The following is a 72089-nucleotide window of genomic DNA, read 5'->3' as shown; positions in this document are numbered from 1 at the left end:
TCTAACCGTACTGCCAAAGACATTGCATTCTCCAAAGTATCTGGGTACTCATGAAAAGCAAGGGCATCTTTCAATCTCTCAGATAGCCCCTGACAAAACTGACTACGTAACACGGGGTCATTCCACCCTGACTCGGTAACCCATCTCCTAAACTCAACGCAGTAAGTCTCTGCAGTATGTTCACCCTGTGATAAATTACGCAATTTAGATTCCGCCATCGAGACCCGATCTGGGTCATCATAAATTAATCCCAAGGCTTTAAAAAATTCCTCTACCGACCGGAGGGCCAGAGAACCGGACGGCAGAGAAAAGGCCCAGGATTGCGCGTCCTCTTTAAGCAGAGAAATGATTACACCAACCCTCTGACTTTCATCACCTGACGAAGATGGACGCAGCCGAAAATATAACTTGCATGACTCTTTAAAGCGGATAAAGTCATCCACACCCCCTGAAAACCGATCAGAAAGAGCAACCTTTGGTTCAATGTTGTACTGACTCCTACCAGCGGAGCCATGAAGCAGAAAATTCTGACAAAGTGCAACAGCATTGCGGAGGTCAGCTACCTCCCAAGTTAATTCCTGCATACGATCAACCAACTAATTAATTGACTCCATCGCAAGGCTGCTGCGAAATGGCAGTCTAGGTTTTGGCGGGTTATAATGTCACGGCGGACAGGATATCAGATACACAGAAAGATAAACAAACAAGTATCTAGGCAAGCAGCTGGGGATCAGGGTCACCTCCTGACACATCCCTACCAGCTCTCCCTATACTGCTATGCCCACGTTCAGACCCTTAAGGTGGGAATAACGTGTCCTCGTGCCTGGGCTGAAAATACCCTAAAATCCCTAAGATGGTGAAGGGGAATAGAGCCAGCCTGCTCCCTCAGAACCTGGAGGGGACAGGCGTCTCTCTAACAGCCTAGACAGCAAACAACAAGAAAACAACAACCAACTTATCTTTTCTGAGCAGGAAAAACCAATCCTTCCTTCCTTCCTTTCACAGAGCCAGACAGAAGCTATAACCTGCACGGAACACTGGGAGTGGGTGTAATTTAAACCAACGACCCCACCCAGTGCACCTGAAGGAAGGCGGATCTAGCTCGACTCCAAAACAAAACAAAAGACTAGACACGTGCTTTTAATCTGGCAGACCTCCGCACGTAGCCAGAGCAGGGCATGACAAGGATAGTACTGTTCTATCAGGGGCCAGCTGTTCCCTACCGCAAAATACGGAATGCACATGGACGTCATCTGTATTTTTTGGTGGATCACAAAATACATACGGCCGTGTGCATGAGGCCTTATATTGTTGTTTTTTTGCCATAGGCATGTGCTCATTGAGCAATACATGGTAGTTATTTAATGTGAGACGAGTTATTTAATTGCAATACACATGGTAGTATATAACATTATCTGAGAGGCTCAAAAATGTCTGAGCTACGGAAGGGTTCCAAACGAAAGACCCAGAGTCAGAATGTGGGTAGGAGGAGCACCATCTATCCAGCCAGAAGTAGAGGTAGTAGTAGGTCACAGTTGTTCCTGGTGGATTTGGAAAGGTGCAACATTATAGTTTAGGAGAAAGAGGATGAGATTGTGGATTGGATGGCTTACTTCTCTCAGTCGCAGCAGGATGACATAAACGTGTCTTCAGAGTCAGCAGTCACAGCATTCCTCCTGCTCCTCCTACTTGCAGCCCCAAGGAAGGCTTTCAGTGGCGTCCTCCCAGTCTTCACTGCCCCTTCCTAGGGGGCGCCTTCCTTCTTCATAAGAAATGGCAAGAAAACCCCGCTATGCCCTATGGCAAATAGGCAATAGAGTCTCCCTGTTGAAAACGTGCGTGAGAGCAGTCAGCATTTGTACTGCTCTGAGGAGTAGGTGGAGGAGGAGGCTACAGACCCCAGGCATAGCCATGTTGGGGGTGGTAGTAGTAGTGTCCCCCATAGCCACGCTATTGGCATTGGGGGCAGCGACAGTGGCAGTCGGAGAGCAGGGGAGGGGGCCTAAGAACCCACCATGATATTCCACAGTCTGATAGAAGTGAACGGGACAGTAAGGATGCCTATGATGTTTGTGTGCTGGACAAGACCTGGGAGCCGGATCAGGGTGCTGAAGAGGAGGCAATATCAGAGAAGGAGGGTGATGGCAGCAGCAATAAAGAGCGGAGGCCACGTACCTCCCAAAGATCAGCCAGGGCCGCGTCTGTTTCTGCTGATGCCACTGATGCTGTAGTTGTGTTATGCCCAAAATATGGCAGATCTAAGCTCAGCTCAGCTGCCACTACCCATATGTTTTCTCCATGCCACTGGAAGACAAAAGAATTGCCTTGTGCAAGCTGTGCAAGAGCAAAATAAAACATGGGCAGAAAAACACAAATGTAGGCACCACAGTTCTATTAAACCACATGAAGCCGCATCACCCCATCCCATGGGCAAACAGAGGTGTCAGCCAGCCACCACGGCAGGTGTTCTCTTCTCCTGGTCCAGCTTGGGGCAGCCAGGCCACATCCATGGCCAGTATGGTGTCTTTCACATCGTCATCATCCCTTTCCTCTACTCCCACTCAGACTCCTCCTCCTTCTCCCCCCCCCCCCCCCCCATCATCAGTCATCATAGTAACATAGTACATAAGGCCAAAAAAAGACATTTGTCCATCCAGTTCGGCCTGTCATCCTGCAAGTTGATCCAGAGGAAGGCAAAAAAAAAACTGTGAGGTAGAAGCCAATTTTCCTCACTTTAGGGGAATAAAAAATTCCATCCCGACTCCAATCAGGCAATCAGAATAACCCTGGGTCAACGACCCCTCTCTAGTAGCTATAGCCTGTAATATTATTACGCTCCAGAAATACATCCAGGCCCCTCTTGAATTCCTTTATTGTACTCACCATCACCACCTCCTCAGGCAGAGAGTTCCATAGTCTCACTGCTCTTACCGTAAAGAATCATTTTCTATGTTTGTGTACAAACCTTCTTTCCTCCAGACGCAGAGGATGTCCCCTAGTCACAGTCACAGTCCTGGGAATGAATAGCTGATGGGAGAGATCTCTGTACTGTCCCCTGATATATTTATAAATATTAATTAAATCTCCTCTCAGTCGTCTTTTTTCTAAAGTGAATAACCCTAATTCTGATAATCTTTCAGGGTACTGTAGTTGCCCCATTCCAGTTATTACTTTAGTTGCCCTCCTCTGGACCCTCTCCAGCTCTGCTATGTCTGCTTTGTTCACTGGAGCCCAGAACTGTACACAGTACTCCATGTGTGGTCTGACTAGCGATTTGTAAAGTGGTAGGACTATGTTCTCATCATGGGCATCTATGCCCCTTTTGATGCAACCCATTATCTTATTGGCCTTGGCAGCAGCTGCCTGACACTGGTTTTTGCAGCTTAGTTTGCTGTTTATTAAAATTCCTAGATCCTTTTCCATGTCAGTGTTACCGAGTGTTTTACCATTTAGTATGTACGGGTGACTTGCATTATTTCTTCCCATGTGCATAACTTTACATTTGTCAGTGTTAAACCTCATCTGCCACTTCTCTGCCCAAGCCTCCAATCTATCCAGATCCCTCTGTAGTAGTATACTGTCCTCTTCAGTGTTAATTACTTTACACAGTTTAGTGTCATCTGCAAAAATTGATATTTTACTATGCAAGCCTTCTACAAGATCATTAATAAATATATTGAAGATAACAGGGCCCAATACTGACCCCTGAGGTACCCCACTAGTGACAGTGACCCAATCTGAATGTGTACAGTTAATAACCACCCTCTGCTTTCTATCATTGAGCCAATTACTTACCCACTTACAGACGTTTTCTCCCAGTCAGAGCGTTCTCATTTTATATACTAACCTTTTATGTGGTACAGTGTCAAATGCTTTGGAGAAGTCCAGATACACGGCATCCATTGATTTGCCGCTGTCAAGTCTAGAACTTACCTCCTCATAGAAACTGATTAAATTAGTTTCATCGATAATGAAATTCATGGCCAGGAAATAACTCTATGTGCCCAGCAATCTGATGGTGCGCAACTTAATTCCCACCTGGCCAAGTTGCTGGTGGTGCAGTTGCTACTGTACCTTTTAGTCGAGTCTGCTGCCTTTAGGGAGCTAATGGGATGCGTTCAGTCTCCCTGGAAGATTCCTAGCCAGCATTATTTCTCCTCAAAAAAATCCCTGCCTTGTACTCTCACATGGCAGACAACATGGGCCACTCCGTGCAAATCTTGCTTTGCGGCAAGGTTCATGTCATGGTGAACACCATAAGAAGCTCTTACGGACAGGGACATTACATGTCTTTGACGGCCCACTGGGTTAATGTATTTTCCTGCAGTGGTGAGGCAGCACTCCAGCAACAAGACCAGGTGCTTTTGACCCCCCCCCCCCCCCACAAGTTTGTTGACCCGGCTCCCACACCAGGCACTTATCTGCCTCTAAATGGGCAAGGTGAGCAGCAATAATGCGTGCAATATCGTGGCCGCCCTGGACCTGGGCTAAAAAAACACATCATCAACCCAGTGGTGCAGTGCTTTCTAAATGAGTACACTGGCTTGCGCAGGGTCCTGGCAAAGTCCAGGAGACTGGCCAAGCACTTCAGCCACTCTTACATGGTAAGGAACGTTCTCTTGGAACTGCAGCAACACTACCACTATACAGCTTAATCTGCGACATGCCAACTTACTGGAATTTAACATTGCACATGCTCAAGCATCTGTATGAGCAGCGTAAATTCGTGAACAATTTTGTCATCCACTAGAGAGCCTCAGCAGCAGGGAGCATATGTTGCTTCGAGGTCAGGCACTGGCAGCTCATCCAAGATGCCTATCGGGTGCTGAGGCCCTTCGAAGAGGCCACAAAGTTTGTCAGCAGGAACAACTGTAAACTTAAACAACATCCTCCCTCTCATATTTATCTTAGAACAGACGCTGATGCTCTTGCTCAGGGGACCACGGCAGAAGAGCAGCTGATGAATCTTGCTTTCCACCCTATAGTTGTTGGAAACACACAAAGGGAATCTGCCATGGAGGAGTAGGATAACGAAGATGAGGATCAGGAAGATGAGGAGCATGGACAATGATGAGGATTAGAAATGAGTAGAGTTGAGCGAACACCTGGATGTTCGGGTTCGAGAATTCAGCCGAACTTCCCGGAAATGTTCGGGTTCGGGATCCGAACCCGACCCGAACTTCGTCCCGAACCCGAACCCCATTGAAGTCAATGGAGACCCGAACTTTTCGGCACTAAAAAGGCTGTAAAACAGCCCAGGAAAGAGCTAGAAGGCTGCAAAAGGCAGCAACATGTAGGTAAATCCCCTGCAAACTGGAAATGAATAAAAAAAAAAAAAAAAAATTAACCAATATCAATTGGAGAGAGGTCCCATAGCAGAGAATCTGGCTTCATGTCACCCACCACTGTAACAGTCCATTGTCATATATTTAGGCCCCGGCACCCGGGCAGAGGAGAGAGGTCCCATAACAGAGAATCTGGCTTCATGTCAGCAGAGAATCAGTCTTCATGTCATAGCAGAGAATCATGCTTCACGTCACCCACCAATGTAACAGTCCATTGTCATATATTTAGGCCCAGCACCCAGGCAGAGGAGAGAGGTCCCGTAACAGAGAATCTGGCTTCATGTCAGCAGAGAATCAGTCTGCATATCATAGCAGAGAATCAGGCTTCACATCAGCCACCACTGTAACAGTCCATTGTCATATATTTAGGCCCAGGCACCCAGGCAGAGGAGAGAGGTGCCGTAAAAGAGAATCTGGCTTCATGTCAGCAGAGAATCAGTCTGCATGTCATAGCAGAGAATCAGGCTTCACGTCAGCCACCACTGTAACAGTTGTGGGGATTCACTTTGGTAGGCAGGGTAAGAGGACGCAGTACAGAGGCAAAAAACAAGGTTTAAATAAAAGTTCAGTGTTTATTCACACATAGCAAGAAAACAAGCCAAAAGAAAGTGTTCAGTTTTGGTGCCTGTTCACACCACACAAAGTTCACAGTGCAAAAAAGACGTCACCTGGTCAGCAGATGATTTTCACCCAGAGTCCGCAGCAGTCTTTAGTGGCCTGTTTCCCCAGCCTATGGCTCACACAAACAGATGCCTCACTGTCTCAAACCACAGACTCCTCAGCTCCTCTGTCATGGAGGATAATCCACCACCTGAACATGCTGGCTGGGTTTTTTATATTCCAGCCAAAACCCGGCCTGGAACCGTGGGGAACAGCCACCCACCCTGCTCTTTGGCTGCTCCCAATAAGAACCGGCCCGGATTGGCTTTACAGCCATTCTAACAGTTGAAGTGTCAGATTGTACTACAGACCTGACACTTCAGGAAAAAACCCGGTTCTTACCTCACCGAGGCCAGGAACCTCGGTGACACGTATCTTCCGTCAAAGACGGCTCCTTGTTCCTTCTTACATACCTCCCCCCTTTGTTCAACCCTGAGGGGGTGAACACTTGCCAGACAGTGTACGCGGGATAGGGCACCCGCATTTCCCTGTAACCTGCCTGCCCTGTGTTCCACGGAAAACTTAAAATTTTGCAAAGATAAGAACCACCTGGTGACCCGAGCATTCCTCTCTTTGGCCTGGCTCATTTCAAAGGGGAGTGGTCGGTCACCAGACGGAACCTTCTCCCCAAAAGGTAGTAGCGGAGAGACTCGAGTGCCCACTTGATGGCCAGGCACTCTCTCTCCACTATACTGTACCTAGTCTCGGCTGGGGTGAGCTTCCGGCTGAGGAAGACAACGGGATGCTCCTCCCCGTCAATATCTTGAGATAGTACAGCACCGAGACCTACCTCGGAGGCATCGGTCTGCACTATAAACTCCCTTTTGAAGTCGGGCGTCACCAAAACCGGGGACCCACACAGGGCCGACTTCAAAGCGGAGAAAGCCTTTTCCGCCTGCTCATTCCAGTGGACCGTCACTGACTTGCGTCCCTTCAAAAGGCCTGTCAATGGTACGGCGACTGTAGCAAAATTGGGGACAAACCTCATATAGTACCCCACCATACCCAGGAACGACTTTACTTGCCGAGTAGAGACAGGTCGGGGCCAATTCCTAATTGCCTCAATTTTGTTCACCTGAGGTTTGATCACTCCGCGCCCAATGACATACCCCAGGTACTTGGTCTCTTCTAACCCTATCGAGCACTTTTTTGGGTTAGCGGTTAAGCCAGCCTTCCTAAGGGAGTCCACTACAGCCTGGACTTTAGGTAAGTGACTTTCCCAGTCGGTGCTATGAACAACGATATCGTCCAGGTACGCTGAAGTGTATCGACGATGTGGACGGAGTACAATATCCATTAACCTTTGAAACGTGGCGGGAGCGCCATGTAGACCAAAGGGTAATACCTTGTACTGATACAGCCCCTCTGGCGTGACGAAAGCCGTTTTTTCTTTGGCAGCCTCCGTCAAGGGTACCTGCCAGTACCCTTTGGTGAGGTCCAACACAGAAAAATACCGGGCTTGGCCCAACTTTTCAATAAGCTCATCCACTCGGGGCATGGGATACGCATCAAACTTGGACACCTCATTAAGTTTGCGGAAGTCATTACAAAACCGCAATGTCCCGTCTGGCTTGGGTATTAATACTATTGGACTGGCCCACTCACTTTTTGACTCCTCGATGACACCCAGCTGGAGCATTAGCTGCACTTCCTCCGTGATGGCTTGTCGCCTAGCCTCGGGTACCCGGTACGGTTTTAACCGGACTTTCGCCTGAGGCTCAGTGACAATGTCATGCCGGATTACGGACGTGCGTCCAGGGAGGTCTGAGAACACATCCGTATTCCGACTAATGAACTCCCTGGCTTCCTGAGCCTGTTTAGAGGAGAGGCTGTCAGCAATTTTCACTGTGACAGCCGCTTCCCCTGCTTCAGACTGAGGGGCCAAAACCGCTTCCCCTAGGAACCCTGGTCGTGGGCTGTCTTCCGTACAGGTTTCCCTTTCCTTCCACGGCTTGAGCAGATTCACATGGTACACCTGCTCCGGCTTTCGCCTCCCTGGCTGGTGTACTTTGTAATCTACTGGTCCAATTTTTTCTAGTACCTCGTAGGGCCCCTGCCACCTAGCTAGGAACTTACTATCTACCGTTGGTACCAGAACCAACACCTGATCACCCGGGTTAAAGTTTCGGACCCGAGCCTGCCGATTATAGACCCTACTCTGGGCTCGCTGCGCTGCCTCCATATGCTCCCTAACCAGAGGTAACACTGTTTCCATCCGTCCCTGCATCTGGGTGACATACTCAACTACACTTTTGTGCGGTGTGGTTTGTTGTTCCCACGCCTCTTTGGCGACGTCTAATAAACCACGAGAGTGTCTGCCGTATAGTAGTTCGAAGGGCGAGAACCCAGTAGAGGCCTGGGGCACTTCTCGCACTGCGAACATGAGATAGGGCAGAAGAAGGTCCCAGTCCCTCCCATCCTTAGAAACCACTCTTTTCAGCATATTTTTTAACGTCTGGTTAAACCTCTCTACCAGGCCATCCGTTTGCGGATGATACACAGATGTCCGTAACTGTTTTATTTGGAGCAACTTACAGAGTTCCCTCATGACCTTGGACATAAATGGGGTCCCTTGGTCAGTTAGAACCTCCTTAGGCAGACCCACTCTAGAAAACTTTTCCATTAACTCCTTAGCTATGAGTTTGGCTGACGTATGACGCAGTGGCACCGCCTCCGGGTACCTCGTGGCGTAGTCGAGGATGACCAGGATGTGCTGGTGCCCTCTAGCTGACTTCGGTACTGGGCCTACAAGATCCATAGCGATCCGCTCAAAGGGAACCTCAATAATCGGGAGAGGGACCAGAGGACTACAGAAATGTGGCTGGGGGCTGGTTATCTGGCAGGTTGGGCAAGACTTGCAAAATTCTTCTACCTCTCTGAACACACTGGGCCAGTAAAACCGCTGTAAAATCCGGTCCTGCGTTTTCTGCTGGCCCAGGTGTCCCCCAAGAACATGTTGGTGGGCTAATTTCAACACGAGCTTGCGATATGCCTGGGGCACCACCAGCTGTTCAATATGTTCACCCCGTAGTTTATTTACCCGGTACAGCATCTCCTGTTGAACCACAAAACGGGGGAACATAGATTCGGCCCCCGGTTGTTGCGGCTCACCCTCAACTACTACCACATTTTCCCAGGCTCGAGATAGAGTCGGATCCTGGTGTTGTGCTGTACTGAAATTATCCCTAGAGACATTGAGGTCTGCCAGCTCAGGACCCGGCGGCAAATCCTCTACGTCTCCCACCATCACACTTAACGGGGTTGTGGCGGTCACCCCTACTGCTGGTCCTTCTGACTCAGGTTCCCAAGGTTCTGGCCTCCCCCCTGAGTCAGGCCACTCTGCTAGGGGTACATCTGTCTCCCGGGTAACTTTCGTATCCGGCCAGAGTGCCAGGAACCCGGGGAAGTCTCTCCCAATGATCAATTCATATGGTAGCTTTGTGGCGACGGCCACCTCATGCATCCACCTGCCGGCCACCATTGACAGAGAGACCAGGGCGGTGGGATACTCCTTTAAGTCCCCATGTATGCAAACAACACCGACTCTTCGGCCAGTATACTCAGCTGGCCGCACCAGGGCAGCTCTTACCAGGGACACCAGGCTCCCTGAATCCAGCAGAGCCACCGCCAGAGTGCCCCCCACTTCCACCTGGCACAGGTGGCTATTGTCCATAGTCTCTGAAGTTCCTGTGGCACACAACATCCTGGCATATAATGAGTGGCGGAAGCCATAGTTGGTGTCCATGGGTTCCCCCCGATGGGGACAGTCAGCCCTTATGTGTCCAGGCTCCTGACAACGCCAGCAGACCACCGGGTTTGCGTCGGCAGGGGGTACATCCCGGGCGGGTCTAGCTGGCACCGGCCGCCGGGTCTGGGGTGGAGTTTTCTGGGGTTTGACTGGCCCCTTCCCAAAAGAACCCCCCTGTAGATTTCTGGTGGCCTCATAGCGCTCCACCAGGTCGACCATCTCCAGGGCATTATTCGGAGACACCTGGCCGATCCAGTGCTGGAGAGGGTACGGCAAAGCCCTCCAAAACACATCCGCCAACAGCCGATCCAACATAGCAGTGGGAGTCAACATGTCCGGCTGCAGCCATTTTTGCAAACGGTGCAGCAGATCATAATATTGTGGTCTAGCGGGTTCAGCCGGGTTAAATTCCCACTGATGCACCCTCTGGGCCCGGACCAATACATTCACCCCGAGTCTCGCCAGGATCTCACCTTTTACTGTCGGGTAGTCGGCCGCCTGATCATCGGGGAGATCAAACAATACTTGCTGGGGACCGGACGCCAGGAACGGAGCAACGACCTCAGCCCACTGGTCTCGGGGTAACTTTTCCCTCATGGCCACTTTTTCGAAGACCGCCAGATAGGTCTCGACGTCATCCGAGGGGGTCATCTTCGGAATCGCCGCGCGGACAGCTTTCCGGGCATCGTGGACATTCTGGGACGCTCCTGACGCCTGCAACGCCATCACATGTTGCAATAGCAGCTGGTTCGTTTCTTGTTGCTGCTTGTTAGCCTCCCGCTGCTGCAAGTTAGCCTCCACGAGGGCCTTCACGACCGCCTCCATTTTGTATGGGGATACGGGTCGTAACCTTGCCGGCTTAATGTAGGACATGCACTTGTGCCCGGATAAACAAAAACTTTTCGGCCTTCAGGCCTGCCTCACTGCGTTTGCCCGCATCCGACACCAAATGTGGGGATTCGCTTTGGTAGGCAGGGTAAGCGGACGCAGTACAGAGGCAAAAAACAAGGTTTAAATAAAAGTTCAGTGTTTATTCACACATAGCAAGAAAACAAGCCAAAAGAAAGTGTTCAGTTTTGGTGCCTGTTCACACCACACAAAGTTCACAGTGCAAAAAAGACGTCACCTGGTTAGCAGATGATTTTCACCCAGAGTCCGCGGCAGTCTTTAGTGGCCTGTTTCCCCAGCCTATGGCTCACACAAACAGATGCCTCACTGTCTCAAACCACAGACTCCTCAGCTCCTCCGTCATGGAGGATAATCCACCACCTGAACATGCTGGCTGGGTTTTTTATATTCCAGCCAAAACCCGGCCTGGAACCGTTGGGAACAGCCACCCACCCTGCTCTTTGGCTGCTCCCAATAAGAACCGGCCCGGATTGGCTTTACAGCTATACTAACAGTTGAAGTGTCAGATTGCACTACAGACCTGACACTTCAGGAAAAAACCCGGTTCTTACCTCAACGAGGCCAGGAACCTCGGTGACACGTATCTTCCGTCAAAGACGGCTCCTTGTTCCTTCTTACACAGTCCATTGTCATATATTTAGGCCCAGGCACCCAGGCAGAGGAGAGAGGTCCCGTAACAGAGAATCTGGCTTCATGTCAGCAGAGAATCAGTCTGCATGTCATAGCAGAGAATCAGGCTTCACGTCAGCCACCACTGTAACAGTCGATTGTCATATATTTAGGCCCAGGCACCCAGGCAGAGGAGAGAGGTCCCGTAACAGAGAATCTGGCTTCATGTCAGCAGAGAATCAGTCTGCATGTCATAGCAGAGAATCAGGCTTCACGTCAGCCACCACTGTAACAGTCCATTGTCATATATTTAGGCCCACGCACCCAGGCAGAGGAGAGAGGTCCCGTAACAGAGAATCTGGCTTCATGTCAGCAGAGAATTAGTCTGCATGTCATAGCAGAGAATCAGGCTTCACGTCAGCCACCAGTGCAACAGTCCATTGTCATATATTTAGGCCCAGCACCCAGGCAGAGGAGAGAGGTCCCGTAACAGAGAATCTGTCTTCATGTCAGCAGAGAATCAGTCTGCATGTCATAGCAGAGAATCAGGCTTCACGTCACCCAACATTGGAACAGTCCATTGGCATATATTTAGGCCCCGGCACCCAGACAGAGGAGAGGTTCATTCAACTTTGGGTAGCCTCGCAATATAATGGTAAAATGAAAATAAAAATAGGATTGAATGAGGAAGTGCCCTGGAGTACAATAATATATGGTTAAGGGGAGGTAGTTAATGTCTAATCTGCACAAGGGATGGACAGGTCCTGTGGGATCCATGCCTGGTTAATTTTTATGAACGTCAGCTTGTCCACATTGGCTGTAGACAGGCGGCTGCGTTTGTCTGTAATGACGACCCCTGCCGTGCTGAATACACGTTCAGACAAAACGCTGGCCGCCGGGCAGGCCAGCACCTCCAAGGCATAAAAGGCTAGCTCTGGCCACGTGGACAATTTAGAGACCCAGAAGTTGAATGGGGCCGAACCATCAGTCAGTACGTGGAGGGGTGTGCACACGTACTGTTCCACCATGTTAGTGAAATGTTGCCTCCTGCTAACACGTTGCGTATCAGGTGGTGGTGCAATTAGCTGTGGCGTGTTGACAAAACTTTTCCACATCCCTGCCATGCTAACCCTTCCCTCAAAGGAGCTGGCTGTGACACAGCTGCCTTGGCGACCTCTTGCTCCTCCTCTGCCTTGGCCTTGGGCTTCCACTTGTTCCCCTGTGACATTTGGGAATGCTCTCAGTAGCGCGTCTACCAACGTGCGCTTGTACTCGCACATCTTCCTATCACGCTCCAGTGCAGGAAGTAAGGTGGGCACATTGTCTTTGTACCGTGGATCCAGCAGGGTGGCAACCCAGTCGTCCGCACACGTTAAAATGTGGGCAACTCTGCTGTCGTTGTGCAGGCACTGCAGCATGTAGTCGCTCATGTGTGCCAGGCTGCCCAGGGGTAAGGACAAGCTGTCCTCTGTGGGAGGCGTATCGTCATCGTCCTGCGTTTCCCCCCAGCCACGCACCAGTGATGGGCCCAAGCTGCGTTGGGTGCCACCCCGCTGTGACCATGCTTCATCCTCCTCCACCTCCTCCTCATTCTCGTCCTCCTCGTCCTCAAGTAGTGGGCCCTGGCTGGCCACATTTGTACCTGGCCTCTGCTGTTGCAAAAAACCTCCCTCTGAGTCACTTCGAAGAGACTGGCCTGAAAGTGCTAAAAATGACCCCTCTTCCTCCTCCTCCTCCTCCTGGGCCACCTCCTCTTCCATCATCGCCCTAAGTGTTTTCTCAAGGAGACATAGAAGTGGTATTGTAACGCTGATAACGGCGTCATCGCCACTGGCCATGTTGGTGGAGTACTCGAAACAGCGCAACAGGGCACACAGGTCTCGCATGGAGGCCCAGTCATTGGTGGTGAAGTGGTGCTGTTCCGCAGTGCGACTGACCCGTGCGTGCTGCAGCTGAAACTCCACTATGGCCTGCTGCATGTGCAAGGTGGAGTTCCACCTGGTGGGCACGTCGCATATGATGCGGTGAGCGGGAAGGCCGAAGTTACGCTGTAGCGCAGACAGGCGAGCAGCGGCAGGATGTGAACACCGGAAGCGCGAACAGACGGCCCGCACTTTATGCAGCAGCTCTGACATGTCGGGGTAGTTGTGAATGAACTTCTGCACCACCAAATTCAGCACATGCGCCAAGCAAGGGATGTGCGTCAAACCGGCTAGTCCCAGAGCTGCAACGAGATTTCGCCCATTATCGCACACCACCAGGCCGGGCTTGAGGCTCACCGGCAGCAACCACTCGTCGATCTGTTGTTCTATACCCCGCCACAACTCCTGTGCGGTGTGGGGCCTGTCCCCCAAACATATGAGTTTCAGAATGGCCTGCTGACGTTTACCCCGGGCTGTGCTGAAGTTGGTGGTGAAGGTGTGTGGCTGACTGGATGAGCAGGTGGAAGAAGAGGAGGAGGAAGCTGAGTAGGAGGAGGTGGCAACAGGAGGCAAAGAATGTTGCCCTGCGATCCTTGGTGGCGGAAGGACGTGCGCCAAACAGCTCTCCGCCTGGGGCCCAGCTGCCACTACATTTACCCAGTGTGCAGTTAGGGAGATATAGCGTCCCTGGCCGTGCTTACTGGTCCACGTATCTGTGGTAAGGTGGACCTTGCCACAGATGGCGTTGCGCAGTGCACACTTGATTTTATCGGATACTTGGTTGTGCAGGGAAGGCACAGCTCTCTTGGAGAAGTAGTGCCGGCTAGGAACAACATACTGTGGGACAGCAAGCGACATGAGCTGTTTGAAGCTGTCTGTGTCCACCAGCCTAAATTACAGAATTTCATAGGCCAGTAGTTTAGAAATGCTGGCATTCAGGGCCAGGGATCGAAATGTTTGTGAGATGGAGAGCTGAACACTGCCGTGTGACATGGTTGAGATGCTTGGTGACGGAGGTGGTGGTGTTGGTGGTACATCCCCTGTTTGCTGGGCGGCTGGTGCCAACGTTCCTCCAGAGGTGGAGGAAGAGGCCGAGGCGGCAGCAGCAGAAGAGGCCGAGGTGGCAGCAGCTGAAGAGGCCGAGGCGGCAGCAGCAGAAGAGGTAGCAGGGAGAGCCTGAGTGACTTCCTTGTTTTTAAGATGTTTACTCCACTGCAGTTCATGCTTTGCATGCAGGTGCCTGGTCATGCAGGTTGTGCTAAGGTTCAGAACGTTAATGCCTCGCTTCAGGCTCTGATGGCACAGCGTGCAAACCACTCGGGTCTTGTCGTCAGCACATTGTTTGAAGAAGTGCCATGCCAGGGAACTCCTTGAAGCTGCCTTTGGGGTGCTCGGTCCCAGATGGCGGCGGTCAGTAGCAGGCGGAGTCTCTTGGCGGCGGGTGTTCTGCTTTTGCCCACTGCTCCCTCTTTTGCTACGCTGTTGGCTCGGTCTCACCACTGCCTCTTCCTCCGAACTGTGAAAGTCAGTGGCACGACCTTCATTCCATGTGGGGTCTAGGACCTCATCGTCCCCTGCATCATCTTCCACCCAGTCTTGATCCCTGACCTCCTGTTCAGTCTGCACACTGCAGAAAGACGCAGCAGTTGGCACCTGTGTTTCATCATCATCAGAGACTTGCTGAGGTGGTATTCCCATGTCCTCATCATCAGGAAACATAAGTGGTTGTGCGTCAGTGCATTCTATGTCTTCCACCGCTGGGGAAGGGCTGGGTGGATGCCCTTGGGAAACCCTGCCAGCGGAGTCTTCAAACAGCATAAGAGACTGCTGCATAACTTGAGGCTCAGACAGTTTCCCTGGTATGCATGGGGGTGATGTGACAGACTGATGGGGTTGGTTTTCAGGCGCCATCTGTGCGCTTTCTGCAGAAGACTGGGTGGGAGATAATGTGAACGTGCTGGATCCACTGTCGGCCACCCAATTGACTAATGCCTGTACCTGCTCAGGCCTTACCATCCTTAGAACGGCATTGGGCCCCACCAAATATCGCAGTAAATTCTGGCGGCTACTGGGACCTGAGGTAGTTGGTACACTAGGACGTGTGGCTGTGGCAGAACGGCCACGTCCTCTCCCAGCACCAGAGGGTCCACTAACACCACCACGACCATGTCCGCGTCCGCGTCCCTTACTAGATGTTTTCCTCATTGTTACCGTTCACCACAATAAGAAAAATATTATTTGGCCCAATGTATTGAATTCAAATTCAGGCCTTTTTTTGCAGACACCTAACACTATCTGGCTATCTATTTAGGTACCGTATTACACTAATACAGGCACAGCAGTAACGACAGATTTAGCTGAATATAAATTTGAGGCCTAGTATTTAGGCGCTGGGTGACAGGTATAGGTTTACTGACAGAATTAGACTTGGAAATGCACAGTAGCGTGTGTGTGAAGTTATTCAGAATGACCCTATGTGCACCTTGAATCTTATATACCCTTTTAGGGATAGATTTAAAGTAGCTCTGATACAGCAGAAACCACTAAATTAGGAAATTGCTAAATTGGGAATTGTATTTCAACCCAGAACAAAAACTGTGCTTCAACGGACACTAAATAACTTGCCCAGCCACAGCAATACCCACAGATTTAGCTGGCTATAAATTTGAGGCCTATTATTTAGGCGCTGGGTGACAGGTATACGTTTACTGACAGAATTAGACTGGGATATGGCCAAAAAATAACCACACTATTGCTGGTTAAATGCACTTGGTGTGACAGCTTGACCCTGATGTAGGATTTAGCCAAAAAACAACCACACCATTGAGGGTTAAATGCACTTGGTGACAGGCTCATCTTGCCCCTGATGTAGTATATGGCCAAAAAATAACCAGACTATTGATGGTTAAATGCACTTTGTGTGACAGCTTGACCCTGATGTAGGATTTAGCCAAAAAACAACCACACTACTGAGGGTTAAATGCACTTGTTGGCAGCAAAATGGCCGCCGATCACCCCAGAAAAAAGTGACTGAAAAACGCTCTGGGCAGCCTAAAAACAGTGAGCAATTCAATAGCAGCAGTTCAATCGTCCACAGCTGCAGATCGATCTCTGAATGAAGTCTTTGGAGGAGTTAATCACTGCCTAATCTAGCCCTAACGTCGCAGCTGCAACCTCTCCCTATACTGATCAGAGCAGAGTGACGGGCGTCACTATGTGACTCCAGCTTAAATAGAGGCTGGGTCACATTCTGCACCAGCCTCTTGGGGCAAGTAGTATGACGCTTGTTGATTGGCTGCTTTGCAGCCTTTTAAAAAGCGCCAAGAAAGCGACGAACACCGAACCCGGACTTTTACGAAAATGTCCGGGTTCGGGTCCGTGTCACGGACACCCCAAAATTCGGTACGAACCCGAACTATACAGTTCTGGTTCGCTCATCCCTAGAAATGAGCGAAGTTTTGAAAAATTAGATTCGGACTATTCGTTGAAGTTCTTTAAGAAATTTGATTTGTTCCAAATCAGTTAATCACTAATTGCAATAAATGTGGCATACTTAGGCCACTCTGTGTAATCCAGGGGCGTTGTTAGGTTCAAACATTCGGGGCCTGGGCCCCTGATTTTTTTTCCCAGGTCCAGAATTTCCTGCCTGCCTGCTAGATACAACTGTATTGCCATCCTCAGGACAGCAATACATTTGAATCTAATACACTGGAAGATCTGAAGGACCTGTTGTGACCAACATAAAAGGCAGTGGTTCAGAAGTACCTGTGATGATGTCACCATCATGTGACTAGTGCAGGAGAGGACAGCAGTGGACAGGAGAAGACCTGGGCGAAGAAGCTGTGGTGAAGTCTGTTACATGAGGAGAGGTAAGTGAAGGGAGAGGCAGAGCAATGCTGGGAGTTGTGGTTATTTAACTGGGACTGTATTTTAGGGCTGAAGGGAGGGATGTTATTTACATGGGACTGTGTGTTGGAGGTGGCCTGGGAGGGGGTCATGTTATTTACATGGGACTGTATGTTGATGGCAGCTGTGGGAGGGAGTGATTGATATTTACATGGAACTGAATGTTGAGGGGGCAATATTATTTTCATGGGACTGTATGTTGAAAGTGGCTGGTGGGGGGGATGATGTTATTTACATGGGACTGAATGTTGAGGAGGTGATGTTTAGATGAGATTGCATGTTGGAGGCAGCTGAGGAGGAGGTGATGTTATTTACATGGTACTGTATTTTGGAGGAGCTGGAGAGATGGTGTGATGTTATTTACATGGGACTCTATGGCGGAGAGAGGGAAATAGTGTTATTTACATGGGAATGTATGTTGGAGGGGCTGAAGGGAGTGATGTTATTTACATAGGACTGTATTTTGGAGGGGCAGGAGAGATGGTGTGATGTTATTTACATGGGCCTTAGGCGTTGCGAGTGGGGTGCGGCAGGCAGCAGTGGCGGCGGCGGGGCACAGTTAGATGAGCGCTTCCATTGTGGAAGCACTCATCTCCATAGTCATCTGTATCGCCGTCCTCAGGACAACGATACAGGTGACTGTGTTGCGGCGGGGCAGGGGAGGTAGAGGCATCTCCCCTCCCTGTTCCTCTGATAGGCTGCCGGCACAAGGCCCGCAGCCTATCAGAGGCCGGTTCAGGCGGCGCGATGATGTCATTGCACCACCTGAGCCGTACAGTGCGGGACACAGGCCGGAAGAGGCCTGCATCGCATCGCTGCCATAAGGAGGTAAGCAGGGGCGGACTGGGCCGGGGGGCAGGGAGGCAATTGCCCCCCAGGCCGCCCTAAATAAAATAATAATTTTTTTTTATTCTTCAGGGCCGCACCGCCGATCACCACAGGCGGCGTGGCCCTGGATGTAATTGCGCTGCGGCTGGGCTGTGGGGCAGGGGAGGGAGAGGCGTGTCCCTCCCCTGTTCTTCTCATAGGCCGCAGGCACTAATGCCTACAGCCTATCAGAGGCCGGCTCAGGAAGCGCGATGACGTCATTATCATCGCGACGCCTGAGCCGGCAGCACACGCTGCTGATGGAGGTAAGTATTTTTTCTTCTTTTTTCTTCTTTGCGGAGATCTGGCACTATAGGGGGGGAGATCTGGCACTATGGGGGGGGGGAGATCTGGCACTATGGGGGGGGAGATCTGGCACTATGGGGGGGGAGATCTGGCACTATAAGGGGGGAGATCTGGCACTATGGGGGGGGAGATCTGGCACTATGGGGTGCACTATAGGGGGAGCTGTCACTATGGGGTGCACTATAGGGGGAGCTGGCACTATGGGGGGCACTATAGGGGGAGCTGGCACTATGGGGGGCATTATAGGGGGAGCTGGCACTATGGGGGGCATTATAGGGGGAGCTGGCACTATGGGGGGCACTATAGGGGGAGCTGGCACTATAGGGGGAGCTGGCACTATGGGGGGCACTATAAGGGGAGCTGGCACTATGGGGCGCACTATAGGGGGAGCAGGCACTGTGGGGAGCTGGCACTATGGGGGGGCCTATAGGGGGAGCTGGCACTATGGGGGGGGGGACTATAGGGGGAGCTGGCACTATGGGGGGGGGGACTATAGGGGGAGCTGGCACTAAGGGGGGACTATAGGGGGAGCTGGCACTATGGGGGGACTATAGGGGGAGCTGGCACTATGGGGGGGGACTATAGGGGGAGCTGGCACTATGGGGGGGACTATAGGGGGAGCTGGCACTATGGGGGGGGGACTATAGGGGGAGCTGGCACTATGGGGGGAATATAGGGGGAGCTGGCACTATGGGGGGGACTATAGGGGGAGCTGGCACTATGGGGGGGGGACTATAGGGGGAGCTGGCACTATGGGGGGGCACTATAGGGGGAGCTGGCACTATGGGGGGGCACTATAGGGGGAGCTGGCACTATGGGGGGCACTATAGGGGGAGCTGGCACTATGGGGGGCACTATAGGGGGAGCTGGCACTATGGGGGGGCACTATAGGGGGAGCTGGCCCTCTTGGGGGAGCTGGCACTAGTGGGGGAGCTGGCACGATTGGAGGAGCTGGCACTATGGGGGCATTTCTTACTGGCACATTATGCGGGGGCACCATGGGGGAGAGGAGCACTATGGGGGTAACTGGGGGCTCTAAAGGGGCTTTTTTTTTAATTATTGGCACATTCTGGGGGGCACTATAGGGGAGAGCAGCACTATGGGGCATCTGGTGCTACTATAGGGGCATTATTTGGGGGCACTATGGGGAAGTGGGGGCTCTAAAGGGGCCTTTTGTATTGGAACATTATGGGGGGCACTATGGCATTTGGTGGCACTAAGGGGGCATTTTTTACTGGCACATTATGGAAGGCACTATAGGGGAGAGCGGCACTATGGGGGAGTGGAGCACTATTGGGGCATATGGTGGCACTAAGAAGGGGCATTTTTTTACTGGTACATTGTGGGGGAGAGGAGCACTATAGGGGCATCTGCTGGGGGCACTAAGGGGCATTTTTTTACTGGCATATTATGGGGACACTATGGGGAAGGGGGAGAGGAGCAGTATGAGGGCATTTACTGGGGCACTATATAGGGGTATTTTATACTGGCATACATTATGGGGACATTAGCTCAACTGCGGGCACTAAGCGGGGGTATTTCATGTACTGTCATATTATAGGGAAAATTAGTACTACTAGGGGGTATTATGGGGAGCTTTACTACTACTAGGGGCTATGAAGAACATGATTACTAGGGCACTATAGGGGCATTATTACTATAAGTGTGCTCTGGCAGAGAATTATTTCTATTGGTGGGATTTTGGGGAGCATTGTTACTTTGGGGGCACCCTGGCATAGTATCAGCTTAGCACAATTATTTTTGGGGGACATTATCTTTATACTATTAGTGTCTGGGCGCAATTATTTTTTAGAGCGCTGTGTGCCAATAATTGTTCAAGGGGGCACTATCTGTGGGGTAGTAGTATTTCCAGGCGGACTGTTTCTGCAGTATAGTATTGGGGGCATAGCTGGTACAGTATTGGGGGCACTATCTGTGTGGTAGTTTGTATTTCCAGGGGGACTGTTTCTGCAGTATAGTATTGGGGGTGGCAGGAAACTAATGTCTGTTTCTCAATCTCTGCAGTGAAGGGAGATGGCAGAAAAATCATCATGGCGGTCTGGTCTGAATGGAGAAGATGAGGAAAGAGAACGTCTACAACAAAGGTGACATCACTGGATGTAAGAGGTATGTGGTGCTATGTAGGAGAGGAGATGCTCCGGCTCCTCCTCCTGCCATTTGCAGAAGGAGGATTCAGAACTGGGTGAGGATGACGAAAGGGGGCAGCAGGCCACGGGCGGGTGGCAGATGGTGGGGGGAACCACAGGCCTTGAGCAGGATCAGGATTTGCCCCCCAGGACTAAGGCTGCCAGTCCTCCCCTGGAGGTAAGTATAGAGAGGGGGGAGGCACAGGCACTTGTTACTGGCACATGATTGGGGGGGAGAGGCACTTGTTACTGGCATATGATTTGGGGGGGAGAGGCACTTGTTACTGGCACATGATTTGGGGGGGAGAGGCACTTGTTACTGGCACATGATTGGGGGGCATCTATGGGGCACTTTTTACTGGCACATTATTGGGGGCACTATGGAAACACTTACTGGCACATTATATGGGGTCACTTCTTACTGGCCCATTATTGGGGGCACTATTGGGGACTTTTTACTGGCACATTATTGGGGGTGCTATGGGGGCACTTTTTACTGGCACATTATAAGGGGCACTATGGAGAAGGTGGGGAAGGATCACAATGGGGGCATCTACTGGGGGCCCTAACTACTGTAAAATATTATGGGGGCTTCTACTGGGGGCCCTATATACTGGCACACATTATGGGGGGCACTATGGAGAAGTGTGGGGGAAAGGAGCACTATGGGGGCATCTACTGGGGGCCCTATATACTGGCATGTATTATGAGGGGGCACTATGGAGGAGTGGGGGAGAAGAGCACTGTAGGGGAATGATATAAAGGCATTTAATACTAGCACACATTTTGGTGCCACTATGCGGAAGGGGGGAGAGAAACATTATGGGGGCATCTATGTGTGGAAGTCTATAGGGGCATTTTATACTGGAACATTATGAAGGGCACTATGGGGACGGGGAGGAGCACTTGGGGGGCATCTTATGGGGGCACTATATAGGAGTATTTTATACTGGCACAAATTATAGTGGCACTACGGGCACCTTAGCTCAACTGGGGGCACTAAGTGTTTTTTGTAGTGGCACACAGTACGGGTCATTTGATCACATGAGGGCACTCTGGGGACATTGGCTCTACTGGGGGCACTAAGAGGAAGTTGTTGTTTTTTTACTGCCACACAACAGGGCATTTTTTGTACTGGCGCACATTATAGGGGGGCTTTATTACAACTGGGGGACTATGGGAGCATTATTACTTCTGGGACACAATTACTGTTGGGGGCACTGTAGGAGCACTATTACTACTAAGTGTACTCTGGCACAGAATTATTACTATTGCTGGGATTTTGGGGAGCACTATTACTGTGGGGCACCCTGGCACAGTATCATGTTAGCACAGTTATTTTTGGGGACATTATGGTTACACTATTAGTGTCAGGGGCACTATTTGCTGGGTGCAGTTATTTTTGATTGAAGGGGACGCTATCTTTGTGTAACTAGTATTATCAGGTGGTTTATCTGTTTCTACAGTATAGTTATGGGGAGCACAGCGTCTCATTATTGGGGGTGCATGATGGGAGGAAAAGTAGGAAACTAGGAGGTCTGTCTGTCAAACTCTGCAGAGATGAGAGATGTCTGAAAGAAATCATCATGACAGTCTGGTCTGAATGGAGAAGATGAAGAAAGAGAACATCTATATCAAAGGAGACGTCACTGGATGAAAGAGGTATGTGCTCTGTATTAGGCTGCCTTCACATATGCATTGAGAACAGCCTGCCGGAATTTACTGCATCCGGCACTGCTTTAACTTTGATTTCTTCCAACATATCTTTTGTTATATGGCTAAAAAATGATATTGCTTCGGCAGGGCGGGGGGGCTTGGGAGGGGTGACACAATTTTCTACGGCAACGGGTGACACCAGCCCTAGCAACGCCACTGGGCCTCGCTCTGGCTCCCACCTGACACCGCCACAAGTACAATTATTGGCTTTCGCGGCCGGCGGGTGGCCTAAGTGGACTAATAAAGAGCCGAAGCGGGATCCGCGGCCGCTTTGAGCGCCCCTCTCTGCCTCTTTAAGAGAGGAGTGGCTGCTGGGGCCCAGAGCGTGCCGCCGCACAGGCACCTCTTCTGAACGCTGCCAGCCCCGCCCCCAGAGCGCTGTGCAGCCACGCAGGGGAGAAGAAGAAGGAGCCAGGGCCCTCACCTCAGTCCGTGTCTGGCTGCCGCCTACAGACAGACAGTGGTGCCCGACCAGTGAATATAAGCCCAAAAGAGTATTTATTTTCCCTTAAAACAATGCTGACAAATGTATTGCACATTTAATAGACAAACTAAGGATCCTATACCAAGTGTTTTTGTTTGTGGTTGATCTTTATTATGGCTTGCATATCTTGTGTTCGTGGGGGCCTCATGTTCGAGTTTTGCCCAAGGCCTCACAAAGTCTACAGCCACCTCTGACCGTAATGCATGTTGAAAGTATAATACCACTAAGTTTATAGTATGGGAGGATCACGGATCTTATAGAGGGATCTACATGGGCTAAAATTTTGTTGATATTCACAGCACGTAGAATTTGTTTAAAATTTGTTGTGGCTGTAAGAGTGATGGCAAATGCAATTTTCCATAACAGAACGTGGTAGCTAGGAACGATGAATTTGGGTTTAGTTGGTGGAGCGATATTTCTGCTAATACCATACTAGAATACCATAGTGGTTCTGACCATAAATGATTGCAATTAAGATGCTAAACAAAAGTATTAGCTACGATGAATTTGGGTCGAGTGGGTGGAGAGATTTGTGTGGTTCATTCTGATAACCAACAGCAAAACTCCTGTATAGCAACAATCCAGATGCCATGTTTGATCCATCCAGCAAGTTCGGCCCATCTGGTTTTAACCCTAAGGGCTCGTTCACACGACTGTTGGTGTCTCATGCCCGTGCTGTGAACCGCAAATTGCGGTCCACAATGCACGGGCACCTTCCGTGGGGCAGGTGCATGGGGATCGCAGACTTGAATGGGTCCACGATCCCTCTGTTCCGCAAAAAGATAGAGCATGTTCTATCTTTTTGTGGTGCGAAGACATGGAACGGAACCCCAGAAAACACTCGGTAGTGCTTCCGTAGTGTTCCGTTCCGTGCTTCCGTTCCGCATCTCCAGATTGAAATGAATAGGTCCGCATCTGTGTTGCGAAATGACAAAGGAACGGTGCCCGTGTATTGCAGATACGCAAATGCGGTCCGCAATACAGGCGTTCCACGTTCAACTTCCTTGAGGGCCAAGTGATGTTCAGCACTAACTGTTCTGTGGTGCCCTTACATGTCTGGGCTGCACTAAAGGGATAACTAGAGATGAGTGAATCGAAGTTGAGGAAGTGGAATTCAATCTGAATTTCAGGAAAAATTCGATTTGTCCCAAAGTCGAATTTCCTTGCACTTCGTGGTAACTAGAGGTTTTAAAAAATTTGATTTGGATTGTTCGCATAATTAGCTGATATCTATAGCCCGATACTGCCGTTATGCCCTGAAGTATTTGTGGGTGGAGGATTATCGGTCGCTCCACCTACTTTCTACATGACCTACCCTGAGATCATCTATAAAGATCCTGATTCTTTGTCCTCTGATGATTATGATGCAAATATGAAACATGCATGTCAGGAATAGAGTAGGGAAATATAGGGCTTTGAGCTAGGGACAGGTCCCGGATGGGGTCACCCTTTTAAGGACTAGTGCCCTGTGGTGAGGCTGCTCTGACTATCTAGGCGAGGGCCACCACAGGGGCTCATTTAGGGGCAAATAGGTGTTATCCAATCACCCCGACAACGAATGGTTATCATAGCCCACAAAAGAAATTATACGTCTCTAATTGGACCCGAGCCACCATATCAAGGGACCTGTCGCCAAACTGGTAGGAACACTTTTTTTTTATATCAGTGCCGCCGTGCACTAGCTGTTCCTATCCACTGTGATTTTGCTCTTATTTATTTGTATCTTGGTTTATCTAAGGGTAATCTATTTTAGATAATTAATTAAAAGTTACATTTTAATAACTATAATTGATCACTCCTTTAATACTGACCCTTACTCATTGGTGATCCACATTTGAGCATTAGATATTTATCTACTCTGCTGTAAAAATGTTTTGTTGTTTGCATAATTACCCAAAAAGATTTTCTACAAATTTATTAGTGACAAATCCTGTTAAAAAAAAGCTGCCATTTCCTCTCTGCAGAGAGCCTGGATATTGGTGTAGAACACTCCTTATTTCAGAAACCTACATAGGGAGTCTGCTGTGGTAGTGAAACAGTACTGTGAGTCAGTATGACACGCACATGACAGGCGTCGCTCATAGAATCATTTCACACTTCACGTATTTGGCCAAAACTTAGCAAATAACTCAACTGTGAACTCATCCTTACAGGTCAATGTTAGCGCCAGTTATAAAGAACTGTGCAGTGGCCCAAGATTCTACAGTAGAGTGAAAGAGCGCACTTATTTTACACCGTTGTCAGCTGATTCTACAGAATCGCTGGCACTCTCATAGAAAATGCCTTTTCTTGTCCGCAATTGCGGAACGGAAATATGAATATGAAATTCGTTCATCTCTAATTATAATCTACAACTGTGGTCATCCAATATCCACCTAATTAAGACTTTTTTGTTGGACCTGGGTTTAAGAATGGGATGGGATCCTATAAATAAATTTGAAAGAAATAGAGAGAGGTTAATCAGAATCACGTTTAATGATGGCAGCTGTGTACTGACTACTAGTTAACCACACATCCAAGCCCTTTCCACCACCTGCCGCCTCCAACTCAAAAACATCTCCCTCATCCGCGCTTTCCTTAACTTTGAATCTGCGAAAATACTTGTACATGCCCTCATTATCTCCCGCCTAGACTACTGCAACATTCTCCTCTGTGGCCTTCCACCTAGAACTCTAGCTCCCCTCCAATCTATCCTCAACTCTGCTGCCTGACTAATCCACCTCTCACCCTATTATTCCTCTGCCTCTCCCCTTTGCCAATCCCTTCACTGGCTCCCCATCGCCCAACAAATTCACTTCAAAGTACTTACAAATAGATACAAGGCCGTCCTTAACCTGTCCCCTCCCTACATCTCTGAGCTACTTTCCCGATACATCCCACCACGCACTCTCCGATCCTCACAAGACCTCCTTCTCTCCTCTCCTCTTATTGCCTCCTCCCACAATCGACTCCAGGATTTCTCCCGTGCATCCCCCATACTCTGGAACTTGCTACCCCAACATATCAGACTCTCACCTACAGTGGAATCCTTCAAAAGAAACCTGAAAACCCACCTCTTCAGACAAGCCTACAACCCGTGACCCTGCTGCCTCTATACCACCATGACCAACTTAACCCGCACCTACTGTGTCCTTCTCCCATACCATGTAGATTGTAAGCCCTCACGGGCAGGGCCCTCTCTCCTTCTGTGCCAGTTTGTAACTCATTTTGTTTATGATTAGTGCAATTGTCTGTATTATGTATGTGCACCCCTTATCATATGTACAGCGCTATGGAATGAATGGCGCTCTAATAATAAATAATAATAATAACATGAGTTTAAATGTGATTGGCTAATTCTGAATGTGACGCACGACCTCCTGGTCTCTGAGGCTTCAGGCTTCTGCCTCCATGTCCAGCTTAGCTGAAGGTGCTCCAGCTGGTCTAGACAGGGCTTCCCCTAGGAGGGGTCCTCTGAACTCTCACTAGAACTGCACCCTCCCTGCAGCAAGTGGAACTCGACCACCACACCACCGGAATAGAAAGCTCCATTCTTTATACCTGTAGCTCTGCCATTTATGCTGCCCACTTCTGGTGAACCAGGCATATTACACTTGAGCAGTTACATAACAAGATTGTGAATACACATTTTGCAGAACCTGGAAATAAATACACATGATGACATTCTACTAGCCCATTAGAGATAGTAGCGAGGTGCAAAGGTGGTAATGCCACTCTGGGGCGTTACATGAACACAACCACATCCCCTATTATAAGCGGGTGTTCACACTTATTCAATCACATTGTTTTAGTTTTTATTTTATTTTCCGCCTCTAAATGTTTGTTTTTCAGTGGAATTGTACAGATTATGGGTCACATTGAAAGTGGAAATAAATCTGAAATAATTTATCTTGGCCTGATTTTTTACACAACACAAATCTCGCATTTTAACAGGGGTGTGTAGACTTTTTATACCCATTATAAATCGATACCCAAGTTTGGAACACAGTTTTCCCGGACAGTAACACAAAAATTACGTTCAATTAACTGATATATCTGGTATGCGATATTACAATGCAGAATTTTTGTATTAGAAGTATTAATTCGTAAACCAGAAATGCAGGCGTAGGTAGATAAACATTCCAATAGGATGGGAGATGTTGTTAGAGGTTCAGTAATGGTGAGTAACATGCCTTCGACAAAAAGATTCTTCAGTATCATTAATAGGTATTCATGGTTACTAGAGATGAGAGAACCAAAGCTGACAAAGTCAAATTCATTCTGAATTTCAGGAAAAATTTGAATTTCCTCTTGCTTTGTTGTAACACATCACAATTTCTACTAACAGGGCAGCTAAAATGGGAAGGCGGGATGACCCATAATGCCATGCATGCAGCCAATCTGCAGCCAGCCAGCCCGGTAATGTCACAGCCCTATAAATATGGCAGACATCTTAGGTTCTACCATTCACCATTGTACTTTGTTCAGGGACAGACGTTTATGCAGGCGCTAGGGAGAGTGAAAGAAAACCTCATTGTGCGTTTTATAAGTGCACGATAACGATAGGCAGGAATCATTTCACATCATCTTAGTGCAGGGGCTAGGGAGAGAGATAAAGAAAACATAATTTACAAATGCAGGGAAAGATTATTTGGGGATCCAAATAGCCATTATACAGCTCTGTCATTCCAGCAATTTGTTGTAGGGGTGCAAGTGTTATGCTAAAAAGCCTTTAGTGGCTTATATATGTGGAAAAAGAGAAATATATACTCTGTTCACTTCTGCAGCTGTATATGGTGAAAGCATTTAGCGCCCTATTATAGTACAGTACGAGAAAAATAGACACTGTTCACATTTGGTGTTATTTGCGCTTAAAGCGTTTCTTGTCATATTTCCAGAGAAAAATAAAAAAATACACACCGTTCACATTTAGTGTTATTTGCGTTAAAACCATTTATTGTAATATTTCTAGAGAAAAAGATATAGACATCTATGTGGAATCAGCAGGCGACTGTGTAAAAGGAGTGTGCTTCTTCTTTACACTAACATCGACCTGTAAGGCTCTCTGCAGCCCGAAAATAGCAGTTTTTTATGTGATTCTTCGTGAATTAATTTTGTGAAGTGAATTTTTCCGGAAAATTCGGCGAACCGGCCAAATCAAATTTTTTTGAAATTCGCTCATCTCTAATGGTTACCTATAGTGACCCCCATATTATTTGGATCAGTGTAAATCCTAATAGTGAGCAGCTCAATAGAACAATAGGGCAGCGGAAAATGGACAGCCTTGTCTTGTTCCTTTGTGAATAGCGATGGAAAGTGGCGAGTCAGTGGATAATTTAAGATATTCAGTAGCATGTTTGAATAGCAGAAATAAATGGTCTGGAAAAATTCTTGACACCCAGTACTCAATAAAAATAAGACCAAGATTGGCTAAAGAATAGCTGGACCGGGGGGCATAGCCTTTAGGGGAGGCGCCTATGATGGGGGCTTGGTTCAGGGAGACCCCTTGAATTGGATATGGCAGTTCAAGTTAAGGGGGGGGGGGTATGAGGGGTTAAATAGGTAGAAGAAGGGGTGGGGGGTAGCCATTTTGATTAGAATTAGCTGAGAGCGTTCCCACCATGGATCAGCTAAAGGCAGTTATAGGGCAGTTGAGAGCAGCAGTGGCCATCCATGGCGCAGGGTGGGTGCAGGATTCCTTTCAAGATCTGCTGCGGGGGGCGGCTGGGGCACCTGCAACTCCCCAGCCTTCTACGCACCGGCCGTCGCGGATCAGGCCGCCAGCGCGCTTCAACCCAGACCAGTTTGCCCTCCAGGGCTCAGCGAAGCATGAGGAGCCCCTTCAGGGATCCTCCACTCCTGCAGGCGGCGGGCCGCACTCCTGCCCGCACGCCCAGGAGCAGTAGGAATACTATCCGTAGGGTGAGCTCGCATGAGGGCCGTGCCCATTCCTCACATCTTTGGTATCCACTCACCAGGGAATCCGGAGCTGGTTCAGCGGGCCCTCTCCCTTGTCCTGACTGTGAGAGGGCCTCTCAGCGTGTTTAATATGGTGCCAGGTACGGGGCTGCTGCAGGATGTGAGGCGGGAGGCAGCAGGCCCTCAGCAGCACTTCAGGAGGAGATGGCAGGCCACGCCCCCCTTGAAGTCTCCGTTGAAGACAGCAGGGAGCCCGTCCCTGGCTGCAGCACGGCCAGGGGACAGCTTCTGGGAGCCATTTCTGCAGGGTCAGCGCAGAGGACTGGACGGCAGGAATTCGGATCGGCAGCTGCTGGGGTCACAGCACCCAGGCAGCCAGGTGAGGCTCATTGGGGAACGTTAGTCCAGGTGGTGGCAGGTTTGGGAAATGGGGGGGGGGGGGCCCTTCCGCAGATTTAGGTAGAAGTTTGGGGCAGTTACTGGGGGGGGGTTGGCGGGTTTGTTGTCGAGTTGGGGCAGGGGCGGTTTGTCAGCTTTGCCGGTATAAGGGGGGGTAGCAGGCGGTTCTGGCGGGCCTGGGGGTTCAGGGGGGGCCTATTTGAGTTTGGGTGGTAACACGGTGTCCGTGCAAATGCAGGCGGGGGTGTTTGGCGGTGGAGGACTTGGGGCAGTTAGATGATAAGGCGAAAGGGGAGGTGTATGTCTGTTTTGAGGCCCCTCTGGGTGCATTTGAAACAGGAGGTGAGGGATTGGATTTGGAAAGGGGAGTATGTGGATATTTTCTCCCTGCTCCCCCTGGAAAGGTTTAATTTGGATAGGGCTAGGAAGGATGAGGGGAAGAAGGAGGAGGAGAAGAAGAGGAGGCATTGTTTAATACCGCTGACATTTGCCAATTGGTTGCAGGCGTTCGCGATTTTGGTGAGCGTGATTGAGGAGAAGTCATTGGACAATTGTTTGGCGCTTTTCTGTTATATGGATGTGATTGGGGGAGGCCCACAGGACGTACGGGGGGGGGCGCGCATGTTTGAGGTATGACGAGCAATTTAGGCAGCGAAAAGCGGTGCTTCTGGACATTAGATGGGACCACAAGGATATTGGGGGGAATTCAATTCGCTTTCGCATCGGCTTCAGCAAAGGGATTGTGTTTTTCTTTTCGATGAAGGGGGGTGCAAGTTCGGAGTTAAGTGCATGCTTAAGTACTTGCGTGGGGTCCCACAGAGGGTCGTGGTGCTTCAATGGAGGTAGACAAAGGAGTGATCCCCATAGCAAAGGGGGAGACGCCAGTGCAGCTGGGAAAGATGGAGCCCTTCCTAGATAGGTATTGAGGGAAGGATTTTTGTTGGGTTTTAAGATTTTGTTCGTTCCATCAGGGGCGGTGCTTTTTAAAAAGAATTTGAAGTCGGCCAGTGATCACTCGGAAATAGTTAATGAAAAGTTATTAAAAGAGGTCAAGCTAGGGAGGATGGCTGGTCCATTTTCAGAGCCACCGGTGGCGGAGTTGCACGTTTCGCCTCTAGGGGTAGTTCCGAAAAAGAAAAAAAACGAATTTCGCCTTATTCATCTGTCTTTTCCAAAAGGGTAGTCGGTTAATGACGGTATAGATCCGGCTTTATGCTCAGTGGTTTATACCTCATTTGACGCGGCAGTAACATGGGTACGGTGGTTCGGAAAGGGGGCGTTTTTGGCAGCATTTTGATTACTACTGGTGCATCCGGACAGCCTCCATTTGTTGGTGGGTTTTTCCTCGATCAATGTTTGCCGATGGGCTGCTCACTATCGTGTGCGTACTTCGAGGCGTTTAGTATGTTTCTGGAGTGGGCAGGGAAAGACGCGTCAGGATGTGAGTCTCTGATTCATTATCTGGATGATTTATTGTGTATCAGACCGCCAGATTCGCGCTGTTGTTCCTTGCTGCTGCACGCGCTAGAGTGTATGTTCAGGGAGTTTGGGATTCCTTTAGAGGCAGAAAAGACTGTGGGGCCGACCACAGAGTTAAGCTTTCTGGTGATTGTAATAGATATTGTGCGTATGGAGTGTCAGTTACCGTTGGACACGTTGGCGGATTTGAAGGAGGAGGTGGGGAGGGCTCAGAGGTCGCAGAAGATTAGGTTATGCCAGCTCCAGTCTCTCCTGGGTAAGCTTAACTTTGCTTGCAGGATTATGTCCATGGGGAGGGTTTTCTGTAGAAGGCTGGCTGGGGCAACGGCTGGGATTGTCTCGCCTATGCATTTTGTACGGTTGGGGAGGAAATTACGGGAGGATTTGCCGGTTTGGGGCTCCTTTCTGGATCAGTACAATGGTCATTTGTTATTTATAGGGGACACAGTGGAATCGTTCGATTTTGAGCTTTATTAGTATGCGGCTGGAGGTGGCAGTTATGGTGTGTACTGTGGTGGCAATGGTGCGCGGGGCAGTGGCCCGCGGCTTGGGTAGAGAGGGGTTGGGTGAAGAATATGGCTCTGTTGGAGCTTTTCCCCATTGTGGTTGCAGTATTGCTGTGGGGTGAAATGTTTCGGGACAAAAAGGTGAGGTTTCACTGCGATAACTTGGGAACTGTTAATGCGCTTAACAGGCTGTCTGGTTCATCCCCTTTGGTGGTGTGGCTAATTCAGCGTTTGGTTTTGGAGTGCTTGTCCATCAATGCTTGGGTGGTGGCGGTGCACGTACCCGGGGTAGACAACTACATTGCTTACGCTCTTTCTCGTGTGCAGTGGGACTGTTTCTGGCGGTTGGCTCCAGAGGCGGAGGAGGAGGGGTTGGTCTGTCCGAGTTGTCTGTGGGAGCTGCTGGAAGAGCAGTGGTGGGGCTGATCCGAGCATCTTTGGCGCCCGGTACGTGGGGGTTGTACATGAAGGCATGGAGGTGTTGGGAGGATTGGTGTATTGAGGCTGGACATGATGGATGAGGACTTGGAGGTTCCGCTTCTTTTGTTCTTAGGCCACTGCAAGGAGGAGGGTTGGGTGGTGAGTAAAATCAATCGTTATGTGGCTGGGTTGGCATTCGAATTTAGGTTGAGGCAGATGAAGGATTTCACAAAATCTTTTTTGGTGGTGCAGGCGTTAAAAGGCTGGCGTAGGATGCGTGTAGGGGTCGATTGCAGATGGCCGGTGTCTCTTGAGTTGTTGGTGCAGTTGGGGCAAGTTTGCAGTTTGGACTGGGAGCTGCGGTTGTTTTAATTGACCTTCTCGTTAGCTTTTTTCGGAGTGCTACGGTTGGGGGAGTTGGTGGCTTGAGAGGGGATAATGTGAATTTGTTTTCAGATAGAGTAGAGTTCATTAGTCGTAGTTTGAAAACGGACAGGGAAGGTAGAGGGCGCCGGGTAGTGCTCTTTGGGATATCTGGGTGCATCATGTTTCCAGTGCGCTGTTTGCGGGTTTTTGGTTTGGTCAGTAAGGGTGGGGTTGCGCCTTTACTGGTGCATGCAGATGGTTCTTTCTTGTCCAGGTTTCAATTTATAGCAGTTTTTAGGAAATGTTTGGGTCAGTTAAGGTTAAGCCAAGAGGGATACTCAGGACACTCGTTCAGAATAGGGGCCACTACGGAGGTGACGAGGTGATTAGGAGGATAGGCGGTTGGGAGTCGATTCATTTCAGGTCGTACATTCGTATGGATAGAGTGTGAGATTACAGTAGGGGTGGTTATTGTGCCTGTTTTCCTTGCTTCTTGTTGTTTGGTTTTCTCGTTTCAGGTGCTGGGCCGGCCCTTGTATGGATTTTGGGACAGTCATTTGTACTCTGGGGAGCCGATCGGGCGGCAGCCCGGCCGGATGGTCGGCAACTTGGTTTTAGTCGTTCGGAGGCTTTGGTAAGATGGATTAGTCGCAGGGGAATGGTTTGGGGGGGGGGGAGTTCTGCCCGAGTTTCACAGGTTTGTTTGGCAGGACAGGGCCCCGGATGTGCTAGTATGGAACGTGGGGGGGAATGATTTGGGAGCATGCCCATTTCGTGAAGGGACGTGAAGTTTGACCTTTTGTGGTCGCTGTTCCCTGGAATGGTTACAGTATGGTTGGACATAGTTCCGAGGCAGAAGTGGATTGGGGCCTGGTCAGTGGAGGGTATTAATAGAGCCCGGGTGAAGGTTAACCGTGCTATAGGGCGTTTTATGGCTGGAAATGGCGCAGTGGTAGTGAGGCACTCAGAGCTGGAAAAAGGCATCGGGGCCTTTTGGCGGTCGGATGGGGTGCACTTAAACGCAGTGGGGATGGACATGTGGAGCCTTGGCTTGCAGGATGGAATCGAGGTGGCATTGAGAGTTTGGAGGGACATGCAGTCTTAAGGGGTCAAGGCTGCTCGTCAGTGGCAGGGGGAGGTCCTTGGAGATAATATCAAGTGGTTAGGATGGGAGGGCCCACGGTGGACGCTGGACTCCCATGGAGGCAAGTCGATTGTGGCTGGAGATGGGGGGTCCATCAGTGGTGCCTCTGAGCTGGGATCAACGGCTGGAGGCAAGATGGCCCTTCGTGGCGGGGATCTCAGTTGTTTTGGGGCTCCAAGGATCTCCCTCTGTATTAGGTTACATTGAGGTTGTATATGCTGTTGAATAGGACTAAAGGGTTTGGGTAAAATGGTTATGTTAAAAGTTATATTGGTTATTTATTAATTTTATGATAAACGGCTGCTGTGGCCAATTAAATCCCACTTGTTGTCCGAGTCTTATTGGAGGGCACTCGAGAGGGAAGGTCAGTGTCTAGGGGCAGAAAAAAGGTTGGGTTAAAGCAGCAGACCAGGTAGGTATTGGGTAAGGGGTCGAGTGGTTGGTAACCAATGCCCTCGTCATGGCTACCAAAGTCCTTTTCAATATCCAAGGCTAGTACTGACATTACCTGAGAAATAGAGTTGGTCCTGTTAATAATATAACTTAGGCCGAATGCACACGGCCGTGAGCGGTCCGTGGAACCACGGGCTGGATTCCTGCTGAGAGCAGGAGCGCACGGCGTCATTGGCTGCTATGACGCTGTGCGCTTCCTGCTGCCACCGCAGTACAGTAATACACTGGTATAGATCATACCAGTGTACTACTGTATTGCGGCGGCAGCAGGAAGCACATGGCGTCATAGCAACCAATGACGCTGTGCACTCCTGCTCTCAGCAGGAATCCAGCCCATGGTTTCAGTCTCTTCAAACGGCTGAGAGGGGTGGTGGAGGTCAGCCCCTCCTACCAATCTGATACTAATGACCTATCCTGAGGATAGGTCATTAATATAAAAAAGCGGACAACCCCTTTAAGAACAGCAGCTTGCAGAGCAGTGATCAACTCTAGTCTTTGAGCATGTTCATCTAAGTGGGGCTTATCCTCCTCCATTGATTCAGCTACATAATCCATTTTATCTTCCAAATTGGAAACATGGGAACCTTGTCTGTAGTTTTTTTTTAGTAAAATCTGCAACTGCTTTAGAAAGTAAAAGTGTTGGATCAAATTCCTTTGGCGGGAGTCCTACAGTATAATCAGGTTCAGATGGTATTAACAAAGTGGTACTGCTAGTCAGAGGTTTTGACCCCCCCCCCCCGCAAAACTCTTTTACTCTGCTACAACCTGTTAAGTGTATTTATACTGTCATCTAGTGTGATTTTATCTAATATCTCACAAATGTGCATTGAAAACCTTTGTTAAATGTAAATTGCTGCAATTTCTATGTTCACCAGCAGGTGGCTGCAATGTGTTACCAGGGACTTAGACAGTTTAGTGTTTCTAGACTGGAATAGTACAATCCAGTTTAGCTCCCCCTATTTGAGGAGGTGTGGAATGTTCCCACATCCTGCCTCATGGGTGGGGAAGGAAGTTAGTGTTAGTGTGCCAGCTACCCCGGCTAGGGGAAGGCTGTGCGAGTAGGAGCTCCCAGTTCTAGGAATCCAACCCAGTATCTTGTCTCGGCTGAGACAAAAGATCCTCATTCCCAGCCTGAGCCCTTCAGCCTCAGCTGGTAGAAGCAAGCAGCCACCTCCAGTATTCCAGGAAGAAGCATACCCTGTGAGCAGAACTGTGAGTACCGTCCAGAGACCAGGAGAAGCCAAATTCCTCCTCAGCTAGTTAGTCCCCATACAGCAGAAGATAGTAAGTGCAGAAGATATTAATTCCTGCCACATTACAGAGCCACAAGCAGACGACTTATCCTGCAAAGAGCTCCAGGCACATGATAGAAGCAGAAGATAGATTCCTGCCACGCATTGCCAATACCTGCTGGGACTTTAGACTATTGCTGTATCTCACATGGATTACTGCTGCATCAAGTAAAGACAAGTTTGAACTTTATTCCAAGTCTGGATCTCAATTATTGCAGCAAATCCCTCAATTACTCCTACTAGCAACACACTAATTTTATTGCAAGTGAGCCAGGATCCAGGAGTCCAGCCGTACCCAGGTAGGAGACACCGTTGACACTATTAACACTACCATACAGAGACATTACACCACTCTGGCATTCCTAACCTGGTACGTGAGTTACAACACCTTAAAGGGCTCTGAGACTGTAACCTGCGCACGCCGCAATTGGCATCACGAATAGAGTTGAGCGAACACCTGGATGTTCGGGTTCGAGAAGTTCGGCCGAACATCCCGGAAATGTTCGGGTTCGGGATCCGAACCCGATCCGAACTTCGTCCCGAACCCGAACCCCATTGAAGTCAATGGGGACCCGAACTTTTCGGCACTAAAACGGCTGTAAAACAGCCCAGGAAAGGGCTAGAGGGCTGCAAAAGGCAGCAACATGTAGGTAAATCCCCTGCAAACAAATGTGGATAGGGAAATTAATTAAAATAAAAATTAAATAAATAAAAATTAACCAAAATCAATTGGAGAGAGGTTCCATAGCAGAGAATCTGGCTTCCCGTCACCCACCACTGGAACAGTCCATTCTCAGATATTTAGGCCCCGGCACCCAGGCAGAAGAGAGAGGTCCCGTAACAGAGAATCTGTCTTCATGTCAGCAGAGAATTAGTCTGCATGTCATAGCAGAGAATGAGGCTTCACGTCAGCCACCACTGCAACAGTCCATTGGCATATATTTAGGCCTAGCACACAGGCAGAGGAGAGAGGTCCCGTAACAGAGAATCTGGCTTCATGTCAGCAGAGAATCAGTCTGCATGTCATAGCAGAGAATCAGGCTTCACGTCAGCCACCACTGCAACAGTCCATTGGCATATATTTAGGCCCAGCACACACACAGGCAGAGGAGAGAGGTCCCGTAACAGAGAATCTGTCTTCATGTCAGCAGAGAATTAGTCTGCATGTCATAGCAGAGAATGAGGCTTCACGTCACCCACCACTGCAACAGTCCATTGGCATATATTTAGGCCTAGCACACAGGCAGAGCAGAGAGGTCCCGTAACAGACAATCTGGCTTCATGACAGCAGAGAATCAGTCTGCATGTCATAGCAGAGAATGAGGCTTCACGTCACCCACCACTGCAACAGTCCATTGGCATATATTTAGGCCTAGCACACAGGCAGAGGAGAGAGGTCCCGTAACAGAGAATCTGTCTTCATGTCAGCAGAGAATCAGTCTGCATGTCATAGCAGAGAATGAGGCTTCACGTCAGCCACCACTGCAACAGTCCATTGGCATATATTTAGGCCCAGCACCCAGGCAGAGGAGGGAGGTCCCGTAACAGAGAATCTGTCTTCATGTCAGCAGAGAATTAGTCTGCATGTCATAGCAGAGAATGAGGCTTCACGTCAGCCACCACTGCAACAGTCCATTGGCATATATTTAGGCCCAGCACACACACAGGCAGAGGAGAGAGGTCCCGTAACAGAGAATCTGGCTTCATGTCAGCAGAGAATCAGTCTGCATGTCATAGCAGAGAATGAGGCTTCACGTCAGCCACCACTGCAACAGTCCATTGGCATATATTTAGGCCCAGCACACACACAGGCAGAGGAGAGAGGTCCCGTAACAGAGAATCTGGCTTCATGTCAGCAGAGAATCAGTCTGCATGTCATAGCAGAGAATGAGGCTTCACGTCAGCCACCACTGCAACAGTCCATTGGCATATATTTAGGCCCAGCACCCAGGCAGAGGAGGGAGGTCCCGTAACAGAGAATCTGTCTTCATGTCAGCAGAGAATTAGTCTGCATGTCATAGCAGAGAATGAGGCTTCACGTCAGCCACCACTGCAACAGTCCATTGGCATATATTTAGGCCCAGCACACACACAGGCAGAGGAGAGAGGTCCCGTAACAGAGAATCTGGCTTCATGTCAGCAGAGAATCAGTCTGCATGTCATAGCAGAGAATGAGGCTTCACGTCAGCCACCACTGCAACAGTCCATTGGCATATATTTAGGCCCAGCACACACACAGGCAGAGGAGAGAGGTCCCGTAACAGAGAATCTGGCTTCATGTCAGCAGAGAATCAGTCTGCATGTCATAGCAGAGAATGAGGCTTCACGTCAGCCACCACTGCAACAGTCCATTGGCATATATTTAGGCCCAGCACACACACAGGCAGAGGAGAGAGGTCCCGTAACAGAGAATCTGTCTTCATGTCAGCAGAGAATTAGTCTGCATGTCATAGCAGAGAATGAGGCTTCACGTCACCCACCACTGCAACAGTCCATTGGCATATATTTAGGCCTAGCACACAGGCAGAGCAGAGAGGTCCCGTAACAGACAATCTGGCTTCATGACAGCAGAGAATCAGTCTGCATGTCATAGCAGAGAATGAGGCTTCACGTCACCCACCACTGCAACAGTCCATTGGCATATATTTAGGCCTAGCACACAGGCAGAGCAGAGAGGTCCCGTAACAGACAATCTGGCTTCATGTCAGCAGAGAATCAGTCTGCATGTCATAGCAGAGAATGAGGCTTCACGTCACCCACCACTGCAACAGTCCATTGGCATATATTTAGGCCTAGCACACAGGCAGAGCAGAGAGGTCCCGTAACAGACAATCTGGCTTCATGACAGCAGAGAATCAGTCTGCATGTCATAGCAGAGAATGAGGCTTCACGTCACCCACCACTGCAACAGTCCATTGGCATATATTTAGGCCTAGCACACAGGCAGAGCAGAGAGGTCCCGTAACAGACAATCTGGCTTCATGTCAGCAGAGAATCAGTCTGCATGTCATAGCAGAGAATGAGGCTTCACGTCACCCACCACTGCAACAGTCCATTGGCATATATTTAGGCCTAGCACACAGGCAGAGCAGAGAGGTCCCGTAACAGACGATCTGGCTTCATGTCAGCAGAGAATCAGTCTGCATGTCATAGCAGAGAATCAGGCTTCACGTCAGCCACCACTGCAACAGTCCATTGTCATAAATTTAGGCCCAGCACCCAGGCAGAGGAGAGAGGTCCCGTAACAGACAATCTGGCTTCATGTCAGCAGAGAATTAGTCTGCATGTCATAGCAGAGAATCAGGCTTCATGTCAGCCACCACTGCAACAGTCCATTGGCATATATTTAGGCCTAGCACACAGGCAGAGGAGAGGTTCATTCAACTTTGGGTAGCATCGCAATATAATGGTAAAATGAAAATAAAAATAGGATTGAATGAGGAAGTGCCCTGGAGTCCAATAATATATGGTTATGGGGAGGTAGTTAATGTCTAATCTGGACAAGGGACGGACAGGTCCTGTGGGATCCATGCCTGGTTCATTTTTATGAACGTCAGCTTGTCCACATTGGCTGTAGACAGGCGGCTGCGTTTGTCTGTAATGACGCCCCCTGCCGTGCTGAATACACGTTCAGACAAAACGCTGGCTGCCGGGCAGGCCAGCACCTCCAAGGCATAAAAGGCTAGCTCTGGCCACGTGGACAATTTAGAGACCCAGAAGTTGAATGGGGCCGAACCATCAGTCAGTACGTGGAGGGGTGTGCACACGTACTGTTCCACCATGTTAGTGAAATGTTGCCTCCTGCTAACACGTTGCGTATCAGGTGGTGGTGCAGTTAGCTGTGGCGTGTTGACAAAAGTTTTCCACATCTCTGCCATGCTAACCCTGCCCTCAGAGGAGCTGGCCGTGACACAGCTGCCTTGGCGACCTATTGCTCCTCCTCTGCCTTGGCCTTGGGCTTCCACTTGTTCCCCTGTGACATTTGGGAATGCTCTCAGTAGCGCGTCTACCAACGTGCGCTTGTACTCGCGCATCTTCCTATCACGCTCCAGTGCAGGAAGTAAGGTGGGCACATTGTCTTTGTAGCGTGGATCCAGCAGGGTGGCAACCCAGTAGTCCGCACAGGTTAAAATGTGGGCAACTCTGCTGTCGTTGCGCAGGCACTGCAGCATGTAGTCGCTCATGTGTGCCAGGCTGCCCAGGGGTAAGGACAAGCTGTCCTCTGTGGGAGGCGTATCGTCATCGTCCTGCCTTTCCCCCCAGCCACGCACCAGTGATGGACCCGAGCTGCGTTGGGTGCCACCCCGCTGTGACCATGCTTCATCCTCATCCTCCTCCACCTCCTCCTCATCCTCGTCCTCCTCGTCCTCCAGTAGTGGGCCCTGGCTGGCCACATTTGTACCTGGCCTCTGCTGTTGCAAAAAACCTCCCTCTGAGTCACTTCGAAGAGACTGGCCTGAAAGTGCTAAAAATGACCCCTCTTCCTCATCCTCCTCCTCCTCCTCCTGGGCCACCTCCTGTTCCATCATCGCCCTAAGTGTTTTCTCAAGGAGACATAGAAGTGGTATTGTAACGCTGATAACGGTGTCATCGCCACTGGCCATGTTGGTGGAGTACTCGAAACAGCGCAACAGGGCACACAGGTCTCGCATGGAGGCCCAGTCATTGGTGGTGAAGTGGTGCTGTTCTGTAGTGCGACTGACCCGTGCGTGCTGCAGCTGAAACTCCACTATGGCCTGCTGCTGCTCGCACAGTCTGTCCAGCATGTGCAAGGTGGAGTTCCACCTGGTGGGCACGTCGCATATGAGGCGGTGAGCGGGAAGGCCGAAGTTACGCTGTAGCGCAGACAGGCGAGCAGCGGCAGGATGTGAACGCCGGAAGCGCGAACAGACGGCCCGCACTTTATGCAGCAGCTCTGACATGTCGGGGTAGTTGTGAATGAACTTCTGCACCACCAAATTCAGCACATGCGCCAAGCAAGGGATGTGCGTCAAATTGGCTAGTCCCAGAGCTGCAACGAGATTTCGCCCATTATCACACACCACCAGGCCGGGCTTGAGGCTCACCGGCAGCAACCACTCGTCGGTCTGTTGTTCAATACCCCGCCACAACTCCTGTGCGGTGTGGGGCCTGTCCCCCAAACATATGAGTTTCAGAATGGCCTGCTGACGTTTACCCCGGGCTGTGCTGAAGTTGGTGGTGAAGGTGTGTGGCTGACTGGATGAGCAGGTGGAAGAAGAGGAGGAGGAAGCCGAGAAGGAGGAGGTGGCAACAGGAGGCAAAGAATGTTGCCCTGCGATCCTTGGCGGCGGCAGGACGTGCGCCAAACAGCTCTCCGCCTGGGGCCCAGCTGCCACTACATTTACCCAGTGTGCAGTTAGGGAGATATAGCGTCCCTGGCCGTGCTTACTGGTCCACGTATCTGTGGTTAGGTGGACCTTGCTACAGATGGCGTTGCGCAGTGCACACTTGATTTTATCGGATACTTGGTTGTGCAGGGAAGGCACGGCTCTCTTGGAGAAGTAGTGCCGGCTGGGAACAACATACTGTGGGACAGCAAGCGACATGAGCTGTTTGAAGCTGTCTGTGTCCACCAGCCTAAATGACAGCATTTCATAGGCCAGTAGTTTAGAAATGCTGGCATTCAGGGCCAGGGATCGAGGGTGGCTAGGTGGGAATTTACGCTTTCTATCAAATGTTTGTGAGATGGAGAGCTGAACGCTGGCGTGTGACATGGTTGAGACGCTTGGTGACGGAGGTGGTGGTGGTGGTGTTGGTGGTACATCCCCTGTTTGCTGGGCGGCAGGTGCCAACGTTCCTCCAGAGGCGGAGGAAGAGGCCGAGGCGGCAGCAGCAGAATAGGCCGAGGCGGCAGCAGCAGAAGAGGTAGCAGGGGGAGCCTGAGTGACTTCCTTGGTTTTAAGGTGTTTACTCCACTGCAGTTCATGCTTTGCATGCAGGTGCCTGGTCATGCAGGTTGTGCTCAGGTTCAGAACGTTAATGCCTCGCTTCAGGCTCTGATGGCACAGCGTGCAAACCACTCGGGTCTTGTCGTCAGCACATTGTTTGAAGAAGTGCCATGCCAGGGAACTCCTTGAAGCTGCCTTTGGGGTGCTCGGTCCCAGATGGCGGCGGTCAGTAGCAGGCGGAGTCTCTTGGCGGCGGGTGTTCTGCTTTTGCCCACTGCTCCCTCTTTTGCTACGCTGTTGGCTCGGTCTCACCACTGCCTCTTCCTCCGAACTGTGAAAGTCAGTGGCACGACCTTCATTCCATGTGGGGTCTAGGACCTCATCGTCCCCTGCATCGTCTTCCACCCAGTCTTGATCCCTGACCTCCTGTTCAGTCTGCACACTGCAGAAAGACGCAGCAGTTGGCACCTGTGTTTCGTCATCATCAGAGACATGCTGAGGTGGTATTCCCATGTCCTCATCATCAGGAAACATAAGTGGTTGTGCGTCAGTGCATTCTATGTCTTTCACCGCTGGGGAAGGGCTAGGTGGATGCCCTTGGGAAACCCTGCCAGCGGAGTCTTCAAACAGCATAAGAGACTGCTGCATAACTTGAGGCTGAGACAGTTTCCCTGGTATGCATGGGGGTGATGTGACAGACTGATGGGGTTGGTTTTCAGGCGCCATCTGTGCGCTTTCTGCAGAAGACTGGGTGGGAGATAATGTGAACGTGCTGGATCCACTGTCGGCCACCCAATTGACTAATGCCTGTACCTGCTCAGGCCTTACCATCCTTAGAACGGCATTGGGCCCCACCATATATCGCTGTAAATTCTGGCGGCTACTGGGACCTGAGGTAGTTGGTACACTAGGACGTGTGGATGTGGCAGAACGGCCACGTCCTCTCCCAGCACCAGAGGGTCCACTAACACCACCACGACCATGTCCACGTCCGCGTCCCTTACTAGATGTTTTTCTCATTGTTATGGTTCACCACAACAACAAATATATTATTTGGCCCAATGTATTGTATTCAAATTCAGCGGGATATAAATTTGAGGCCTAGTATTTAGGCGCTGGGTGACCGGTATGGATTTAGTGACAGAATTAGACTTGGAAATGCACAGAAGCGTGTGTGTGAAGTTATTCTGAATGACCCAATGTGCACCTTGAATATTATATACCCTTTTTGGGATAGATTTCAAATAGCTCTGATATAGCAGGAACCACTAAATTATGAAATTGCTAAATTGGGAATTGTACTTCAACCCAGAACAAAAAATGTGCTTTGACGGGCACTAAATAACTTTCCCAGCTACAACAGTACAGCGGTAACGAGAGATTTAGAGGGATTTAAATTTGAGGCCTAGTATTTAGGCGCTGGGTGACAGGTATGGGTTTAGTGACAGAATTAGACTTGGAAATACACAGTAGCGGGTGTGTGTGAAGTTATTCTGAATGACCCAATGTGCACCTTCAATATTATATACCCTTTTTGGGATAGATTTCAAATAGCTCTGATATAGCAGGAACCACTAAATTATGAAATTGCTAAATTGGGAATTGTACTTCAACCCAGAACAAAAAATGTGCTTTGACGGACACTAAATATCTTGCCCAGCAACAACAGTACAGCGGTGGGTAACGAGAGATTTAGAGGGATTTAAATTTGAGGCCTAGTATTTAGGCGCTGGGTCACCGGTATGGATTTAGTGACAGAATTAGACTTGGAAATGCACAGAAGCGTGTGTGTGAAGTTATTCTGAATGACCCTATGTGCACCTTCAATATTATATACCCTTTTAGGGATAGATTTCAAATAGCTCTGATATAGCAGAAACCACTAAATTATGAAATTGCTAAATTGGGAATTGTACTTCAACCCAGAACAAAAAATGTGCTTTGACGGACACTAAATATCTTGCCCAGCAACAACAGTACAGCGGTGGGTAACGAGAGATTTAGAGGGATTTAAATTTGAGGCCTAGTATTTAGGCGCTGGGTCACCGGTATGGATTTAGTGACAGAATTAGACTTGGAAATGCACAGAAGCGTGTGTGTGAAGTTATTCTGAATGACCCTATGTGCACCTTCAATATTATATACCCTTTTAGGGATAGATTTCAAATAGCTCTGATATAGCAGAAACCACTAAATTATGAAATTGCTAAATTGGGAATTGTACTTCAACCCAGAACAAAAAATGTGCTTTGACGGACACTAAATATCTTGCCCAGCAACAACAGTACAGCGGTGGGTAACGAGAGATTTAGAGGGATTTAAATTTGAGGCCTAGTATTTAGGCGCTGGGTCACCGGTATGGATTTAGTGACAGAATTAGACTTGGAAATGCACAGAAGCGTGTGTGTGAAGTTATTCTGAATGACCCTATGTGCACCTTCAATATTATATACCCTTTTAGGGATAGATTTCAAATAGCTCTGATATAGCAGAAACCACTAAATTATGAAATTGCTAAATTGGGAATTGTACTTCAACCCAGAACAAAAAATGTGCTTTGACGGACACTAAATATCTTGCCCAGCAACAACAGTACAGTGGTGGGTAACGAGAGATTTAGAGGGATTTAAATTTGAGGCCTAGTATTTAGGCGCTGGGTCACCGGTATGGATTTAGTGACAGAATTAGACTTGGAAATGCACAGAAGCGTGTGTGTGAAGTTATTCTGAATGACCCTATGTGCACCTTCAATATTATATACCCTTTTAGGGATAGATTTCAAATAGCTCTGATATAGCAGAAACCACTAAATTATGAAATTGCTAAATTGGGAATTGTACTTCAACCCAGAACAAAAAATGTGCTTTGACGGACACTAAATATCTTGCCCAGCAACAACAGTACAGCGGTGGGTAACGAGAGATTTAGAGGGATTTAAATTTGAGGCCTAGTATTTAGGCGCTGGGTGACAGGTATGGGTTTAGTGACAGAATTAGACTTGGAAATACACAGTAGCGGGTGTGTGTGAAGTTATTCTGAATGACCCAATGTGCACCTTCAATATTATATACCCTTTTTGGGATAGATTTCAAATAGCTCTGATATAGCAGGAACCACTAAATTATGAAATTGCTAAATTGGGAATTGTATTTCAACCCAGAACAAGAAATGTGCTTGAACGGACACTAAATAACTCGCCCAGCTACAGCACTAGGGACAGATTTAGCTGGATATAAATTTGAGGCCTAGTATTTAGGCGCTGGGTGACCGGTATGGATTTAGTGACAGAATTAGACTGGGATATGGCCAAAAAATGAACAGACTATTGCTGGTTAAATGCACTTGGTGTGACAGCTTCACCCTGATGTAGGCTTTAGCCAAAAAACAACCACACCATTGAGGGTTAAATGCACTTGGTGACAGGCGCAGCTTGCCCCTGATTTTGTATATGGCCAAAAAATGAACAGACTATTGCTGGTTAAATGCACTTGGTGTGACAGCTTCACCCTGATGTAGGCTTTAGCCAAAAAACAACCACACCATTGAGGGTTAAATGCACTTGGTGACAGGCGCAGCTTGCCCCTGATTTTGTATATGGCCAAAAAATGAACAGACTATTGCTGGTTAAATGCACTTGGTGTGACAGCTTCACCCTGATGTAGGCTTTAGCCAAAAAACAACCACACCATTGAGGGTTAAATGCACTTGGTGACAGGCGCAGCTTGCCCCTGATTTTGTATATGGCCAAAAAATGAACAGACTATTGCTGGTTAAATGCACTTGGTGTGACAGCTTCACCCTGATGTAGGCTTTAGCCAAAAAACAACCACACCATTGAGGGTTAAATGCACTTGGTCGCAGCTTGTGCTGGCGCACCACAAGACACAAAATGGCCGCCGATCACCCCAGAAAAATGAGACTGACAAACGGTCTGTGCAGCCTAAAAACAGTGAGCAATTGAGGATCAGCAGCTCAATGATCCACAGCTGCAGATCGATCAGTTAATCAAGTCCTTTGGAGGAGTTAATCTGCCTAATCTCGCCCTACTGTCGCAGCCGCAACCTCTCCCTACGCTAATCAGAGCAGAGTGACGGGCGGCGCTATGTGACTCCAGCTTAAATAGAGGCTGGGTCACATGGTGCTCTGGCCAATCACAGCCATGCCAATAGTAGGCATGGCTGTGATGGCCTCTTGGGGCAAGTAGTATGACGCTTGTTGATTGGCTGCTTTGCAGCCTTTCAAAAAGCGCCAAGAAAGCGTCACAAAAGCGCGAAGAAAGCGACGAACACCGAACCCGAACCCGGACTTTTACGAAAATGTCCGGGTTCGGGTCCGTGTCACGGACACCCCAAAATTCGGTACGAACCCGAACTATACAGTTCGAGTTCGCTCATCCCTAATCACGAACAAACTATTAACTATCATTTACACCTGACCCAGTCATTGCATATTATAGCGTCAGAGTGCATTATTCCAATCCGGATTACTGCACATGTTGGATAGCTCTGGAGTACGGAAAAGTTCTGGAAGGAGTGCAGGAGGGTGAGCTTTGTCTATTTCTCTTCTGTGATTTTGCAGGGATGTCCAACGGTGTTATAGTAATTAAGCCATATTGAGTACAAAAAAGAGATTCAACTGCCCCAGCTGGGGCAGATCAGTTTAGAAAAACATCATTTTAGCATTGCAAATATTATCCATTGCCCAAAAAAAAGTGGCAATGTACTATCAGGAAACGGTCACAAGATGGCGATAGTTATCCAGAAATGGAAAGAGAAAGCTAGAAAATATAGAGTTGGCTGTAGGGAGAAAATGATTGTTCAAAGCAGTTATTAGAGAGAATTTAATAAAGTACAGTGTCTACAAGATATTTATTCCTCCAGCAAGACTGAATAAACTGAAGAGAGTGGCACAGCAGGGCAGAACCAGGTTGCTACAGCCAGCAAGTCCAGGGGAACACAATTGTGGCTCCAACGATGAGAGGAGGTCACAACACCTCAGGTGCCTTCTGAAGAATGTCAGCTAAAGAGCTGTGAGTGGCAGCTTGAAATCTGGGCTCCATGTCATGGCTGCAGGCAGGCAGCAATAGCTCAGAAAACTCAAAGCCCGGCACAAGTAGTAAGGAATTGTGCCGCTTGACAGGGACTAAGCTGGGCACCGAAAGGAAATGGGAATTGGTGAGTTAGTAGGGTGTGAGGAAGGTAAAAGGGCATAGTATTACTCAGGGTTGATTATAGTTGTGCAGCATACGGGTAGGCTACCCGACACTGCTAGATTGGATTGTGTATTTCCCTTTAAGCCAGTCAGGCCGGTTACCGGCAATTCTTGTCACAGCCAGCAGAGGGAGCCCCCAGTTCAGTATAAATAGGCTAGGGCCTAGCTCAGGAAGGCAGAAGTTTCTAGACTCAGTGCTGAGAGGGTAGAGTAAGCCCTGTAACCGGATTCCAGATCCGAGGAGAAGGTTCCCCTCCTGAGTCCGTATTCGTAGAAGCAAGAAGGGCATAGTTAAACAGCCTGAAGACCCAGAATAAAACAGAAGGCGAGTCTAATCAGCAAGAGGTACTCAAGGTAACAGAGGAGGTACTTGATAAAGACAGATTCAAGGATACGCCAGAGCTAGGGCATCAGACCTTGGAGAATAAGTCACATGTTTCAGGATCAGTCAGGAATAGAGTGCAAGCCTCCTGTACTACAAGTCCTGTGTTTAACCCTCTGAAAATCACCTTGCTATTTCCGGCCTGTCTGTAACTTATGCAGACCCACTGTCTTCATACGCAAACCAACTGTCTTCAATGGAACTGCATTTCCACCTATGTCCATGCATGATTATTACTGAAAACCAGTAAAGTTCCAGTTTTGGTTGGCTATCACGTGGTTACTCCATTATTCCACATAACATTACACGGCGTGTCACCGTTCAATTGACACTGGCGTCACGAACATTTATGAACTGCCTGTTCCAGTCGCTGCCCAGATTGAAGACGACAGTGAATCCCAGGTGAGTGGGTTACCCTGCACTACAAAGCCCAGCCTACCTAAAGCTACACTACTGACCCCCTGGGACACTGCAGTTGTGTGCAACCTTTCTGTCTGAAGGGGCAACGGATGGTCGATTCACCCAGTTTTGGGGCCCACCTGCACTCAACTGTATCTCAATCCCCAACTTAGCGCTTCAGAACAACGGAACCATCGATTCCATGTCCTGCCATTCAGCACTCTGGTGATGTAGGCAATGTGATGACATCATGGCACCACAGATGCCAGTCTGACCTGAAGAGATACTGGGACTGCATCATTATATAATGTGCTTGCTGTATAATGGGGCACAGAGCATGAGGAACAGAGCACGGGGAACCAGAGCATGAGTCACAGAAAAGGGGGCACAGAACAGGGGGCCCAGAGCATGAGCCACAACGCATGGGAGACAGAGCATGAGGGCATAGAGCATGAGTCACAGAAAAGGGGGCACAGAACATGAGGCACAAAGCATGGGAGACAGAGCATGAGGCACAGACCATGTATCACTATATGTAGTAACATAGACTGAAAAAAGACATCTGTTCATCCAGTTCAGCCTGTTATCCTGCAAAGTTGATTCAGAGGAAGGAGAAAAACCTCATGAGGTAGAAGACAATTTTCCTAATTTTAGGGAAAAACATTTCTTCCCAACTCCAGTAAGTCCAGTCAGAATATCTCCCTGGATCACCGACCCTTCTCCAGAATTCTAGTAATTATAAGCTATAATATTAGTTCACCCCAGAAATACATCCAGCCCCTCTTGAACTCTTTTAGTGATCTCACCATCACCACCTCCTCAGGCAGAGAGTTCCATAGTCTCACTGCTCTTACCGTAAAGAATCCTCTTCTATGTTTGTGTACAAACCTTCTTTCCTCCAGACGCAGAGGATGTCCCCTCGTCACAGTCACCGTCCTGAATAGATGATGGGAGAGATCTCTGCACTGACCCCTGATATATTTATACATAGTTATGAGACATGATTGTTTTCAAGGGAACAGTGTATGCTGCTTTTATATTCGGGGCACAGCATGCAGCACTGAGAGGAGTTTATGGTACAAACCGGATTCCAAAAAAGTTGGGACACTAAACAAATTGTGAATAAAAACTGAATGCAATGATGTGGAGATGGCAAATGTCAATATTGTATTTGTAATAGAACGTAGATGACAGATCAAACGTTTAATCCGAGTAAATGTATCATTTTAAAGGAAAAATACGTTGATTCAAATTTTCACGGGTGTCAACAAATCCCAAAAAAGTTGGGACAAGTAGCAATAAGAGGCTGGAAAAAGTAAATTTGAGCATAACGAAGAGCTGGAAGACCAATTAACACGAATTAGGTCAATTGGCAACATGATTGGGTATAAAAAGAGCTTCTCAGAGTGGCAGTGTCTCTCAGAAGCCAAGATGGGTAGAGGATCACCAATTCCCACAATGTTGCGCAGAAAGATAGTGGAGCAATATCAGAAAGGTGTTACCCAGCGAAAAATTGCAAAGACTTTGCATCTATCATCATCAACTGTGCATAACATCATCCGAAGATTCAGAGAATCTGGAACAATCTCTGTGCGTAAGGGTCAAGGCCGTAAAACCATACTGGATGCCCGTGATCTCCGGGCCCTTAAACGACACTGCACCACAAACAGGAATGCTACTGTAAAGGAAATCACAGAATGGGCTCAGGAATACTTTCAGAAACCATTGTCAGTGAACACAATCCACCGTGCCATCCGCCGTTGCCAGCTGAATCTCTACAGTGCAAAGAAGAAGCCATTTCTAAGCAAGATCCACAAGCTCAGGAGTTTTCACTGGGCCAGGGATCATTTCAAATGGAGTGTGGCAAAATGGAAGACTGTTCTGTGGTCAGACGAGTCACGATTCGAAGTTCTTTTTGGAAATCTGGGACGCCATGTCATCCGGACCAAAGAGGACAAGGACAACCCAAGTTGTTATCAACGCTCAGTTCAGAAGCCTGCATCTCTGATGGTATGGGGTTGCATGAGTGCGTGTGGCATGGGCAGCTTGCATGTCTGGAAAGGCACCATCAATGCAGAAAAATATATTCAGGTTCTAGAACAACATATGCTCCCATCCAGACGTCATCTCTTTCAGGGAAGACCCTGCATTTTTCAACAAGATAATGCCAGACCACATTCTGCATCAATCACAACATCATGGCTGCTTAGGAGAAGGATCCGGGTACTGAAATGGCCAGTCTGCAGTCCAGATCTTTCACCTATCATAAAGAGGAAGGTGCAACAAAGAAGGCCCAAGACGATTGAACAGTTAGAGGCCTGTACTAGACAAGAATGGGAGAGCATTCCTATTTCTAAACTTGAGAAACTGGTCTCCTCGGTCTCCAGACGTCTGTTGAGTGTTGTAAGAAGAAGGGGAGATGCCACACAGTGGTGAAAATAGCCTTGTCCCAACTTTTGGGGGATTTGTTGACACCATGAAATTCTGATTCAACATATGTTTCCCTTAAAATGGTACATTTTCTCAGTTTAAACTTTTGTTCCGTGATTTATGTTCTATTCTGAATAAAATATTAGAAGTTGGCACCTCCACATCATTGCATTCAGTTTTTATTCACGATTTGTATAGTGTCCCAACTTTTTGGGAATTGTAGTTACTAGGGTGCGTTTAATGTGTTGGTAAAGAAAGAAGCTGAAGACATGTGAGCAGCAAGCTCTGCAGACACAAGTTGTGGCCTGGAGATGCAAATTATGGTGGTCTGAACCGGATGGAAATAAAAGAGAAAATGAAGAACTCTGGAGCACACATCACCTATAAGTCACTAAAAGTAAATGTTTATTCTGCCACTGACTGTCTGATCAGTGCTGTAGTCACTCGTATAGTCTACAGCGTGACAAGCGTACTGTCGAGTCGTTCCCTCCTATGTCCCCCTATTCCCAACCAAATAAAGACGCAACACCACAGGTAGATTTTATTGGCCACAGCAGCAATTTATTAAATAACAAAACATAGAATAAATAATATAAATAACCAACCCCCCAAAAAGGCCTTCCCACCTGAAGGCCCGCCCAAGGAAAACCTGAAACACGGGGAGGGTCCTTTGAGCCCTGCAAACCCGACGGGTATCTGCCCCACCCCTCCATTAAATTGAATTACCTCTAGCCGATAGACGCCAGCTCAGAGGCAGAAAACTGTAACCGTGGGCGACAAACGTAGGCAGATACCTGCCATATCACGCCCAAAATTCCAGTACCTGGGGAGTCCAGAGCCCACTTGGCTCCCTCCCCACCACACCAGATCCACCATAACCACCAACTCCAAGGACACACCACCGCCCCGGCTGCCATGACATTAGAAAACAGTCCCTGCTTGACTAAACCAAAAAATCCACCCACAAGCACTCTGCCCTGAACCAAGAACCGCCATCACTCCAGGAAACACAACCACCACTGGGAAAACGCAGCCCAAAGGGTGGGTGGGGGCTGTGCAGATTTTTCCCTGCAAAATGGCCCCTCTTCCCGCTCCTCCCACCCTGTTTAAAACCTTACCCCTCCCCTAATGCAACACCCACCTAAAACCTACAAATTAACCCCTTAACTCCCTAACAGCTCCACTCACTTATTTGTGCAGCGCCGTTGTCGTCCCCCCCCACCACCATATCACTAACAGCAGAGAACCTCGCCCACCCTTGCCTTCAGTGTCACTGACAAATCTCGCCGCGACCTCCTTCTAGCAGAGGATGAAACCGTCTCTGGGCTCGGCGCATGCCCAGTGAAACATTTGAGGCTGATGCCCTCAGTTCCGCACACTGCCTGCGCCTCCACTCTTCCGTTCAACTGAGGGAATCAGCCTCAAATGTTTTAATAGGCATGCGCCAGGCCCAGTGACGGTTTCATCCTCTGCTGGAAGTTCATCGCAAGATTTATCAGTGACACTGAAGGCAAGGGTGGGCGGGGTTCTCTGCTTTAAGTGATATAATGGGGGGGACAACAGCGCTGCTGGGGGGCGTAGAGTATGAGCCGAGGAGAGGCGTGCTTAGGCTCTGCTGGAGGGCGGGCCTGGGCACTCAATGGGTGTGTTCCTCGGCACCTTTGAACAAAAATAATGCCCCTCTGGCACCTTACTACCTCATTTGCATAAGGAATAAAGTGGATTTTTTCAAGATAGAAACCAAGCAGCAAGGAAAGAAAAGCACATCTGGAAAGGAGGTAGTAAGTGCTACAAGACAATAGTTTTAGTTTAATGGTGATGATTCTGGTGACAGATTCCCTTTAAAATTTTCTGGGATCCCTGGTGTTGTCCGTGGATGGGGGGAGGAGACCAAGGAAGACATTCTCCTGGGCGATGAGCAGGAGCCAGGCCGCTCCACCGCTTCCAATTTAGTGCAAATTGGGGCCTTCATGCCCCAGTGTTTGAAGAGGGACCCACGTATAAAAAGCATGAAGGGCAAGGACCAGTACTGGGCGGCAACATACTTAGACCCCCGGTACAAACACAAAATGGCAGACATGTTACCAGCATCACAGAGGGCTGTCAGAATGCAGAATTTCCAGGCCTTGCTTCGATAGATGCTGATGATAGGATAGATGCTGCATTCTGCTGTTGCGGGCGCTGGCAGAGGAATTTCCACCCACAGAGAAACAGTTGCGAGTACCAATCCTACAGGGCATGCAAGAAGAGGGTGGTTTGAAAATGTGTTGGTCACTTCAGATATGAGATCATTCTTGCAGCCAACCCATTGACAGCCACCCTCCGTATCCAGCCTCAAGGAACGCCTAGACCGACAGGTGTCCGACTACATCGGGTTAACGACTGATTTGGATGCTTTGAGAAGTGAGGAACCCCTGGAGAACTGGGTGTGCAGGCTGGTCCTGTGGCCAGAGCTGGCAAAATCTGCCATAGAACTCTTGGCTTGCCCCTCATCAAGTGTCCTGTCTGAAAGGACGGCCAGTGCAGCAGGGGGGGCACTCGCCTAGCTCACGACATTGTGGACTACCTCACATTTATAAAAATGAATGAAGCGTGGATCTCGGAGGAATTCAACACCTGTGATGACCATGTTTAATTGAATTTCCTCATGCCAGCCCACACATATCCTACAACACCAAGAACAAAGAATGGTCCCTGTCTTATGTAAATAATGAAGCATAAAAGGCCTTTTCTGTCCATTGAATGCCTAATGTTTTGGGCCTCGGAGGAATTCAACACCTGTGACGACCATGTGTTTGAACTATTAGTATTAGTTTTTTTTTCAAGAGGGGAGATTTCGTTAGCCATGTTTTATATTGCTAGTTCTTTTAAACATATGTATTTGACCTGTATTTGTACTGGCCTTCAGTAAAATAGATATCCATTGACCATCTAATATACCTCCAGCCACATAATCACTTGATCTTTTCTGTCCGGTGAATGCATAATTTTTTGGTCCTGTAAATACTCTGGCCTGCAGTAAAATTGATATCCAATGACCGTGTAATCTACCTCCAGCCACATACTTACTTGTTCTTTTCTGTCCGCTAAATGCATAATTTTTGGGGCCTGTAATCCACTGGCCTGCTGTAAAATTAATATCCAATTACCGTGTAATTTATCTCCAGCCACATACTTACTTGTTCTTTTCTGTTCACTGAATGCATAATTTTTGGGGCCTGTAGTCCACTGGCCTGCTGTAAAATTGATATCCAATGACCGTGTAATCTACCTCCAGCCACATACTTACTAGTGATGAGCGGCAGGGGCAATATTCAAATTCATGATATTTTGTAAATATTTGGGGGAATATTTGCCATATATTCGCAAATTTGAGAATTCGTTATCTCCAGTCAGTATTTTATTGATTGCGGAAATCGGCAATTGAAAAATTTGCAATAAAAATTTGCATTCCGAAAATTTGCATTCCGAAAATTCGCAATCAACACTACTCCTAAAGTCAAAGATATTGCAGCCTTCTCATTGGCCCACAAGCTAGAAGCATGGAGGGATCATGTGTACTGATTTAAAAAAATAAAAAAATATTCAAAATTACGAATATATATCACTATATTGTAAATATTAGCAAATTCTTGAAGTGCCGATATTCGCAATACAAATTTGCAATTCGAATATTTGTGATCAGCACTAACACTTGTTTTTTTCTGTTCGCTGAATGCATAATTTTTGGGGCCTGTAGTCCACTGTCCTGCGGTAAAATTGATATCTAGTTACCGTGCAATCTACCTCCAGCCACATACTTACTTGTTCTTTTCTGTATGGTGAATGAATCATTGTTGGGGCTTCGGAGGAATTCAACACCAGTGACGACTACGTGTTATCGAATTTCAACTATTATCATTAGAGTTTTTTTCAAGAGGGGGGATTTTGTTAGCCATGTTTTTAATCCAATTTTATATTCTTAGTTTTTTTAAACATATGTATTTGACCTGTATTTGTACTGCCCTGCAGTAAAATGTATATCCATTGACCGTGTAATATACCTCCGGCCACATAATCACTTGATTTGTTCTGTTCGGTGAATGCCTAATGTTTGGGGCCTGTAGTCCAGTGGCCTACAGTAAAATTTTTATCCATTGACCGCATAATGTACCTTGAGCCACATAATCAGAATTTCTTTTATGTCAGGTGAATGCCTCATTTTTAAGGCCCGTACTCCCGTGGCTTAAAATAAAAAATTTCTAGGCTCCAACAGGGCACATTTCAGAGACTGTCCCTTTAAGATGCATAAAAATGTCCCTTGATTAAGATACATATTTTTTGTTGGACTGTTTGTCATTGATCCCCCTCTAGTATGTTACTGTCCATGTTGTGGGACTATTTGTGCACGTCTACTAAGTATTTGGTGGCTGCAAATATGAGCTGAAGGTTTTTTCAGGTTCGCTTGCCATTAAAGTGAATGGGGCCCACCGTGAAATTGCGGTTCGCGAACATTAGATCGCGTTAGTGCTATCGTGTTCGCAAATCGTCCCGGCCAATGTTCGTCTATCACTACACGCCAGACGACTACAGTGGGCATTATAGTACAGGGTACTATACAGGGTATACCACAGAGGTTGATTATAACCACAGGGGCACTGCATCGGGGCTTTGTAAATACTGGGTCCACTACAGCGGACATTATAACTACTGGGGACACTATGGGGATTTTATTACTGGGTGCCTTATATAGGGGCTTTGTTACTGCTGGGGGCACTATAGGGGGCCTTAATGCTCTATGAGGGCATTATTAATATTGGGGGTACTGTGAGGGAATCATTATTGGGCACAATATGGAGGACATTACTCTTAATGGGATTGCTATGGGGGGGGGGGGACTGTAAAGGGCACTATTAATGTTGAGGGCAGTCTGTAAGCTATTGGTATTTCTGCAGTATAGTGTTTGTGGGCATTGGGGAGCACAGCCGGCACAGTATTGGGGGTAGCAGCAGGATGACAATGTTGGGGCACCAGAAGGGGGAGGGTGTTGGAAAAGTGAGGAACCTAAGATGTCAGTGTGTCAAACTTTGCAGAGGCAAGACGCAACTTAAGAAGTTGTCATGGTGGATTAATCTCCGAATGGAGAAAATGAGGAAAGAGAACGGCTACATCAGAGGAGAAATTACTGGATCTAATAGGTAGGATGCGCTGTATCACCCTTCATGTTTAGTAGCACTGCATGTAACAGGGGTGGCAAACCTTACAGACACAAAGAGCCAGAAAAAACAACAACTTATGACTACCAGGAGCCACAAGCTATACATTTACACACAAGTCATCGTATTTTTCGCCCTATAAGATGCACCTAGGTTTTAGCAGGGAAAAAAAAAAATATATATATATATTTTTCATCTGATATGAGTTTTTTTTTCTTATTTTTCATTAGCATAGAAGAAAATATATATATATTTTTTTTCATCAGACCCCTAATTCTCATCTGACCTAAGATAAGATCCCCAATCCTCATCAGAACTCCAAATCAAACCCCCAAAATAAGACCCCCAATGCTCAGATCAGACAACACAAATCAGACTCCCAGTGTCAGATCCCCGTGCTTAGATCAGACCCCCCCCGTGCTCAGATCAGACCCCTCCGTGCTCAGATCAGACCCCCCGTGCTCAGATCAGTCCCTCCGGTGCTCAAATCTGACCCCCCCCCATACTCAGAGTAGACCCCCCATGCTCAAACCAAACTCCCATGCTCAGATCAGACCCCCTAATGGTCAGATCAGACCCCAGTGCTCAGATAAGATTCCCCCATGCTCAGATCTAGTGACGGCCTTGCGGTTCACCCGGCGGTCAGTTCGTGGCGAACTTTGCTCATTCACAATTCGCCGAACATATGGCGATAATCGCGCCCGCCATATTCTTTTACATTGTGAAGAACTTTGACCCATGATACATCCACCAGGTTTTACAGGACAGCCAATTGAAAAGTTTCAGCACATGGACATACCCCCCTACCTTATAAATAGAACCAATCTGTCCGCCATTTTACATTCAGTCTTTTGTCAGTGAAGGGAGAGGCTGGTGTGTGGAGCAGGGACAGGCTGTTAGGGACAAAAACGCTATCAAATAGGTCCACAAAAGTCCTTTAAAGGACTGGTATTGGTGTACTTTTGACAAGTGTGCAGTACAGAGGGGTGTAATACACTTATAATATACTTTCTAACATAGAAAGCATATTATAGTGGACTTGTATTGTGCAGCAGTGGTGAACGATTCTGCAGCGATACTGCAGCTACACAGAGGGACAAATGCAATTTGAAAAAATAATTAGAACTGGTGTGATATACCAGTCGCCCCCCCCCAAAAAAAACCTGATAGAAGCGGGGCGTTATATACCAATAATATACTTTCTATATAGTGCATTTAGGTACAGCAGCATTTGTTTGCTGTTTTGCTGCGTTCCCTTTGCTACACACAGTGACAAGCGGTATTGGGAAAAACAATCATAACTGGTGTGCGCATGAGCGTACACGAAAATTATATTGCCGATATTTCGCATAGCGTCAGAGTGCATTATTCCAATCCGGCCTACTGCACATGTTGGATAGCTGTGGAGTACGGAAAAGTTCTGGAAAGAGTGCCAGGAGGGTGAGCTTTGTCTATTTCTCTTCTGTGATTTTGCAGGGATGTCCAACGGTGTTATAGTAATTAAGCCATATTGAGTACAAAAAAGAGATTCAACTGCCCCAGCTGGGGCAGATCAGTTTAGAAAAACATCATTTTAGCATTGCAAATATTATCCATTGCCCAAAAAAAAGTGGCAATGTACTATCAGGAAACGGTCACAAGATGGCGATAGTTATCCAGAAATGGAAAGAGAAAGCTAGAAAATATAGAGTTGGCTGTAGGGAGAAAATGATTGTTCAAAGCAGTTATTAGAGAGAATTTAATAAAGTACAGTGTCTACAGGATATTTATTCCTCCAGCAAGACTGAATAAACTGAAGAGAGTGGCACAGCAGGGCAGAACCAGGTTGCTACAGCCAGCAAGTCGAGGGGACCACAATTGTGGCTCCAACGATGAGAGGAGGTCACAACACCTCAGGTGCCTTCCGAAGAATGTCAGCTAAAGAGCTGTGAGTGGCAGCTTGAAATCTGGGCTCCATGTCATGGCTGCAGGCAGGCAACAATAGCTCAGAAAACTCAAAGCCCGGCACAAGTAGTAAGGAATTGTGCCGCTTGACAGTGACTAAGCTGGGCACCGAAAGGAAATGGGATTTGGTGAGTTAGTAGGGTGTGAGGAAGGTAAAAGGGCATAGTATTACTCAGGGTTGATTATAGTTGTGTGCAACCTTTCTGTCTGAAGGGGCAACGGATGGTCGATTCACCCAGTTTTGGGGCCCACCTGCACTCAACTGTATCTCAATCCCCAACTTAGCGCTTCAGAACAACGGAACCATCGATTCCATGTCCTGCCATTCAGCGCTCTGGTGATGTAGGCAATGTGATGACGTCATGGCACCACAGATGCCAGTCTGACCTAAAGAGATACTGGGACTGCATCATTATATAATGTGTTTGCTGTATAATGGGGCACAGAGCATGAGGAACAGAGCACGGGGAACCAGAGCATGAGTCACAGAAAAGGGGGCACAGAACAGGGGGCCCAGAGCATGAGGCACAAAGCATGGGAGACAGAGCATGAGGGCATAGAGCATGAGTCACAGAAAAGGGGGCACAGAACATGAGGCACAAAGCATGGGAGACAGAGCATGAGGCACAGACCATGTATCACTATATGTAGTAACATAGACTGAAAAAAGACATCTGTTTATCCAGTTCAGCCTGTTATCCTCCAAAGTTGATTCAGAGGAAGGAGAAAAACCTCATGAGGTAGAAGACAATTTTCCTAATTTTAGGGAAAAACATTTCTTCCCAACTCCAGTAAGTCCAGTCAGAATATCTCCCTGGATCACCGACCCTTCTCCAGAATTCTAGTAATTATAAGCTATAATATTAGTTCACCCCAGAAATACATCCGGCCCCTCTTGAACTCTTTTAGTGATCTCACCATCACCACCTCCTCAGGCAGAGAGTTCCATAGTCTCACTGCTCTTACCGTAAAGAGTCCTCTTCTATGTTTGTGTACAAACCTTCTTTCCTCCAGACGCAGAGGATGTCCCCTTGTCACAATCACAGTCCTGGGGATAAATAAATGATGGGAGAGATCTCTGTACTGACCCCTGATATATTTATACATAGTTATGAGACATGATTGTTTTCAAGGGAACAGTGTATGCTGCTTTTATATTCGGGGCACAGCATGCAGCACTGAGAGGAGTTTATGGTACAAACCGGATTCCAAAAAAGTTGGGACACTAAACAAATTGTGAATAAAAACTGAATGCAATGATGTGGAGATGGCAAATGTCAATATTTTATTTGTAATAGAACGTAGATGACAGATCAAACGTTTAATCTGAGTAAATGTATCATTTTAAAGGAAAAATACGTTGATTCAAATTTTCACGGGTGTCAACAAATCCCCAAAAAGTTGGGACAAGTAGCAATAAGAGACTGGAAAAAGTAAATTTGAGCATAACGAAGAGCTGGAAGACCAATTAACACTAATTAGGTCAATTGGCAACATGATTGGGTATAAAAAGAGCTTCTCAGAGTGGCAGTGTCTCTCAGAAGCCAAGATGGGTAGAGGATCACCAATTCCCACAATGTTGCGCAGAAAGATAGTGGAGCAATATCAGAAAGGTGTTACCCAGCGAAAAATTGCAAAGACTTTGCATCTATCATCATCAACTGTGCATAACATCATCCGAAGATTCAGAGAATCTGGAACAATCTCTGTGCGTAAGGGTCAAGGCCGTAAAACCATACTGGATGCCCGTGATCTCCGGGCCCTTAAACGACACTGCACCACAAACAGGAATGCTACTGTAAAGGAAATCACAGAATGGGCTCAGGAATACTTTCAGAAACCATTGTCAGTGAACACAATCCACTGTGCCATCCGCCGTTGCCAGCTGAAACTGTACAGTGCAAAGAAGAAGCCATTTACAGTGACAAGCGGTATTGGGAAAAACAATCATAACTGGTGTGCGCATGAGCGTACACGAAAATTATATTGCCGATATTTCGCATAGCGTCAGAGTGCATTATTCCAATCCGGCTTACTGCACATGTTGGATAGCTGTGGAGTACGGAAAAGTTCTGGAAAGAGTGCCAGGAGGGTGAGCTTTGTCTATTTCTCTTCTGTGATTTTGCAGGGATGTCCAACGGTGTTATAGTAATTAAGCCATATTGAGTACAAAAAAGAGATTCAACTGCCCCAGCTGGGGCAGATCAGTTTAGAAAAACATCATTTTAGCATTGCAAATATTATCCATTGCCCAAAAAAAAGTGGCAATGTACTATCAGGAAACGGTCACAAGATGGCGATAGTTATCCAGAAATGGAAAGAGAAAGCTAGAAAATATAGAGTTGGCTGTAGGGAGAAAATGATTGTTCAAAGCAGTTATTAGAGAGAACAAGCGGTATTGAGAGAACAAGATCCACAAGCTCAGGCATTTTCACTGGGCCAGGGATCATTTAAAATAGAGTGTGGCAAAATGGAAGACTGTTCTGTGGTCAGACGAGTCACGATTCAAAGTTCTTTTTAGAAATCTGGGACGCCATGTCATCCGGACCAAAGAGGACAAGGACAACCCAAGTTGTTATCAACGCTCAGTTCAGAAGCCTGCATCTCTGATGGTATGGGGTTGCATGAGTGCGTGTGGCATGGGCAGCTTGCATGTCTGGAAAGGCACCATCAATGCAGAAAAATATATTCAGGTTCTAGAACAACATATGCTCCCATCCAGACGTTATCTCTTTCAGGGAAGACCCTGCATTTTTCAACAAGATAATGCCAGACCACATTCTGCATCAATCACAACATCATGGCTGCGTAGGAGAAGGATCCGGGTACTGAAATGGCCAGTCTGCAGTCCAGATCTTTCACCTATAGAGAACATTTGGCGCATCATAAAGAGGAAGGTGCAACAAAGAAGGCCCAAGACGATTGAACAGTTAGAGGCCTGTACTAGACAAGAATGGGAGAGCATTCCTATTTCTAAACTTGAGAAACTGGTCTCCTCGGTCCCCAGACGTCTGTTGAGTGTTGTAAGAAGAAGGGGAGATGCCACACAGTGGTGAAAATGGCCTTGTCCCAACTTTTTGGGGATTTGTTGACACCATGAAATTCTGATTCAACATATGTTTCCCTTAAAATGGTACATTTTCTCAGTTTAAACTTTTGTTCCGTGATTTATGTTCTATTCTGAATAAAATATTAGAAGTTGGCACCTCCACATCATTGCATTCAGTTTTTATTCACGATTTGTATAGTGTCCCAACTTTTTTGGAATCTGGTTTGTAGTTATTAGGGTGCGTTTGATGTGTTGGTAAAGAAAGAAGCTGAACATGTGAGCAACAAGCTCTGCAGACACAAGTTGTGGCCTGGAGATGCAAATTATGGTGGTCTGAACCGGATGGAAATAAAAGAGAAAATGAAGAACTCTGGAGCACACATCACCTATAAGTCACTAAAAGTAAATGTTTATTCTGCCACTGACTGTCTGATCAGTGCTGTAGTCACTCGTATAGTCTACAGCGTGACAAGCGTACTGTCGAGTCGTTCCCTCCTATGTCCCCCTATTCCCAACCAAATAAAGACGCAACACCACAGGTAGATTTTATTGGCCACAGCAGCAATTTATTAAATAACAAAACATAGAATAAATAATATAAATAACCAACCCCCCAAAAAGGCCTTCCCATCTGAAGGCCCGCCCAAGGAAAACCTGAAACACGGGGAGGGTCCTTTGAGCAAACCCGACGGGTATCTGCCCCACCCCTCCATTAAATTTAATTACCTCTAGCCGATAGACGCCAGCTCAGAGGCAGAAAACTGTAACCGTGGGCGACAAACGTAGGCAGATACCTGCCATATCACGCCCAAAATTCCAGTACCTGGGGAGTACAGAGCCCACTTGGCTCCCTCCCCACCACGCCAGATCCACCATAACCACCAACTCCAAGGACACACCACCGTCCCGGCCTCCATGACATTAGAAAACAGTCCCTGCTTCACTAAACCAAAAAATCCACCCACAACCACTCTGCCCTGAACCAAGAACCGCCATCACTCCAGGAAACACAACCACCACTGGGAAAACGCAGCTCAAAGGGTGGGTGGGGGCTGTGCAGATTTTTCCCTGCAAAATGGCCCCTCTTCCCGCTCCTCCCACCCTGTTTAAAACCTTACCCCTCCCCTAATGCAACACCCACCTAAAACCTACAAATTAACCCCTTAACTCCCTAACAGCTCCACTCACTCCAGGCCTCTGTCATGCCAGGCCTCCCCCCAGTCTTGCAGCCCTAGGTCCGGCCTGTACTAGATGATGGATGGTTGCATTTTCTTATGTGAAGCAACAACTGTGAACATGCCTTTATACCTGTTCAGGGCGTACTGGGAGCTATATTTTCACACTGTACCGTCCTTGATTTTTGTACTGTATTTATACAATGTGCTTGGTTCTACGGCTGTATTTATGTACCATGCTAGGTTCTGGCACTGTATTTATGTAATGAGCTTGGGTCTGGTGCTTTATTTATGTACTGTGCTTGGTTATGGTGCTGCATTTATGCAATGAGCTTGATTATGGTGCTGTGTTTATGTAATAAACTTCTTTGTATTGCTGTATTTTTGGACCATTCTTGGTTCTTGTACTGTATTTATGTAATAAGCTTAGTATGACACCACTACTACTGTGCATGCTCTACTGCTGTGGGACTTCTGTTTTTGAGTTAGGGGAGAGTCCCCCAGAGTTTGGACCCAAACCTGTTAGAAATTTATTGCATATCCTATTGACATGTCAGTCACCTCTCCCGACATGCCTCATGCACACGACCGTGCTGTTTTTTGCAGTCCGAAAACCGCAGATCCGCAAAAAAAGAAAGCCACCCGTGTGCTTCCGCAATTTGCGGAACGGAACAGGCGGCCCATTGTAGACATGCCTGTTCTTGTCCGCAAAACAGAAAAGAATAGGACATGCTATATTTTTTTGGCGGGGCCTCGGAACGGAGCAACGGATGCGAACAGCACACGGAGTGCTGTCCGCATCTTTTGCGGCCCCATTAAAGTGAATGGGTCCGTACCCGAGCCGCAAAAACTGCGGCTCGGATGCGGACCCGAACAACGGTCGTGTGCATGAGGCCTAAGGGAAATAAATGAGACGGCAGATCGTAACGAGGTTGTTATTATGGGGTACTTCAACTACCCAGATATAAATTAGGAAACTGAAACCTGTACATGTCATAAAGGAAACACTACCTAAAGACAATTACCTTTCCCAAGCGGTTCAGGACCCGACTAGAGGGATGGCCACACTGGACTTAGTATTAACCAATAGACCTGACAGAACTTCAGATATACACATTGGGGGCCACCTAGGAAATAGTGACCATGAAATAATAACTTTCCAATTGTCATTCAAAAGAGTGTTTCTTCAGGGAGGCACAAAAATGCTGAACTTCAGGGATAGTACTTTTCTTTCATGGCTCAATGGGTCAATGTTTTGCCTAGCAGCAGTGCAGCACCACAGCAATGGTCCTTCTTACACCTCTATGTTTATACTGATCTGGTTTCCTCTCCAGGCTCTTATCTACGTCTTTCCTCCACTTCTGTCTCAACGGGCTTCCTTTCATCTCCAACAGAAACAGAGCAGAGTGTTTCTTCCACTCCTGCTCTCTCTTTTCATATGCGTTAAACTCAAAGGTGTATAATTGACTAGTATACAATGGCTCACCACCCCAAAGTCATATGGATCTTCTGGTATGCTGAGTGCCCACAGAGCTAGAAAAAAAGAACCATTACCAGAATATAATCCCTAGAGATGAGCGAATTTTTCTAAAAATCGATTCACCAGTTCGCCCAATTTTTTGGGAAAAATTAGCTTTCATTCGAATTAATTTGCGGCGAATTACATTAACAAACTGCTATTTCCGGGCTGCAGAGAGCCTTTATAGTGGTGTAGAACACTGTGCCTTGCAGTGACACGCAAAGGGAGTCTGCTTTGGTAGTGAAACAATACTGTCAGTATGACAGGCAGATGACAGGCGTCGCTCTTAGAATCACTGCACACTTCACTTATTCGTGCAGCGCCATTGTCCCCCCCCCCCCACTATATCATTAACAGCAGAGAACCCCACCCACCCTTGCCTTCAGTGTCACTGACAAATCTCGCCGTGACCTTCCAGCAGAGGATGAAACCATCTTTGGGCTCGGTGCATTGCCAGTGAAACATTTGAGGCTGATGCCTTCAGTTCCGTACACTGCTTGCGCCTCCACTCTTCCGGTTCAACTGAGGGAATCCGCCTCAAATGTTTTAATGAGCATGCGCTGAGCCCAGTGACGGTTTCATCCTCTGCTGGAAGTTCATGGCGTGATTTATGACACTGAAGGCAAGGGTTGGCGGGGTTCTCTGCTTTTAGTGATATAGTGGGGTGGGACAACAGCGCTGCTGGGGGCATAGAGTATGAGCTGAGGAGAGGCGTGCTTAGGCTCTGCTGGAGGGCGGGCCTGGGCACTCAATGGGTGCGTTCCTGGGTGCCTTTGAACAAAAATAATGCCCCTCTGGGCACCTTACTACCTCATTTGCATAAGGAATAAAGTGGATTTTTTCAAGATAGAAACCAAGCAGCAAGGAAAGAAAATAACATCTGGAAAGGAGGTAGTAAGTTCTACAAGACAATAGTTTTAGTTTAATGGTGATGATTCTGGTGACAGATTCCCTTTAACATTTTCTGGGATCCCTGGTGTTGTCCGTGGAAGGGGGGAGGAGACCAAGGAAGACATTCTCCTGGGCGATGAGCAGGAGCCAGGCCGCTCCACCGCTTCCCATTTAGTGCAAATGGGGGCCTTCATGCCCTAGTGTTTAAAGAGGGACCCACGTATAAATAGCATAAAGGGCAAGGACCAGTACTGGGCGGCAACGTACACAAAATGGCGGACATGTTACCAGCATCACAGAGGGCTGTCAGTATGCAGAATTTCCAGGCTTTGCTTCGATAGATGCTGGATTCTGCTGTTGTGGGCGCTGGCAGAGGATCCATTGACCGCATAATGTACCTCGAGCCACATAATCAGAATTTCTTTTATGTCAGGTGAATGCCTCATTTTTAAGGCCCGTACTCCCGTGGCTTAAAATTAAAAATTTTCTAGGCTCAAACAGGGCACATTTCAGAGAATTTCCATTTTAAGACGCATAAAAATGTCCCCTGATTAAGATACATATTTTTTGTTGGAATTTTTGTCATTGATCCCCCTCTAGTATGTCACTGTCCATGTTGTAGGACTATTTGTGCACTTCTACTAAGTATTTGGTGGTTGCAAATATGAGCTGAAGGTTTTTCAGGTTCGCTTGCCATTAAAGTGAATGGGGCCCACCTTGAAATTGCGGTTCGCGAACATTAGATCGCGTTTGTCTTATCGTGTTCACGAACTGTCAATGTTTGTCCATCACTACAGGCCAGATGACTACAGTGGGCATTATAGTACAAGGGGAATTATAATACAGGAGGCAGTACATGGGACATGTTATAATACAGGCTGGAGCACTACTGGGGGCATTATACAAGTGGGCAGTACAGGGGGAAGCATTATATGTACTGGCTCTACAGGAGGCATTGTTATACAGAGTATACCACAGAGGTTGATTATAACCACAGGGGCACTGCATCGGGGCTTTGTAAATACTAGGTCCACTACAGCGGACATTATAACCACTGGGCACACTATGGGGATTTTATTACTACTGGGGGCTCTAAATGGGTGCCTTATATAGGGGCTTTGTTACTGCTGGGGGCACTATAGGGGGCCTTAATGCTCTATGAGGGCATTATTAATATTGGGGGTACTGTGAGGGAATTATTATTGGGCACAATATGGAGGACATTACTCTTAATGGGATTGCTATGGGGGGGGGGGACTGTAGAGGGCACTATTAATGTTGAGGGCAGTCTGTAAGCTATTGGTATTTCTGCAGTATAGTGTTTGTGGGCATTGGGGAGCACAGCCGGCACAGTATTGGGGGTAGCAGCAGGATGACAATATTGGGGCACCAGAAGGGGGAGGGTGTTGGAAAAGTGAGGAACCTAAGATGTCAGTGTGTCAAACTTTGCAGAGGCAAGACGCAACTTAAGAAATTGTCATGGTGGATTAATCTCCGAATGGAGAAAATGAGGAAAGAGAACGGCTACATCAGAGGAGAAATTACTGGATCTAATAGGTAGGATGCGCTGTATCACCCTTCATGTTTAGTAGCACTGCATGTAACAGGGGTGGCCAACCTTACAGACACAAAGAGACAGAAAAAAGAAAACTTATGACTACCAGGAGCCACCAGCTATATATTTACACACAAGTCACTGTATTTTTCGTCCTTTAAGATGCACCTAGGTTTTAGCAGAGAAAAATACAATTTAAAAATATTTTTTTAATCTGATATGAGTTTTTTTTTCTTATTTTTCATTAGCATAGAAGAAAATACTTTTTTTTTTTTTCATCAGACCCCTAATGCTCACCTGACCTCAGATAAGATCCCCACAGCCACTCCCCTTCCCCTTCCTGCTATCTCCCCATTGGTGGCAGCGGCAGCCGCGTCACAGTGGAGAGGGATGGAGGGACTCCCTCCTTCTCCACTGTGCTAGTGAAGAGAACATGGTGCACGCTGAGAGCGGTGCTTGCCATGTTCTCTATTAGGCTGCGCAGCTGCTTCCCAGCTCCACCACTGGAGCCGCACTTGAAGCGGCAAAGAGAGACACGGGTTGGCCGCCCCTAATATGTAATATCCATCTAGATATGTCTTTAAGGCCTCATGCACGCGCAATCAAATTTCGGTCCGCACTTTTTGCCTATTGAATGCGGATCCATTTATTTTTATTTTTAAATCCGTGTGCTGTCAGCGTGTATGTCAGAGTTTTACAGACAAGAATAGACATTTCTACAATGAGGCCCTTGAAAAGTGTGGGATGCACACAGGCTGGATATACAGTATAATTTGTGAACCATAAAAAAATGGATATGGTTGTGTGCAGGAGGCCTTAAGGTGGGGGGGGGGGGGGCATCAGTTCAATTTTTTCACCTCAGTCAGCAGAAAGGCTAGACCTCTTTAGAAAAGTTGCAAGCTGTGCCTGGTTCACCATTATCACAACTCCCAGACTTCATTCAGCAGTCGAGGGCAGTCCCCTGACCAATATCATGTAGGAGAGTTACATGCCCCAGGGGAACAAATGCCATAATCACCACAGGCAGAATACCCCATTGCCACCGTACCGGGCCCTGAAACATCTCAGCCATCACTATGACCTTGCATATGCCATTTTGGAGCCTAGAGACCTTCCTTGCACCAGCTGCTACCGTTAAGCCCTGAGTCACTGCAATATACTACAAAAGTAGGCCCTAAATGCAAACGTAGCCTAAATACATTTACTTATACATATGTATTAAAAATTTGCTTTTCAGAATATTAGAAGATGATGTTGTACAGTGCAGTAGAAAATGACACCACACATGATGTGATTACGACCCAGGAGAGCGGAAAGAGATGGTAAACCTTTGTTGAGGGAAGATGCCGGCAATCTCGAAAATGTGGTATCAAGTTCTCCTCAGTTATTGTTGAATACAGACATCCTTTACAGTCTAATCTTCTCATGCAAGTAGCACATAATTTGTTTACCGCAGGAGAATGCTAGTCTGCTATCCGCCATTGACACTTGACTCCAACTAGATAATCGTCTTCCTTTCACATGTTGCGTAATGTGTTTATTGCAGTGCTTGTGTAGCTGGAGTTACAGCATAACTATTCATTTCTTTCCATTTAGGAGATTACAAGGGGTCTGTTTTCAAAAACTAGCAATCGGTTCATTTGTAGTGATGGAGTATCTTCATAATACATTGGTCGGCTAGCTAGAGAATGAATGGAGCGGCAGGGCACATACTTGAAATGCAGCTCTATCAGGATGAGGAAATGGAAAATGGGGAAATAATATACTATATCAAAACATAGGTCCCATAACTAGAGTCCTATGGTCCCATTATATCTTGCTTTAATTTATGTGTAGGACCCGATAAGACACCATATTACAATGTACAGTCCCTCCAAAGACCACCCACTCGTCCAGTCCAGATTTCCTGTGACAGATTTTTAGTTGCACCATATGTATATTATCCATTTTGTCACCATCCCCCCTAGAAGGTGACTTTTCAATGATTGGCTGTCTCAAAGACTTAGGGGGTCATTTACTATTCTGAATTAGGAGTATTTCAGGTGCAGATGGCGGTGCTATACCATCAGAGACTTCTTCCCTGCTCACACCAGGTCTTAAAAAGTGGACATGCCGGCCCGTCTCATTCATCATTTTCTACGCCTGGTTTTAGGCTTAGAAAATGGTCTAAATGTTCGACAGCAAGGAAGCTGTCTACATAACTTTGGCGCATCTACATAACTTTGGCGATCCGCCGCCAGCAATAGGGATTATTAGGACCGGCGTCTAAAACGCCGGTCTTAATAAATGTGCCCCATAGTAACATAAAACATACTGAGACATTGTGACATAGAAAAGTGGTACATAGCCTGGAACCCATGCAGAATGGGGAGCATGTCGTTCCCAGACAAACTAGGACATGAAGACACCAGGCTGACCACACAAGTCAGGGAACAGTCATAAACAGGAGCATGCACCCTGCACACAGCATTCCTGGAGACAGACTGAACTCCCAGGCATACAGCACACAGGTCTAAATAGCCGGGTGACAAGCACATCTGATCACCTGGTAATCAAATACAGGGCCCTGCTCTCAAGAGCTTACAATCTATGAGGGAATGGGGGTGACACAAAAGGTAAACTTGATTGTTTTAAAAAGCAAACTGGCCACATATATACTAAATAGAGTTGTGCAGGCTGAGCTACATGAGCTAGTGCATTGGGTATGAGGATTACTGTCTGAAGATGGCATTCAAATAAGAACTAGGGTTGGGAAAGGTAATCTAGGAAGAGTCAGTTTACCGAACATGATAATCCTGCCTGAAGATATGTTTTTAAGGCACGTTTGAAGCTAAGTAAGTTGGGAATTAACCTTATTGTCCGGGAAAGTACATTCCAGAGAGCAGGTGAAACTTAAGAAAAGTCTTATAGACAGAAGAGAGGGGTTTGAATTGTGGAGGATGTTGGTCTTAGATCAATGGCAGAACGAAGAACACGAGTAGGGTGGTAGACACAGATGAGTGAGGATATGTAGGGAGGTGCAGCACTGTGGAAGACTTTGTGGGTAAGAACTTTTGACTATATTCTGTGGTGGATTGGCAACTATGAAGTGACTGGCAGAGGCTAGAGGCATCAGTGTAGTGGATGGACAGATAGATAAGCCTGGCTGCTACATTTAAGACAGACTGAAGGGGGAGAGTTTAGTGAAGGGAAGATTGATTAGTAATGAGTTACAGTAGTCAAGACTAGTGATGAGCGGGAGGTGCCATATTCGATTTTGCGATATTTCACGAATATTCGATTGAATATTCGTCGAAATCTAATATTCGTCATTATGCTATTTATCACAAATAATATGCGATTTAATTAATTGCGTATTGCGATTTTGTGTATTTTACGAATATTCACCATATTGCTATATATTCTTGTCTATGAATATGACGAATATGACGAATATTCTAAAAAACGAAGTTATAGCAATATAGCGAATATTCGTAAAATACACATATAGACTGCAATTTCACTAATGTAGTGCTATAATCTATTTTTTTTAGTCTAATTTTTTTGTGTCTTTCTGAATCAGAAAGAGACAAAAAAATTAGACAAAAAAAAAGATTAAAGCAGTACATTAGTGAAATTTCAGTCTATATGTATAATTTACGAATATTCGCTATGTTGCTAAATATTCTTGTCTTACAATATGACGAATATTCTAAAAAACAAATATATAGCACTATATCACATATATTCGTTTTTTAGAATATTCCCCCCCCCCATACTCCTCCCCGACAAGCGTCCCCATCACCATGGGGACGCCTAGTGGTTAGAATATACCATCGGATCTGAGTTAGATCGTGAAAACTCAGATCCGATGGTATATTCTAACCACCAGGCGTTCCCATGGTGATGGGGACGCTTGAAGTTAGAATATACCGCCAGGGCGCTGTGATCAGCGCAATTAACCCCTAAGGTGCGGGTTTATTGTGCAGATCACAGTGCCCTGTGCACCCTCTCCCCCACCTCCCCAGCATTGCTGAAGGCATATGCTGCGCATAGACCTGTGAGTTCTCAGAAGGAGGAGAGCCCCGCAGGTAAGTAAATGCTGCTGAGTGAAACTGCCTGCTGCCACAAATGATGGGGGGGGGAGGAAGGGGGACCCTATGGCCACTGCCAGGGGGGAGGGGGACCCTGTGGCCACTGCCACCAATGATTTTAATACTGGGGGGAGAGGGGGTGCACTGGTCACCAATTATTTTAATACTGGTGAGATGGGGGGGAGGGCGCACAGGGCGCTGTGATCAGCGCAATTAACCCACAGCTCCCTGGCGGTATATTCTAACTTCAAGCGTCCCTGTCACCATGGGAATGCCTGGCGGTTAGAATATACCATCGGATCTGAGTTAGATCGTGAAAACTCAGATCCAATGGTATATTCTAACCACCAGGCGTTCCCATGGTGACAGGGACGCTTGTCGGGGAGGAGTATGCCGAAGGGCAATAACTGTACTAATTGGGGAAAAAAAAGAATATTTTATAAAACGAATATATGTGCTATATGCTATATATTAGTTTTTTAGAATATTCATCATTTTTTACCATCTAAACTCTTGATTCCTCCCTGCTTCTTGCTTGTGGGCCAATAAGTCATTGGCCCACAAGCATTTTAGGCAGGAAGGAATCATGTGTTCAGATGGAGAAAATGACGAATATTCGATATAACGAATATATAGCACTATATTCGCAATATTTGCGAATGATCGAAGTTGCGATATTCGCAATTAATATTCACTATGCGAATATTCGTGCTCAACACTAGTCAAGAGGAAAATGAATCAAAGCAACAACAAGAGTTTTGGTTGTTTTCACCGTGAGAAAAGGGCAGATGTTGGAAATGTTTTTAAAGTGCCAACGACAAGAGCATGCAAGTAGGTAAAGGAAAGATCTGAGTCAAAAATAACCCCAGGATAGCGGGCATGCTGCCCAGGAGTTATGATAGTAACACAGACTGAAATTGAAATATCAAGTTTAGGTGGGTTAGTAGATAGGGGAAAGACAAGAAGTTCAGTTTTAGATGGACAGAGGACATCATGTTGGAGACAGCAGCCAGACAATCACTAGTGTTTTGAAGTAAAGTAGGGGTGATATCAGGGGATGAGGTCTATAGTTGGGGGTCATCAGCATAGAGATGGTACTGAAATCAAAATTTACTGATAGGGGCTGTCTGATAGGGGCTGTGTAGAGGGAGAAGAGAGGACCTAAAACTGAACCCTGAGGAACCCCAACATCAAGAGGATAAGGAGAAGACACACTAAAGGAGCAGCCAGAGATACAGGAAGAGAACCCAGAGGGAGCAGTGTCTTTAAGGCCAATTGAGTGGAGCATGGTGAGAAAAAGTCTTTGGTCTACTGGCTCAAATGCTGCAGTTAGAGCTAGAAGAATCAGTAGAGAATAGTTGCCATTCTTTTTTGCTGTCAGAAGATTGTTAGACACTTTGGTAAGGGCAGTTTCTGTAGCGTGGAAGGGCCAAAAGCCAGATTGTAAGCGGTCAAGAAGAGAGTTTGCAGAAAGATAGCTTATTAAACAAGAGTAGATGAGATGCGTGCCCACTGCTCCCTGATTGGCTTATCCGGTCTGTCTGTCAGCCTCTGAACCAGTCAGGGCACTTCCTCCCAGTGTCACGTGATCCTCCATATTCTTACTCCTTTGTGATTCTCTCCACCAATATTCGCAGCAAAATGGTGTTGGCTCGAAGCGAATTGCAAATCCTTCAGGTTTGTTTTTTGGTGGATGCATTTGTCACGGAAGGTGTTACATAAAAATAAGAAGACACAAATGAAGATCTGACTGACTTGATCCAAAACTAAGGAACCAAAGGGTAAGCCCTGTAACAGCCCTAGCTCTCTCCCTTACTGCTCAGCCTATGCAAAAATATCAATGGTATAAAATTGCATACCCTCGTTCATCGACTGTATGACACCTGAACACCCTATAATAGTGAGGGGACACGACCACCGGCTCCCTACACTTAATACAGAGGGAGTCAGGATTACCTAGGATCAAGCAAACAGGAAAACACAAATAAATTAACAGACTTATCTGTAGAAGCATCAGTTGTAGCATCCAGCATGCATACATTCCAGGAAGTTGTATAAACCACAAAGTGATGCAGTATGGAAGGGGATTTAAAGGGATGCAATCATTGCAACTAGATGACAGCTGAGAGAGGGAAACGAGATGACAAAACGAAAGCAAAACAAAAGAACCTCAAGCAGGAGGTTCTGAAGAATGTCTGTCAGAGATTCTCAGATGTCTGGCGGTGACAGTACCCCTTCTTCTACGAGTGGACTCCGGACACTCAGAGCCCACCTTCTCAGGATGGGACCTATGGAAAGCCCTGATGAGACGAGTGGCCTTAATGTCCGTCACTGGGACCCACATCCTCTCCTTGGGACCATAACCCTCCCAATAAACGAGGTACTGGAGAGGACCGCGGACAACACGAGAATCCACAATCCTAGAGACCTGAAATTCATGATTACCATCAACCACAAATTCATGATTACCATCAAGGAAGAGGCAAAGAGGAGGGTACAATGGGTTGGACATAAGGTTTTAATAGGGACTTATGAAAAACATTATGGATCTTCGAAGTCTGAGGAAGATCAAGACAGTAGGCAACAGGATTGATGACGGACAAGAATTTGTAAGGCCCAATAAACTTAGGACCCAACTTCCAGGAGGGAACCTTCGATTTGATATTCTTAGTAGACAACCACACCAGATCACCAACATTCAGGTCCCTGACCAGGCACACGTCTCTTATCCGCCACACGCTTATATCTCTCACTCATGCTCTTTAGATTATCCTGAATCTTTTGCCAAATAGATGACAAAGACGAGGAGAATCTGTCCTCATCAGGTAAACCAGAAGACCCCTCTCCAGAGAATGTCCCAAACTGCAGATGAAACCCATATGCACCAAAAAATGGGGACTTATCAGAGGACTCCTGACGACGGTTATTCAAAGCAAACTCAGCAAGGGACAAAAAAGAACACCAATCCTCCTGATTCTCCGCCACAAAACAGCACAGATATGTCTCCAGATTCTGATTGACGCGCTCCGTCTGGCCATTCGACTGTGGGTGGAAAGCAGAAGAGAATGACAACCGAACCCCCAAGCGAGAACAGAAAGCCTTCCAGAATCTGGAAACAAACTGCGTGTCCCTATCAGAGACTATGTCTGAAGGAATACCATGCAATTTGACAATGTGATCAATAAATGCCTGCACTAGCGTCTTAGCATTAGGCAACCCAGGAAAAGGAATGAAAATGCGCCATTTTTCTAAAACGGTCCACCACCACCAGAATCACAGTCTTCCCCGAGGAACGAGGCAGGTCCGTAATGAAGTCCATGGACAGATGTGTCCAAGGACGGGAAGGAATGGGTAACGGGAGGAGAGGACCTGATGGCCGTGAATGAGGGACTTTGGCACGAGCGCAGGTCTCGCAGGCTGCCACAAAACCCTCAACCGACTTACGAAGCGCCGGCCACCAGAATCTCAGAGCAATGAGATCCACTGTGGCTCTACCCCCCGGGTGCCCAGCAAGGACAGCATCGTGGTGCTCCATAAAAACCTTGTGTCTTAAAGCGAGAGGCACAACCTCCCAGGAGGACAAAGATCAGGAGCCTCTGCCTGGGGCTGCCTGAACCTCTGCCTCCAATTCAGGATAAAGAGCAGAGACCACCACACCTTCAGCCAAAATGGGACCCGGGCCTTCAAAATTCCCACCTCCCGGAAAACAACCTGACAGGGCATCCGCCTTCACATTCTTAACCCCAGGGCGGAACGTGACAACAAAATTAAACCTTGAAAA

This window comes from Bufo gargarizans, chromosome 3 (assembly GCF_014858855.1).
Source record: "Bufo gargarizans isolate SCDJY-AF-19 chromosome 3, ASM1485885v1, whole genome shotgun sequence".
NCBI lineage: Eukaryota > Metazoa > Chordata > Amphibia > Anura > Bufonidae > Bufo > Bufo gargarizans.
This window is presented reverse-complemented; position numbering follows the sequence as displayed.